Source organism: Eleutherodactylus coqui, chromosome 8, assembly GCF_035609145.1.
Source record: "Eleutherodactylus coqui strain aEleCoq1 chromosome 8, aEleCoq1.hap1, whole genome shotgun sequence".
NCBI lineage: Eukaryota > Metazoa > Chordata > Amphibia > Anura > Eleutherodactylidae > Eleutherodactylus > Eleutherodactylus coqui.
The window spans coordinates 150,209,408-150,281,496 of record NC_089844.1 but is presented as its reverse complement, the minus strand read 5'-3'; the positions used below and the strand labels follow the sequence as shown (position 1 = coordinate 150,281,496).

General features: G+C 44.9%; 2 protein-coding genes across 2 annotated transcripts; one reads left to right on the top strand and one right to left on the bottom strand.

Moving 5' to 3' along the window:
* Positions 1–21,518: 21,518 nt before the first annotated feature.
* On the top strand, positions 21,519–50,683 carry LOC136577956 (NXPE family member 4-like). The gene is made up of 6 exons (XM_066577868.1): positions 21,519–21,596; positions 24,525–24,636; positions 41,055–41,794; positions 42,767–42,828; positions 43,720–43,938; positions 49,973–50,683. Exons 2-6 carry the CDS (start codon positions 24,547–24,549, stop codon positions 50,515–50,517), a joined length of 1,656 nt encoding a protein of 551 aa, XP_066433965.1. The 5' UTR covers positions 21,519–21,596; positions 24,525–24,546; the 3' UTR covers positions 50,518–50,683.
* Positions 50,684–66,220: 15,537 nt separating this feature from the next.
* On the bottom strand, positions 66,221–68,096 carry LOC136577619 (protein kinase C delta type-like). Its single transcript, XM_066577538.1, has 3 exons — positions 67,658–68,096; positions 67,437–67,480; positions 66,221–66,354 (listed from the first exon to the last, which is right to left on the bottom strand). The coding sequence occupies exons 1-2, from the start codon at positions 68,083–68,085 to the stop codon at positions 67,456–67,458; spliced, it is 453 nt and encodes a 150-aa protein (XP_066433635.1). The 5' UTR covers positions 68,086–68,096; the 3' UTR covers positions 66,221–66,354; positions 67,437–67,455.
* Between the last annotated feature and the right edge of the window lie 3,993 nt (positions 68,097–72,089).

The window sequence follows — 72,089 nt, the reverse complement described above, 5'->3', positions numbered from 1 at the left end:
TACTGATCCCTATGTACAAGAATGTAACTACTATAATACTGCTTATATGTATAAGAATATAACTACTATAATCCTGCCTTCTATGTACAAGAATATAAGTACTATAACACTGCTCCTATGTAGAAGAATTAAGCTACTATAATACTGCCCCCTATGTACAAGAATATAACTACTATAATATTGACCCCTATGTACAAGAATATAACTACTACTACATTGCGCCCTATGTACAAGAAAATAACTTCTGTAATACTGCCCCTATAAACAAAAATATAACTACTATAATACTGCCCCTATGTAGAAGTAAATAACTACTATAATACTGCCGATATGTATTAAAATATAACTACTATAATACTGTCTCCTATGTGCAAGAATATGACTGCTATAATACTGCCCCCTATGTACAAGAATATAGCTCCTATAATACTGCCCCCATGTACAAGAATATAACTACTATCATACTGCTCCTATGTACAAGAATATAACTACTATAATACTGCCCCTATGTACAATAATATAACTACTATAATACTGCCCCCTATGTACAAGAATATAACTACTATAATACTGCCCCCTATGTACAAGAATATAACTATTATAATACTACCCCCTATGTACAAGAATATAACTACTATAATACTGCCTCCTATGTACAAGAATATAACTACTATAATACTGCCCCCTATGTACAAGAATATAACAACTATAATACTGCCCCCTATGTACAAGAATATAACTACTATAATACTGCCTCCTATGTACAAGAATATAACTACTATAATACTGCCTCCTATGTAGAAGAATATAATTAGTATAATACTGCCTCCTATGTACAAGAATATAACTACTTTAATACTGCTCCCTATGTACAAGAATGTAACTACTATAATACTGCTTCTATGTATAAGAATATAACTACTATAATCCTGCCTTCTATGTACAAGAATATAAGTACTATAATACTGCTCCTATGTAGAAGAATTAAGCTACTATAATATTGACCGCTATATACAAGAATATAACTATCAAAATACTGCCCCCTATGTACAAGAATATAACTACTATTACATTGTGCCCTATGTACAAGAAAATAACTTCTGTAATACTGCCCCTATAAACAAAAATATAACTACTAGAATACTGCCCCTATGTAGAAGTAAATAACTACTATAATACTGCCGATATGTATTAAAATATAACTACTATAATACGGTCTCCTATGTGCAAGAATATAACTACTATAATACTGCCCCCTATGTACAAGAATATAACTACTATAATACTGCCCCCTATGTACAAGAATATAACTACTATAATACTGCCCCTATGTACAAGAGTATAACTTCTATAATACTGCCTCCTATGTGCAAGAATATAAGTACTATAATACTGCTCCTATGTAGAAGAATTAAGCTACTATAATATTGACCGCTATGTACAAGAATATAAGTATTATAATACTGCCCCCTATGTACAAGAATATAACTACTATAATATTTACCCCTATGTACAAGAATATAACTACTATTACATTGTGCCCTATGTACAAGAAAATAACTTCTGTAATACTGCCCCTATAAACAAAAATATAACTACTATAATACTGCCCCTATGTAGAAGTAAATAACTACTATAATACTGCAGATATGTATTAAAATATAACTACTATAATACTGTCTCCTATGTGCAAGATTCTAACTACTGTAATACTGCCCCCCTATGTACAAGAATATAACTACTATAAAACTGCTCCCTATGTACAAGAATATAACTACTATCATACTGCTCCTATGTACAAGAATATACTTACTATATTATTTCCCCCTATGTACAAGAATATAACTACTGTAATACTGCCCCTATCAACAAAAATATATCTACTATAATACTGCCCCCTATGTACAAGAATATAACTACTATCATACTGCTCACTATGTACAAGAATATAACTACTATCATACTGCTCCTATGTACAAGAATATACTTACTATATTATTGCCCCCTATGTACAAGAATATAACAACTGTCATACTGCCCCTATCAACAAAAATATAACTACTATAATACTGCCCCTATGTACAAGAATATAACTACTATAATACTGCCCCCTATGTTCAAGAATATAACTACTATAATACTGCCTCCTATGTACAAGAATGTAACTACTATAATACTGCTTCTATGTATAAGAATATAACTACTATAATCCTGCCTTCTATGTACAAGAATATAAGTACTATAATACTGCTCCTATGAAGAAGAATTAGCTACTATAATATTGACCGCTATATACAAGAATATAACTATTATAATACTGCCCCCTATGTACAAGAATATAACTACTATAATATTGACCGCTATGTACAAGAATATAACTACTATTACATTGTGCCCTATGTACAAGAAAATAACTTCTGTAATACTGCCCCTATAAACAAAAATATAACTACTATAATACTGCCCCTATGTAGAAGTAAATAACTACTATAATACTGCAGATATGTATTAAAATATAACTACTATAATACTGTCTCCTATGTGCAAGAATATAACTATTATAATACTGCCCCCTATGTACAAGAATATAACTACTATAATACTGCTCCCTATGTACAAGAATATAACTACTATCATACTGCTCCTATGTACAAGAATATACTTACTATATTATTGCCCCCTATGTACAAGAATATAACTACTGTAATACTGCCCCTATCAGCAAAAATATAACTACTATAATACTGCCCCTATGTAGAAGTAAATAAATACTATAATACTGCCGATATGTATTAAAATATAACTACTATAATACTGTCTCCTATGTGCAAGAATATAACTACTATAATACTGCCCCCTATGTACAAGAATATAACTACTATAATACTGCCCCCTATGTTCAAGAATATAACTACTATAATACTGCCTCCTATGTACAAGAATATAACTACTATAATACTGCCTCCTATGTAGAAGAATATAATTAGTATAATACTGCCTCCTATGTACAAGAATGTAACTACTATAATACTGCTTCTATGTATAAGAATATAACTACTATAATCCTGCCTTCTATGTACAAGAATATAAGTACTATAATACTGCTCCTATGTAGAAGAATTAAGCTACTATAATATTGACCGCTATATACAAGAATATAACTATTATAATACTGCCCCCTATGTACAAGAATATAACTACTATAATATTGACCCCTATGAACAAGAATATAACTACTATTACATTGTGCCCTATGTACAAGAAAATAACTTCTGTAATACTGCCCCTATAAACAAAAATATAACTACTATAATACTGACCCTATGTAGAAGTAAATAACTACTATTATACTGCCGATATGTATTAAAATATAACTACTATAATACGGTCTCCTATGTGCAAGAATATAACTACTATAATACTGCCCCCTATGTACAAGAATATAACTACTATAATACTGCTTCCTATGTACAAGAATATAACTACTATCATACTGCTCCTATGTACAAGAATATACTTACTATAATATTGCCCCCTATGTACAAGAATATAACTACTGTAATACTGCCACCTATGTACAAGAATATAACTACTATAATACTGCCTCCTATGTACAAGAATATAACTATTATACTACTGCCCCCTATGTACAAGAGTATAACTACTATAATACTGCCTTCTATGTGCAAGAATATTACTATTATAATACTACCCCCTATGTACTAGAATATAACTACTATAATACTGCCCCCTATGTACAAGAATATAACTACTATAATACTGCCCCTATGTACAAGAGTATAACTACTATAATACTGCCTCCTATGTACAAGAATATAACTATTATAATACTACCCCCCTATGTACAAGAATATAACTACTATAACACTGCCCCCTATGTACAAGAATATAACTACTATAATACTGCCCCTATGTACAAGAATATAACTATTATAATACTACCCCCCTATGTACAAGAATATAACTACTTTAATACTGCTCCCTATGTACAAGAATGTAACTACTATAATACTGCTTATATGTATAAGAATTAGAGATGAGCGAACACGTTCGGCCCCGCCCCTTTTTCGCCCGAACACCGAACTTTGCGAACACCTCGGTGTTCGGGCGAAAAAGTTCGGGGGCCGCCGTGGCAGCGCGGGGGGGTGCGGCGGGGAGCGGGGGGGAGAGGGAGAGAGAGAGGGCTCCCCCCTGTTCCCCGCTACTGCCGCCCGCGCCGCCGCGCATCTCCCCGCCCCCCGGCGGCACCCGGACACTTACGCGCGAACACTCCAGTGTTCGCTAAAGCCGGTGTCCGGGTGCGGATGTGTCCGTTACGGACACGTTCGCTCATCTCTAATAAGAATATAACTACTATAATCCTGCCTTCTATGTACAAGAATATAAGTACTATAACACTGCTCCTATGTAGAAGAATTAAGCTACTATAATATTGACCGCTATATACAAGAATATAACTATTATAATACTGCCCCCTATGTACAAGAATATAACTACTATAATATTGACCCCTATGTACAAGAATATAACTACTATTACATTGTGCCCTATGTACAAGAAAATAACTTCTGTAATACTGCCCCTATAAACAAAAATATAACTACTATAATACTGCCCCTATGTAGAAGTAAATAACTACTATAATACTGCAGATATGTATTAAAATATAACTACTATAATACTGTCTCCTATGTGCAAGAATATAACTACTATAATACTGCCCCCTATGTACAAGAACATAACTACTATAATACAGCTCCCTATGTACAAGAATATAACTACTATCATACTGCTCCTATGTACAAGAATATACTTACTATATTATTGCCCCCTATGTACAAGAATATAACTACTGTAATACTGCCACCTATGTACAAGAATATAACTACTATAATACTGCCTCCTATGTACAAGAATATAACTACTATAATACTGCCCCTATGTACAAGAATATAACTACTATAATACTGCCCCCTATGTACAAGAATATAACTACTATAATACTGCCCCCTATGTAGAAGAATTAAACTACTATAATACTGCCCCCTATGTAGAAGAATTAAACTACTATAATACTGCCCTCTATGTACAAGAATATAACTATCATAATACTGCCCTCTATGTACAAGAATATAACTTTAATAATACTGCCCCCTATGTACAAGAGTATAACTACTATAATACTGCCCCCTATGTACAAGAATATAACTACTATAATATTGACCCATATGTACAAGAATATAACTACTATACTACTGCCCCCTATGTACAAGAATATAACTACCATAATACTACCCCCCTATGTACAAGAATATAACTACTATAATACTGCCCCCTATGTACAAGAATATAATTACTATAATACTGCCCCTATGTACAAGAATATAACTACTATAATACTGCCCCCTATGTAGAAGAATTAAACTACTATAATACTGCCCTCTATGTACAAGAATATAACTATTATAATACTGCCCTCTTTGTACAAGAATATAACTATAATAATACTGCTCTCTATGTACAAGAGTATAACTACTATAATACTGCCCCCTATGTACAAGAATATAACTACTATAATACTGCCCTCTATGTACAAGAATATAACTACTATAATACTGCGCCATATGTACCAGAATATAACTACTATAATACTGCCTCCTATGTACAAGAATATAACTAGTATAATACTTCTACACATCTCCACAACGCAGCAATACTCTGTGTGGGAAGTATGTTAGGTGGCCCTGGGTCAGCCTCCTTCCCAGCAAACACCTTGTGTGGCCCAAGTTGCTGCGAGTGACATAGCTATGGGGAATCCATGTGTCCACACACTACTCATTCTGTTTGGGTGTCGGATAGCTCATCGACAACGTAAGGGGTAAACCATCTGCACTCTGCACCCTCCCAAGTCTTTCAGTGTTTTGGGGACAGACAGGTAAAACACCTCACTGGGAAGTCTGTGTGCACGCACAGCATGGGTGGCTCCCAAGAACCCACTAACGGTACATAAAGAAATCCCATTGCAGTGCCCCGGATAGCTGAGGTAACGTGAGAGAAAATACATGTTGGCTTTGGCCCACACTCCATGCCCTAGTCAGTCTGTTTTTTTTAAAAAGTGCCAGACAGGTACAACTCCGCTATGGGAAGTCTATGTGCACCCACAGCATGGGTGGCTCCCAGGAACCCACAGACGGTACATAAAGAAATCCCATTGCAGTGCCCCGGATAGCTGAGGTAACGTGAGAGAAAATACATGTTGACTTCGGCCCACACTCCATGCCCTAGTCAGTCTGGGTTTTTTTAAAAGTGCCAGGCAGGAACAACTCTGCTATGGGAAGTCTGTGTGCACCCACAGCATGGGTGGCTAGCAGGAACCCACAGACGGTACATAAAGAAATCCCATTGCAGTGCCCCGGATAGCTGTGGTAACGTGAGAGACAATACATATTGGCCTTGGCCCACACTCCATTCCCTAGTCAGTCAGTGTTTTTTTGGGGGCCAGATACGTAGAACCCTGCGATGGGAAAAGTTAGTGCACCCATAGTATGCACAGACCCCTGTAATATTCCTGAAGCAAAGGTATAAGCTGACCCCAGTAACAGTTATGTTGCAGAAGTTTAGGGAGACCCCAGTAACATTTCTGTAGTAACAGTATAGACAGATCCCAGTAACATTTCAGTAGCAGAAGTATAGGCAGACCCCTGTAACATTTACGTGGCAGAAGTATATGCAGACCCCAGTAATATTTCTGTAGCTGAAGTTTAGGAAGACCCCAGTAACATTTATGTAGCAGAAGTATAGGCAGACCCCAGTAACATTTCTGTAGTAATAGTATAGGCAAAGCCCAGTATTAGTAACATTTCAGTAGTAACAGTATATACAGACCCCAGTAACATTTCTGTAGTAACAGTATAGGCAGACCCCAGTAACATTTGTGTAGGAGCAGTATAGGTAGACCCCTGTAACATGTGTGTAGCAGCAGTATAGGTAGACCCCTGTAACATTTCAGTAGCAGCAGTATAGGCAGAGCCCAGTATTACTAACATTTCTGTAGTAACAGTATAGGCAGACCCCAGTAACATTTATGTAGCAGCAGTATAGGCAGACCCCTGTAACATTTGTGTAGCAGCAGTATGGGCAGACCCCTGTAACATTTCAGTAGCAGCCGTATAGGCAGAGCCCAGTATTAATAACATTTCTGTAGTAACAGTATAGGCAGACCCCAGTAACATTTCTGTAGTAACAGTATAGGCAGACCCCAGTAACATTTATGTAGCAGCAGTTTAGGCAGACCCCTGTAACATTTCTGCAGCTGAAGTATAGGCAGACCCCTGTCACATTAATGCAGTTATGCTCCTCTCCTTTGGCCCAAACAAGTTTCTCAGATAACTGTGGTAACACGAGAGAAAATACATGATGCGCATTGCTGATCCCCTGACCCCAAGCAGGAGGAGGAGGTGGCCTTACAAGGCCAAGAAACCATGACCAGGGCGCGCTGTAGCCTGTGTGGGAAGGATGTGAGCGGACCCTTGGCAGGGCTCGGTCCCAGCAAACACCTTGTGAGACCAAAGGTGCCGCGACTGACATAGCAATGGGAAGTCCATGTGCCCACACAGTATTCATTCTGTCTAGGTGTAGCTCTATCGACACTGCAAGGGGAAAGCCATCTGCACTATGCACCCTACCCAAGTCAGTCAGTGACTTTGTTCCGGACAGGTAAATCACCGCTATGGGAAGTCTTTGTGCACCCACAGCGTAGGCGAGTCGAAGGAACCGAAATGTCAGAACCAGCAACTCTCGGGGCCGCCGTGCCCACACCACCGGTCCTGCCACCCGGGTTACAGGAGAGCGGCATAGGGGAGCCTCGGTTTTAGTGATCTCCCCGGGCCGCTGTAAAACTGGTCGCCGCCGGGTTGCTAGGGAGGCAGCAGGTGCTTCTCTATTTCCTTGACTACCTAGCATGCCTCCCTGGCAACTGTCTGGTCAGCAAGGCTGGGGGCGTGTCCCCAGCACCTCCTTGATGGGCCCTGCTGCTGTCAGGCTCCCCGCCCCAATCAGCTGCTGGGGCGGGAGCTCTGACAGCAGTTAAAAGTGTGTGTTTTCCTTCCAGCCCTTGCCAATGTTTGGTTCTACAGCTGCACCCGCGTTTATTTTGACTGCTCTTCTGACCCCGGCTTTTCTGACTCTGCTCTTGGACTTTGACTATGTTTTTGCCTTCCCCTCTGTACTGCGTACCCTCCTGTTGCCGACCCAGATTGTCTGACCATTCTACCGTTTGTTTGTCTTCTGTGTCTGTTTGTCATCCCGTGTCCCGCTTCCCTAGTGAGGGTAGGGACCGCCGCCCAGTTGTCGCCCTGGGGTTAGCCCAGGGGGGCAAGTAGGCAGGGACAGGGGTTGCGGGATTTCTCAGGGACCCCCATATCCCGGACACTGTCCTGACAGTAGCACTGGCCAAAGAAAGGTCAGACCCTTGTATCTGCCCGGCAACTTTGAACCCCTCGATGGAGGCCAATTCACAGACGTGACTTATATTAAAACTCAAATTTTTAATAAGATACGATTAAAAAACGAAGAAAGGGCACAACACTGACAAACATACAAAAACAAGGAACCAGGTGAGGTAGACCACGAAACAAATAGTGGTACCCGTAGCGACCTGGATTATGACACTCGATGAGTGTTTACGAACACTCCACTAGGACAGGAATCTAAAAGACCCCAACAGAGCAAGAGTGGAAGTTAAACGGGCTCATTTAATTGTGGTAGTACCAGAGCCCGGATAGAGTTTTTTAGAATCTCTAAGCTCCACTCTGTCTCTGTGAAGAAGCGTATTAGACAGGTATCTATTCGTATCGAACGTGTATCGTTCGGTGCAAATTAAGATTTATAGGTCCTATCTGGACAAAATATGGTGGGGTGTAATAGTGTAATCACCCAACCCCAATATTTATAGAGCATCTGTATGTAATAGAAAAATGCTTAGGGTCAGTTAGAACTCAATATATTGTACTGGTAGTGTTTCTTTTCTCCAGATATTTGAGTACAAGACTCTAGATAACCAAGAGGAAATGTATATACGATTGTACTTTATTCCTCTATATGCTAAAAGGAGCTGAGAATTGATGATGCAATGATGGTATCTGCTTTCAGCAGTTAATGCGTGGAAATAGTACTTTAGACTCTACGCGTTTCACCACATAGTCTTTGTGGATCATCAGGAGATGTAGTACTCAAGCTATAGATAACGAATTTGTGTATATTCACAAGAAGATGAGATTGTATCACGTCACAGAGTATCATAAAGGATTAACAACTGAAATAGGTGATAAACTCTCAGTTTCACTAATAAGAAAAATAGGTCACTTAAGGTAAGTGAACTATTTAAAGAGTCTTAGGAGATGGATCCTGACTCAGAAGTGCCAATAGCTCCTGCTCCTAACTGAGGAAAAATGAGCTATTTCTAGGTCAGAGGGACTATGACGCGATAGTCATGCTACAGAGGTAGTCAAGCGGCCTGATATTAACAAAAGTGAAGCACTAGAAGGGGAGACAGCAATATGTGTCTGTTAGCCCCAATCTTAGTTGAATGTCAAAGAAGACAAAAGGAGAGAAACTAGTGCTTCAAAATAAGCCTAGAGGCTGCCGCAATGTCTAAGTCTCAAATCCCAATGATGGATTTTGAGATAAGCAAGAGGGGAACTAGTGCTTCTTATTAGAAAAAATAAGCCTAGAGGCTGCCGCAAGGTCTAAGTCTCAAATCCCGATGGTGGATTTTGAGATAAGCAAGTTGGTTAAGAGCCCCTCAAGTAGTAGCTAATGCCCTCATGTAAAAGAAAAAAAGAGCCCCAGCAGGAGCATAGCAGAGAGAGTAACCCGTCGCCTTGATGGTAGGCTAGGGAATGAGGATGGTCATTAACTGAGCTCCTTATATATAAGTGGCTCCTCCCACAATGGGTTTGGTTAAGACAGATCCCTCCAATAGGATCAGGAAACAACATCAACAATAGCCATGTGCAAAAAAAAAAAAAAAAAATTGCCGATCTTGGGGAAGTTATAGCACATCTCTATCCAACAGTTAATACATGCGTAATCGCTCACCATAAGGACCGATCGCAGTGCAGATCTATCCTGACCGCTTGATGTAAATATTAGATCGTAGCCTGTAAACAAGCGGACGGGGCTGGTGGGCGTGACGGAGGCGCCTGACGTCGCCGAAGAGGCTGGGCAGAGCGTATGACGTCACCACGCAAGGGGGAGTGCCTGCGGACTGAATCGAGTGTCATAATCCAGGTCGCTACGGGTACCACTATTTGTTTCGTGGTCTACCTCACCTGGTTCCTTGTTTTTGTATGTTTGTCAGTGTTGTGCCCTTTCTTCGTTTTTTAATCGTATCTTATTAAAAATTTGAGTTTTAATATAAGTCACGTCTGTGAATTGGGCTTTAAATCTACCTAGTCTGACTTCAACTGCCTACCCTCTGTGAATCCTTTACTTGACTATTCATGGCAGGTTTCCTTTCCCGAAATATTTGCACATCCGATTGGGTATCCGAAGCCAATTCTGTCTTCTCCGAAGAAGGCTACACCCCCAGTACTGATAATATCTCCATTAGACCTACTTTCAAAGAGCTAACAAAAGTGTATAAAGAATACGTCCGATGTTGGTGGGAGATACAGGGCCTGTCTAAGTATCAGGAACATAAAATTGTACCAAGAGGTTTGAGAGTCTCAGTGCTGCCTCCTGTTCGTTGCCGTAACCCCGAATTCCTCAAAAAATGGGAGACCGAAGCAACTAATTCATCACTCAGACTCATCAACCTCTTACTTGAAGAGGAAAAAATTACCCTCGTTAAAAATCAGAAACAACTTGAGGATCTGATAGAAAAATCAAAAATCTTTCTGACAGACCCTGAGTATTCTACCCTAGAAAAAACTTTACAAGATAACATCTCAAAGTATACCCAACATATCAAGGATAGAAAGCATTCTTTGTTCATGAGAGATCTGGCAGACTTTAGAGAAAATCGGGCTTATTTTGGTACAAATAAATACTCGGGGACTGAGCCAAGTTCCTCAGAAACGGAACAGTCTGATACTGAGGTTGCTCGATCTCGTACATTAAATTACTCACGTCCCAATCGAGTACGTAACAAAGGTCGAGGCAGGGGACGACCACACCAACAACCACCTCAAGACTTCCCTATCTCACAGTATTTTTTACGGGGGCGCAGAGATCAGCCACCGAGCTACTAACACTATCTCAGGAGCCTGAGATAAATCAGGCAATTTCTAGTAACTCGCCAGCTGACGAAGAAATGAAAATTGTCAATCTATCCTCACACGTATTAACTAGTCAAGAAACTACAGTGCTGAAGAGGGGGCTGTCGTTTGTCCCGACGACCCGTTATCAACCGTTCGTCTGGGCAAAGGACATCTCCCTCTTCGTTAGAAAACTGCGCTGGAGGAAATTTTTCTCCATTCAGGATGAGAAACTAGCCAAGGATCTTGGCATTGACAAATCTGATATTCCAGCAGTCAGAATCCTCCAGAGTCTTGAAGATGAGATGACTATACCCCTAGCGAGTACCGATTGTAAACTCCGTAATAAAACCAACCCACCAGCCATTAATTGTCCAGAACTGGACTTATTTGAAAAATTGGTGTTAAGAGACCTGAAAAAAATCAGGCCAGAACACAGTAAAGCTCTAAATATGACAAGACTCGAAAAGTCAGCCCTAAGGGATCTTGAAAGTAACGAAAGTTTGGTGATTAAACAATCCGACAAAGGGGGTAATGTAGTCGTATTAGACAGGAGCAAGTATATCCAAATGTGTATGGATCTCCTGAGTGATGGATCTACATATGCCACACTTAAAGAAGATCCAACTAATGCCTTCCAAACAGCCCTTAATAAAATTCTACTTGGGGGTAAAGAATTGAAGTGCATCAGTGATACAGAATTCAAATTTATGACCCCAGTACCTCCGAGAATAGCAGTTTTCTACGCTTTACCTAAAATTCACAAGGGCACTAGCCCACTGAAAGGACGTCCGATCGTATCCGGCATTGACAATATCACCCAGAATTCCAGTGTTTATCTGGACCGTATGCTGAGACCATTTGTCTCAGCACTTCCATCATTCGCACAGGATACGATGGACGTCCTTCGTCAAATTGAAGGAATCACAGTCAGTTCGGATACATGGGTGGCAAGTCTCGATGTCGAGGCACTTTACAGCTCAATCCCCCATCAAGTGGGATTACGAGCTGTTACTCACTTCCTATCTCAGAGAGGGATGATGTATCAGGCTCAAAACGAATTTATTCTACAACTATTAGAATTCGTGTTGACACATAACTATTTCCTGTTTAACAGGAAGTTCTTCCACCAGCTCAGGGGCACCGCGATGGGGACGCCATGTGCCCCCACGTATGCCAACTTGCTCCTGGGCTGGTGGGAGGAGAAATGTGTCTTCTCCACCGAGAACTGTGCCTGGTCCACGTATATCTTGTCTTGGATAAGATATATCGATGACATACTCATCCTTTGGACAGGTTCTGAATCACAGTTTTTTGAGTTCGTGACTTGGCTCAATAGCAACGAGCTTAATCTGAGATTTACGGCCGATATCAGTAAAACATCCATGACTTTCCTTGACATAACTATTGTAATCCAACCAGATGGCAAAATCTCGACCAACCTTTATCGTAAAAGTACAGCTACCAATAGCTTACTTTCCTGGAACAGTTTCCACCCACAACCCCTTAAAAAAGGTATTCCTAAGGGGCAATTCTTGAGAATCAGACGGAATTGTTCCGAAGAAAGTACCTTTAACATTGAATGTAAAAAATTGAGGGATAGATTCCTACAAAGAGGCTATCCCATTCACATTTTGGATCAAGCAGAACATTTTGCACGCAGTTGCAACAGGAATGAGCTGCTTATCCCAAAAACAAGGAACGAGACATCAGAAATGCGTATTGTGGGAACTTACGATACCGGACGGGAAAAAATACTTGAGATTTTGCATACATATTGGGATGTCCTTCAAAATGACAAAGACATTAGTACCTGTATTCCAGCATATCCGAAAGTGACGTACCGTCGGGGCCGTAATATCAAAGACCATGTAGTTAAAAGCTTCCTAAAACCATCTACACCTCAAAGTGATTGGCTTTCACGCTCCATCCCCAATGGGACCTTCTCATGCGCTAAATGCTTAGCTTGTGGATTTATCAAAAAAGGAGACACCTTCAGATCAAGTACAACGGGGACAGAATACACTATACGAGATTTTGTTAACTGTCTCTCTACAAATGTTGTCTACATTATCACCTGTGTCTGTCAGAAACAATATATTGGGAAAACGAGGCAGCAATTTCGCCGTAGGATCCTGGCACACGTAGGCAACATTGGCAGAAATGAAGCAACTTCAGTCTCCACCCATGTGTTGGAGCAACATGGGGGGGATGCTAGCTGTTTAAAGTTCCAGGGGATGGAAATTGTTAAGTCCGATGGGAGAAGAGGTAACATAGATTCACTGCTTCTGCAAAAAGAAGCAGCTTGGATATATAGATGCGATACAGTTCAACCTGCTGGTCTTAATGAACAACTTCTGTTTAACTGCTTTCTCTAATGTTGACTGCTGTTGGCATAATCTGTAATCTTGATCCACGTAGTCCGTTCGTGTGCAAAATATTTCTTTATTTCAGCATCATTATATTTATATGCTCTAATTGAGCCTCTATCTCTTATCAGGTATCAAATCATATCTTTATTCATGAATCGATGCATACTATCAGTCTATAAGAAAAGGGGTAAGACACTAGAATATACTCATAATTAACGACCAGTGATCTCAGTGCATTCAGCATCTCACGTTTAAATAAAACTGAGCTTCTGTATATTCTATATTTTTTATATAAGTGTGTACTTGTTGCATCAGTATACACTTTTTTATCAACTCCTCCTCCTTTGGTGACAATAAAGATACACTAGCAATAATACTTACCTACAAGATTGCTAGTCATATACCTCATGTGCAATCAAAAGCTAAATACCTTAATTAAACAGTTATGTACATTGAATAGTGCAGTTACCATTACGCTGCACTACTATTGATACGCCAGTTACGTATCAATCTCCGATAGCAGCGCAGCAAATACGAGACGCCCCCTGACGCTTAGGCGTCATGGCGCTCTGACACGATGTCGGCGGTGAGATGCAGCGCACACACGCCCCGTATGGGCGAGACTCTATCGGTAGGTGCGCTCCTGACGTGCTGACATCACACACGCCGCACCGGCAGAGAGCTGCGTCCTACGTCACGCCGCCTACGGACTGAGATTCAGTCCGCAGGCACTCCCCCTTGCGTGGTGACGTCATACGCTCTGCCCAGCCTCTTCGGCGACGTCAGGCGCCTCCATCACGCCCACCAGCCCCGTCCGCTTGTTTACAGGCTACGATCTAATATTTACATCAAGCGGTCAGGATAGATCTGCACTGCGATCGGTCCTTATGGTGAGCGATTACGCATGTATTAACTGTTGGATAGAGATGTGCTATAACTTCCCCAAGATCGGCAATTTTTTTTTTTAATTTTTTTTTTGCACATGGCTATTGTTGATGTTGTTTCCTGATCCTATTGGAGGGATCTGTCTTAACCAAACCCATTGTGGGAGGAGCCACTTATATATAAGGAGCTCAGTTAATGACCATCCTCATTCCCTAGCCTACCATCAAGGCGACGGGTTACTCTCTCTGCTATGCTCCTGCTGGGGCTCTTTTTTTCTTTTACATGAGGGCATTAGCTACTACTTGAGGGGCTCTTAACCAACTTGCTTATCTCAAAATCCACCATCGGGATTTGAGACTTAGACCTTGCGGCAGCCTCTAGGCTTATTTTTTCTAATAAGAAGCACTAGTTCCCCTCTTGCTTATCTCAAAATCCATCATTGGGATTTGAGACTTAGACATTGCGGCAGCCTCTAGGCTTATTTTGAAGCACTAGTTTCTCTCCTTTTGTCTTCTTTGACATTCAACTAAGATTGGGGCTAACAGACACATATTGCTGTCTCCCCTTCTAGTGCTTCACTTTTGTTAATATCAGGCCGCTTGACTACCTCTATAGCATGACTATTGCGTCATAGTCCCTCTGACCTAGAAATAGCTCATTTTTCCTCAGTTAGGAGCAGGAGCTATTGGCACTTCTGAGTCAGGATCCATCTCCTAAGACTCTTTAAATAGTTCACTTACCTTAAGTGACCTATTTTTCTTATTAGTGAAACTGAGAGTTTATCACCTATTTCAGTTGTTAATCCTTTATGATACTCTGTGACGTGATACAATCTCATCTTCTTGTGAATATACACAAATTCGTTATCTATAGCTTGAGTACTACATCTCCTGATGATCCACAAAGACTATGTGGTGAAACGCGTAGAGTCTAAAGTACTATTTCCACGCATTAACTGCTGAAAGCAGATACCATCATTGCATCATCAATTCTCAGCTCCTTTTAGCATATAGAGGAATAAAGTACAATCGTATATACATTTCCTCTTGGTTATCTAGAGTCTTGTACTCAAATATCTGGAGAAAAGAAACACTACCAGTACAATATATTGAGTTCTAACTGACCCTAAGCATTTTTCTATTACATACAGATGCTCTATAAATATTGGGGTTGGGTGATTACACTATTACACCCCACCATATTTTGTCCAGATAGGACCTATAAATCTTAATTTGCACCGAACGATACACGTTCGATGCGAATAGATACCTGTCTAATACGCTTCTTCACAGAGACAGAGTGGAGCTTAGAGATTCTAAAAAACTCTATCCGGGCTCTGGTACTACCACAATTAAATGAGCCCGTTTAACTTCCACTCTTGCTCTGTTGGGGTCTTTTAGATTCCTGTCCTAGTGGAGTGTTCGTAAACACTCATCGAGTGTCATAATCCAGGTCGCTACGGGTACCACTATTTGTTTCGTGGTCTACCTCACCTGGTTCCTTGTTTTTGTATGTTTGTCAGTGTTGTGCCCTTTCTTCGTTTTTTAATCGTATCTTATTAAAAATTTGAGTTTTAATATAAGTCACGTCTGTGAATTGGGCTTTAAATCTACCTAGTCTGACTTCAACTGCCTACCCTCTGTGAATCCTCGATGGAGGCCGTGGCGGCTTTAGCAAACCAGGTCTAGGTCCTTACGAACCTTGTCCAGGACCTAACCGCCCGCTTGCAGCTACAGGAACAAGTGGCGGCTGCAGGTCCCATGCAGCCCCCTTCCGCTCCAGGAGCGATGTCAGAACCTCGAGCCACGCTTCCGGATTGCTTCTCCGGAGAAAGAGGTCAGTTTTTTGCATTTAGAGAGAGCTGCAAGCTCTACTTTGATCTCCGACCCCACTCCTCTGGTACAGAGTACCAGAAAGTGGGAATTGTAATTACCCGCCCGAGGGGAGAGCCCCAAAATTGGGTCTTCTCGTTACCAGCTGGCTCTCCCGCCCGACTATCCCTTGACGCTTTTTTTTCCGCCTTGGGTCAAATTTATGATGAACCCGACCGGGCCGGCTACGCAGTCTCCAAGCTTCTGGCCCTGCGCCAGGGTTGCAAGATGGCGGAGGACTACTGTTCCCAATTTCGCCAACATTGTACTGAATCCGGGTGGAATGATGCCGCCCTAAAAGACTTATTTTTGGCCGGTCTGTCTGAGGGTCTTAAGGACCTACTCGTGGCCCACCCGGAGCCAAGAACCCTGGAGCAAACCATGTCGCTGGCTATTCGGGCCGACCAACGTTTGAGGGCCAGACACGCCGCTCGGACCACTCCACTCCCCATGCCCACTTCTTCTACGGACCCGACTGTTTCACCTCCCACCACCGAGCCCATGGAGCTGGCGGCCATGAATCCCAAGCAACGACGGGAATATCGCCTGAAGAAGAATCTCTGCTTCTACTGCGGGGAGCCGGGTCAACGCATTGCCACCTGCGCCAAGAAGCCACGGCAGGAAAACTTCAGCTCCTAGGCAGTTGTCGGGAGGACTGTCTAGGAGCCAAGGTACTCCCGGTGTTGTCCAAAATGTTATTGCCCTGCACCCTGGAATTCCATTCTTTCCACCGTACTGGGCAAGCCTTCGTTGATTCTGGGGCTGCTGCAAATTTCGTTCATTTTAATTTCGTTGCTCAACTGTCCGGGGGTTTGTTACGCTTAGAGACTCCGATTTTTGTGTCAGGAGTGGACTCCACTCCATTGCAGGCAGGGGTAGTTAATCTGGTTACCCCTGAGGTAAGGTTTACTATAGGAGCCCTACATGTTGAAACCTGCACATTTCTGGTGATGAGAGATTTGTCTGTGGACGTCGTCCTAGGTCTTCCCTGGCTCCGGGAGCACAATCCGGTAGTAAATTGGGACACGTTGGAACTAGTAGAGTGGGGTCCCCGCTGTGCCAACCACCTATGTCCGGTGGAGGTGGGTATCTCCACCTGCGAGGGGGTTCCCCTACCAGATTACCTCTCCGAGTTCTCGGACGTGTTTTCCAAGCAATTATCTGAAGCCCTGCCCCCTCATAGAGAATGGGACAGTAAAATCGATTTGATTCCTGGGGCCAAACTTCCCAAGGGCCGCATTTATAATGTTACGGTTCCAGAGAGAGAATCCATGAGGGACTATATGCAAGACAGCTTGGCCAAGGGGCACATATGACCCTCAGAATCCCCGGTGGGTGCCGGGTTTTTCTTCGTCGAGAAAAAAGATGGGGGTCTCCGGCCCTGCATAGATCTGTTCAGCAAGGCTGGGGGTGTGTCCCCAGCACCTCCTTGATGGGCCCTGCTGCTGTCAAGCTCCCCGCCCCAATCAGCTGCTGGGGTGGGAGCTCTGACAGCAGTTAAAAGTGTGTGTTTTCCTTCCAGCCCTTGCCAGTGTTTGGTTCTCCAGCTGCACCCGCGTATATTTTGACTGCTCTTCTGACCCCGGCTTTTCTGACTCTGCTATTGGACTTTGACTATATTTTTGCCTTCCCCTCTGTACTGCGTACCCTCCTGTTGCCGACCCGGATTGTCTGACCATTCTACCGTTTGTTTGTCTTCTGTGTCTGTTTGTCTTCCAGTGTTCCGCTTCCCTAGTGAGGGTAGGGACCGCCACCCAGTTGTCGCCCTGGGGGTTAGCCCAGGGGGGCAAGTAAGCAGGGACAGGGGTTGCGGGATTTCTCAGGGACCCCCATATCCCGGACACTGTCCTGACACGAAAGACAGTAATAAACATGAAGAAATGATGTTGCCCAAACATGCCAGATTTTCACTGTTCCGAGGACATAGGCCTCTGCACACACCCTCAGCAATCATGGGCATAGAGCGGATTCCGATGCTAGTACAGGTGTGAAGGTCTCATTAATGCAGTAATGCTCCTCTTCTTTGGCCCAAACCAGTGTCTCAGATAACTGTGGTAACACGGGAAAAAATACATGATGCCCAGTGCTGATCCCCTGACCCCAAGCAGGAGGGTGAGGTGGCATTACAAGCCCAAGACACCATGACCAGGACCCACTATCGTCTGTGTGGGAAGCACGTTAGTGGGCCCAGGGTCAGGCTCGGTTCCAAGCCTCCACCTTTGTGACCCAAGGTGCCCTGAGTTACATAGCAATGGGAAATCCATGTGTCGCAACATAGATAGCTCAACACTGGAAGGGGCAGTCTTTGAGTTCCTTGGCCTAGCCTATGCTGTAAGTGCACAAAGATGGTATTACACAGGAAGAAATCAGAGTGCCCAACCATGGGAGAGTTTCGACCTGCCAAGCAACATGGCATCGGCAAGCAATTCTGGCCTAGTCTGTCACTGTATTATTTGTGCCACATAAGTAAAACACCGCGATGGGAAGACTTAGTGCACCCATAGTATAGACAGACCCCTGTAACAATCCTGTAGCAAAGGTATAAACAGACCCCAGGAACATTTCTGTAGCAGCAGTATAGGCAGACCCCTGTAACATTTTTGTAGCTGCAGTATTGGCAGACCCCAGTAACATTTCTCTAGCAGCAGTAGACGCAGACCCCTGTAAAATTTCTGTAGCAGCAGTATAGGCAGACCCCTGTAACATTTATATAGCAGAAGTATAGACCGACCTCAGTACCATTTTTGTAGCAGCAGTATAGGTAGACCCCAGTACCATTTCTGTAGTGGAAGTATAGGCAGACCCCCAGTAACATTTCTGTAGCAGCAGTATAGGCAGACCCCTGTAACATTTCTGTAGTGGAAGTATAGGCAGACCCCTGTAACGTTTTTGTAGCTGCAGTATAGGCAGACCCCAGTACCATTTCTGTAGTAGACGTATTGGCAGACCCCAGTAACATTTCTCTAGCAGCAGTATACGCAGACCCCTGTAAAATTTCTGTAGCAGCAGTATAGGCAGACCCCTGTAACATTTATGTAGCAGAATTATAGACTGACCCCAGTACCATTTTTGTAGCAGCAGTATAGGCAGACCCCAGTACCATTTCTGTAGTGGAAGTATAGGCAGACCTCCAGTAACATTTCTGTAGCAGCAGTATTGGCAGACCCCTGTAACATTTCTGTAGCAGCAGTATAGGCTGTAAGGAAGAAGGAGCAGCAGCCAGAGAATTCAGAGTTTCAGCAGTAGACTGCGTAGAAGACTGGATGCCCGATACATTGCTGGATGCATTTTCTGCCATCCACAACAGGACCTGCTCACACTGCTCTGTTTGCAATAAAGGAAAAAGTACCCCGGAGTCTCGCGCTGATACCTTGGGGTAATTTACTGCTCGCACAGACTTGTAGATTATAGAGGCTGTGTGGAGTGGGAGAAGACTGTAAAGCCAGTGGATAGTGCTGGTAACTGCGGCGATCTCAACCCCACCAACGGAAATGGTATTGTGGGATGCTCTGCACAGCGGCTGAGCTGAAATACTGTGCAGTGGCCCCGGTAATATTACAGTACTGTTTAGCGGTGAGACCGCGGACTGTATAAATAATTATGGAATTATTTGCATACACTTTCACGCTGACAGCGGTATTGTAACGCAAACTCCAGACAAAAAAAAATTATACGGAAGGCTGCAAACAGGCCTACCTGTGAAATAGTGAAGCACTACAACTCCCAGCAGGCACCCAGTAAAAAGCAGACGGTGAGATGCAGCCCAACGAAGGAGCTTATTATTTTTTGTTTGAAAAAGCATACAGGCTGTATACTGTGTATATCATTTTCCCTCTAAAAGTCGCTGTGTTGGCCCTACGCTGTGCGTAAAATTCACTGCAGACACAGACACAGACCGGTGTAAATAATTATGGAATTACTTGCGTACACTTTCACGCTGAGAGCGGTATTGTAACGCAAACTGCAGCCAGAAACAAATTATACGGAAGGCGGCAAACAGGCCTAGCTGCGTAATAGTGAAGCACTACATTTCCCAGCAGGCACCCAGTAAAATGCAGACGGTCAGATGTAGCCCTAAGAAGGACCGTTGGGGTTCTTGTAGACAGGATCCTACACTACCACTGTCCCTATCTCAGCAGCACTTTCCCTATACACTGTATTACAGATTGCAGACTGAGAACGCTATAGCTGTAATGGCCTGCACAGCCCGAGATGAAAAAAAACTTTTTGTGCAAAACTACTCCTAGCAGCCACAACAATTTATGCACACGGCCAGATGTAGCCCTAAGAAGGACCGTTGGGGTTCTTGAAGACAGGAACCTACACTACCACTTTCCCTATAGCAGCAGCACTTCAGCAGCACTTTCCCTGATCACTCCCAGTGTGTGTCTGAGGCGAGTCGCGGGCGGGACCGTTTTAAATACTCGGCGGTCACGTGATCTCGCCAGCCACTCACTGCTGGGGGGTGGGATAGGGCTGGAACGTCACAGGAGGAAGTTGTAATGCCTTCCCTGCATGTCTATTGGCCAGAAAATGGCGCTAAACATGCAGGGAAGGAAATGGAATTGACTCGAGTACTCGGCTCAAGTAACGAGCATCTCGAGTATCCTAATGTTCGAACGAGCATCAAGCTCAGACAAGTGTGCTCACTCATCTCTACTGGAGAAGACATTTCATATTAATTAGAAGTTTCTTGATGTTCCAAGTGTAGAAGTTAATGTCAGTAACCTTAGTGTACTGCAGTCCTTACTTTATTGGTTTCTGTGGTGAAAAGGGAGTTAATATTTTTTTTTACTCTTGACTCCTGTGTGTTTTAGGACCATCACCACACCCCAATGCCTTGTAACAATGCCTCTTGCTATAAATGCTGCATGGCATAAATCATATAAAACAGGGCGGGTGCCAGAATTCTGGTACTTTTGTTTGACAAGTGGCATGCAGTAATTAATGTGAGGCACGCTTGTCTCCACAGCACGGCATCATTTGGGTGCCATATGCCAACCAGCCCAATTATGGAGCTGTATGCTTTATTTACTCAATAAAGAATGAAATTTTTTTAACGATAGCAGCTCCTCTCCACTTCTATTTTTCTTTATATGGAATTTAGCCGTTTGCCGTCGGCTGCTTGAGGACGGAGCTCCTGTTGAATCTCAGATCTCCCTGCAACACTGGAAGATACTGCTGGTGAGGTGAGCCCATATTTCTTTTTTGGCCAATTATGGAGGTGCTTTGTTTATGGAGAACGCAGGATCACAAGTGTATATACAGGCCTCAGAAAGTGTGATCATGTTGGGAGATAGCATTACAGATGTACGGACCAGATATTTGACTGGCAGGATATTAAAGGATGCTATGAGATAGGCTATGGGTCTTTCAGTTTGAAGGCACTTATCTAGTTTTATCCTCATGTGGTGCGGCAGCTTCATTTGTAGAATACCGCTGTGGGGGGTGGCTGCTATATAGGTACTGAAGCCTCAACATCTACTAGAGTTAATCGCATGTAAGCCCATTAATCTCTTAACCTCATAAGTAAATTTTTGGAATTTGGGAGAAAACCCCAGGGTACCAGGTATGGTGGTATTATTTGGCCAGTGATGGCCCTATTTTATGGTCAAAACATGTTTTTATTAACGACTTTGTGCTTGACATACAGACAAAGTGGCCAACATGAGCCTCAAATTTATATAGCTGTTACAAGTAGCACGAAAAAGAAAATCCAATGTCAATACCATATAACCATTTGCAATAATAAACAGAACTCTGAGTGAAGGTCTTTACTATGGTCTCCATCATATTTAGCTAATATTTAACTGACTCAAGAAGTACTCTGCGAACGACAGAGATAGCCTCAATAGACGGATGGCGATATATTATTAACCCATATGAGTCTTTGTGCAAATTTTGATCTTTTTGGGGTGGGATCTCCATGGTGGGATTATTTCATGGGAAAGGGGACCAGGAAACAGAAAAGTGAAAAGGAGGATGGAGGTGGTTACGCACAAACCCTCTGATGAAGGGCGAGGGAGTAGGGGGGGGGGAGAGCTACACATAACGAGTGGGAAGTTAGTGGGAAAGAGGGGGAGGAATGAAGAAGGGGAGAAGAAAGTTGAGGAAAGTAAGGAAAAGAAGAGAAAAGACACAAAACAAAAACAAAGCAAAACATCTGCACCGAGCCGACCCAAGCACCATACCCCTTGTGACTCGTTTAAGTTGGCAGGAGTTTGTCCACAAGCCACCGCTCAAAGCCTGAAGACATACCTCCCATGTTGCATAAAATGCCAACCATTTATCATCATCCTTAGCCTTCAGTTCCTCCATGCATCTAATTTCATCTAGGGCTGTTACCCAACCCAGTTGAGTTGGCGAAGCCCGGAATTTCCAGAGATGAGGTATCACTGTTCTTATAGCCAAAAGGAAGAACCTAAGGACGTCCCTGTTACTAGCCCCTATAAATCCTGGTAAAATCAATAGGACAGCAATTTCTGGGGTAAGCACCAGACAAATCCGCTTTAGAGAGTTGTACAAGGCCAATATCTCTGACCATGTGTCAGCAATACCTGGGCAGGACCACCATATGTGTGTGAACATATTCAACCCCTTCAAACAGCTCCAGTACTTGTCCGAAGATCCCGGATATATTCTAGCCAAGCGGGCTGGTGTTCGGTACCATCTTGCCAAGAGATTGTAATTTAACTCGTGATGTTTACCCGAGACCGACATTTTGTGAGTTAGGGTTAGGACTTTAATCCACTCTCTGTCTGAAAGGAAACATTCAAGCTCCCTTTCTCCTCCTAAACATCACCTTGGAGTCCCAGGCCTTCCCCGCTACCAAGATACCATAGACTGCAGAGATCTCACCCCTCGGATCCTGAGGAGTAGAACATAGCTCCTCGAAAGGCGTAGGTAGAGTGGACCATTCTGAGAATGATCCATGATTATGTATAAAGTAACGAATCTGTAAATATTGGAACCACGCACCCGCTATGTTTCACCCATCTCTCATTATCTTGATTAATGATTTAATTCCCTCCCTCTGCACGATGTCTCAGATTCTTGGGGTTTGCGTCTCCAGTCTGTCTAGGAGTGGCAGTCCCGCAACTCCCAGTGGAAAGTCCAAGTTCCCCACCAGTGAGGTCCACGGGTCCGGGCAACAATTAGGCCGCTCTGCTGTGCAAAGCCATCCCAGATCCTTATTAGGGAGCTCAGTAGGGCGAGACCTTCACGCCATGTCTTCCCAGACCCCCCATAAGCGAGAAGAGACCGCCAGTGGCGGAATTCTGCTCTAATTCAACCCAAAATTTGGAGGTCTTCCTATGTAAAAGAGCCAATACAGCCTTACCAATCACAGCTCTATAATATAGAAGCATATCTAGTAGACCTGTTCTCCTTCCGTTGGGTGAGTAGTTTGTAGCTCAGAGGGGCCTAGACCCACCCCATACAAAGCGTGTATCAACCGAAGGAGACATAAGGGGTGCTTCGCCGCCCAAGCTCTACCTATCAGGGATAGTGTCCTTATTGTGTTATCCCTGGCTTTCTGACCTAGGACAAATCCCACCTGGTCCCTGTGTATAAGTCTAGGGATAAGAGGCTATAGGCGCATGGCAATGGTTTTTGCGAAAATATGGGTGCATATTATGTGAGAGCAGATCGTGACGTGCCCATCACATGGTACCCTATTACTGATCACAAGATGCCATGTGCCAGCTGTTCCTAATGCAGTGACTGTTCAATGTTTGATAGTTTTGGGGGGGCACTGTGTAGTATTATTTGGACACTTTATGGTGGTTTTGCTTCAATGTTATATGGTGGCATTGTTTGGGCACTGTTAGGTGGCATTATTTGGGTACTGTATGGTAGTACAGTTTAGGCAGTATATGATGGTTGTATTTGGACAGTGTTAAGTATCATTATTTGGAAGCTGTATGACAGTACTCTGGTGCTCTACATGATGGCATTATTTAGACACTTTTATGGTGGCTTTATTTTGTCATGGTATGATGGGATACTTTTGTCCATGTATGATGCTAATATTTGGTCACTGCATGGCTTTGCTGTTTGTGCTCTGTATGATGTGTATATACTATACAGTTTTCATATTTTACTCAATTTTCCGTCAGGGACACTGCTCCTTTTTTCCTGATGGCTCAAGTGAATATCAAAGTCTTTGTACCAGTCTTACTGGCTGCCATCTTCCTTCTGAGTGTGTTCTGGCATAAAAGCTTATACCAGGTAAGGAACATTTACCTTCAACCATCTGTTCACCCGTGTGTCCACAGTTTCTGATCTGACAACTTCGAAAGTTGTTATTTTCATGTCTGCTATTGTGAATGGAGCCTGAAGAAGGATATGGTGTGACCTCTGCCAAGTCGCTTTACCCCGCCCAAGAATCGGTCCAGTGAAACTAGTTGCTATGTATATACTGCTTAACAACTACACACTATTCAGGCCTTCGGTTTCACCCTGGTTAAAGATAGGACATGGAGGTTTGGCAAAACTCAACCCATACGTTATAAAGTGTCTGCATATGTTCCAAAAACAGCATCACTCTTGTCCATGGGCTGTATCTGGTATTAGAGCTAAGACCCATTGCAATGCCAGGTATAACCCATAGTCAAGAGTGGCACTAATTAATGGAAAGATACCGACCCTTTTTTGTAATTCCACTTAATCCCTTTAAGACAGGGGAAGCCCTGTAGAAGGGGTCCAATACTGCCAGCCTTTTAGATCACATATAAGGGGCTAGCACTTATCCATGTCTCATAAGTATTGTTGGAAGACATGGAAAAACAAACATGATCCAGTGATCACTGGAGGTAACTGCACTGGAATTGTAGTGGCCTGAAACACCTATTCCTGGCCTCCATAATTGTCATACATGTCATGTTTTCTGTGTAGATGCACTGTGCAAACTGTCTAGTCTCTTGTTATGTGTATTGCACAGCTGCAGCAAATGAGTGATTATTGTCAGCATGTGGCTGCGATATGTCTGGAAAAGTATCAATTTATGTCCTGTCACGTGGTATGCTAGAGACTATGAGTGTTTGAGAGCAAGGTGGGTCTTTCATCATCTTCTACGGTAGAGAGTGGAGTGGAGTGCCAGCCACATGGTGGTTCCTTCAATCCTCATGTGGTGAAGTGAATGGAAGAGAAAGAGAGGTATCCTGAGGTCCCCAATGCCATGAGCCATTAAAAGAGAGAGAGAGAGAGTAGAGCGAAGAAGAGTGACGAGTCCACCGTGCAGAGATCCAAGTCTTCGATAAGTAAATGTCTGTGAAGTAACCCTTCCTCCATTCTCTCAGTGAGTGTTCTCTGTCCAGGAGCAGTACCATACAGATAATGAGGACTGTAGGGCCGGTGTCATCCTGTGTCTCCTCCCTGAGAGTGTTCCCCTTCCAGGAGCGGTACCATACAGATAACGAGGACTGTAGGGCCGGTGTCATCCTGTGTTTCCTGCCTGACCTCAAATCTACTGTCCTGCCTGCATTGGTGTGTATTAATTTGTATGCTGAAGAATTTCCAGTAAAGTTTTGCCAGGCCCTGACCGTTCCCAGGGAATGAGGTACTTAAAAAGTTAATTGAGTGTCAACTTTATTTTCCGCCGAGGTGCGGTAAATAAGGAACGGTGGCATCGCGCATGACAACCTGAAGTTCCACTACATGTATATAGGCAATCCCTATTCTAGCGGGGTCTGGAAGAGGCCCAGTGATACTCAGGCCGAGGTCGCGTGTGTCCCTCCGGGGAAGAGTCTGGTAAACGCCACCATGACAAGTGACAACACTACCCTCCCAGCTCCTCAATGTGGGCCTCGTGTCCCGAGTGTCCATCTCAGTCGCTGCATAATCACTATCACTGTATAAAACAGGTCTGAATATTATATGTCAACTTTATCTTGAGATTATTTTGTATTTATTTATTGTGCATGTGGGTTAGGAAGGGTGCGAGAGGGAGTTGGTGCATGTATTTTGAGACTTTCTCCTCTGATCTCTTAAGACTCTAACGACATCCTTGGCTGCTAGTACTGCATTGATGGGCAGCAGAACTTTCACACCAGGATCTATGAGCCTTTAGCTATGTCCCTGGTCCTATGTTGTCTTATGTGTTGATGCACACTAAGTACTATGGTTTTATCCAACCTCTGAAATGAATAGAGCCATTATAGTGCATCGATAGGAGTCTGCAGTCTGATACTATTGGACAACATATTGCTAAATTATGGGCAGATTGAACAGCTGAGCAAGCTGGGAATTCCTAAATAGCTGAGTTAGATTATTGTGCACCCTTAGGCCGCCTGCAGACGAGCGGGTCGTATCCGGCGGCGAGGATTCTCGCCGCGGAATCCGACCCGAGCGCCTGCAGGGACGAGCGCGTACTCACCCGCGCCCAGCGGCCCCGGCTCTTTCATGTGCCGGCTGTCGGGCAGCCGGCACGTGCGCAGACCGGAGCTGGCGGCCGGGTGAGCCCCGCACAGAAATAGAGCATGCCGCGATTTGTTTGCCACGCGAGATTTTGCGCGACCAAATCGCGGCCGTCTACCTAGAATTGCGTTTGTTAACGCAATCCTATGGCAGCTTTCACGGGTGGAAATTCCGCGGAATTTCCGCCCATCTGCAGGAGGCCTAAGGCGGTCTTCAATCAAGAGATATCAACACTTTGCATGGTTACGTTACTGAGGGCTTACCATTCTTAAAAACTGTAAATTTTGAAACATGTAGGCTCGGTACGTGACATTGGTGTCTGTCGACCATCCTCAATGCTTCTAATATGTTTGCAATAAAGCAAATTAATTTAATTCCTCAGCCTGGAACTCCACTTACTTTACTCTAGGGGCCTACAGTCTCACCTTCCACCCCACACATAAAGTGCTGGCAAGAGATGCAGTAGACATCTGCCTAAAACTGTTTATGATGTCGATCACTTTGCTGACAGCTTTTGCTATTAAGCCAGTTTTTGATTATCAGGGTTGTCTGAGTTAAGAAAAGTGCATCTTAAGGGGGTCTTCCATGGTGTAAAATACTCGCTGCTTCCTGCTCATCCTCCACCGGACGCTCTAGGTCTCTGCTGTGTTGTTTGTTTACAGGCTGCACTCGGCCTGTGACATCCTGTAAACCTGCTGCTGCAGCCAATGACAGTACTCAGCATTAATCGCTGAGTGCTGTTACTGGCTGCAGCAGCTTGTTTGGAGACAGTGTAGTGGCCCCTCCATAATGTTATATGTCTGTCTCGTGTCGTTGTCTTGTCAGTTGTCTTATGTGTAGTATGCATTTGGAGTATGTGTATTGCAACTCTGCAGCATTGAATGGGTTATGTCTGGCAAATGCATCACTTTGTATGTCACGTGACTGTCTTATATATGTGTTTGCAAGGATGCTATGCTTGGCCAGAGTTGAATGAAGCTGTCATGTCTCATCTACCTGACTCTATTCATTGACATGAATAAGCTGTACTGTATCTCCAAGTGTTTGCCTTTTTAGTTTGTCTCTCTGTACCCCCTATGTTGTATAACTCCTCCCTTTCCTCCTGTTGGGGAGTTTCCTGTCTATAGCCACGTGTTAAGTCTCTACTCTGTGCTTGGCTCATCATCATTCTTTTTACCTACTGCTGAATGTGCATTCTACAAGATTTCTACCTGAATAAACCCTGGAATCTTCTCACATGCCTCTGCAGTTGAGTTGGATGCTGTCTTACAACATATACCTGCTGTGAGAACTGGTCCATAACTACAAGACCTATACGATTGCAGCCATATTATTGAGTCAGAATAGAAGCAGAGTTGAGTGAAGCAGAGTAGAGGAGAATGGTCTGGGTAAGTCAATCTGCACACACACTGATCGGTCTGTGAGTGGAGAAAGCTGAGCGATTCCCTTCTGCTTGGCCTGGGACCAGTCTGCCCAGGATATGCCAGTGCTACCACTAAGTACCGAGTGAGAGAGAAGGACCGCTGCTTCACGAGAGAAGTACTAGAGATGTGAGTGTTGACTGGTGGAGAGTAGGAGAGAGTTCCCTGAAGCGGGATCACACAGATAACTAGGACTGTGGATCGTCTGGAATACTCTGTGTATCCTCCCTGTCACACCACCTTCTCTTTTTGTATCTGTGCCAAACTGTTGTTGTAAAGTGGACTTTGCTGTTGTTACTGTAAACGGACACTACTGACCATTCCCGATTTTATCCAGAATGTTTCTCTGTGTGTGGACTACTTTATTCAGTTGTCAGGATTCACCGCAGAGGACAGAACGTTGGTGTCATGTGTGACAAAGAAGACTGCAGGTAACCTCCAGTTGCTTTTCCCTGCGACCTCCCCCAGCAGTAATTGGTTGGGTCCCGAGCTGGTGATGGTAGAGCCCCGTGGCAAGGCCTTTATCTACTCCGCTATCTCCTCGGCTGTGGGCCCGCTCCTCGAAAGCTGCAACAGCTCAGGCTGACTGCAGCCTGTAAAGATGACGTTAGCAGGGGAAGAGCGGGAACAGGAAGAGGGGAGTATCAGCTACTTTGTTATTTTGTACCATGGGGACCTGTTAAGATGCACTTTAAGTTATATCAGCTCTAGGCATAGCACCATTTTCCATTTTGTCCCATTAAAGGATAAAAAGACAAGCAGTACATGGCGCTGCCGGCGGGAGAAGAAGCCAAATGTGAGGAAAAGCCTTTATTGGATGACACATGTCGGCATCAAATTGGTGCCTTCATCAGATCAACGACAAAGGGATAAAGCAGCTGTATTTAAAAAGGTAAAAGTGCAGAAGAAACAAAAAAGTGGGTGATGTTTCTGGGGTTGGTGAACAATGCTACACATGGACTACTCAACCAAGATTTAAAAAAAAAAAAAATAGTCCACAGCCTTAAAATAGAGTTGATAATTGTGAACTGGAAAGGGGATATTAAGGAATCCATTGTCATAAAATGGACAGACCACAGACATTATTATTACCTAAATCAATCATGCACCGAGAGAACATATAGTAAAGTATGTTACAGAACAATGCTGAATTAGGTTAACATTCATAATAAATATTTAAAAACATTTCAAAAATTTCTGTTAAGCTGCAGTAATTATACTGCGACAAAAAATAACTGAAGGGGAAAAAAGGAAGGAATATAAATAATACATTTGAGGAAATAATATATGCTTGGGCTAAAAAAGATCATAAAATGATGTAATTAGAGATGAGCGAGCGTACTCGTCCGAGCTTGATGCTCATTCGAGTATTAGGGTGTTCGAGATGCTCGTTACTCGAGACGAGCACCACGCAGTGCTCGACTCCATTACATTTCCTTCCCTGAGAAATTTGCGCGCTTTTCTGGCCAATAGAAACACAGGGAAGGCATTACATCTTCCTCCTGTGACATTCCAGCCCTATCCCACCCCCCTGCAGTGAGTGGCTGGGGAGATCAGATGACACCCGAGTATTTAAATCTGCCCCGCCCAAGGCTCACCACAGATGCATGCTAAGAGAGATCAGGGAAAGTGCTGTCTTGCTGTAGCTGCTATAGGGAGAGTGTTAGGTGTTATTGTAGTCTTCAAGAACCCCAACGGTCCTTCTTAGGGCCTCATCTGACCGTGTGCAGTACTGTTGAGGCTGCTGGAAGCAGTGTTGCACAATTTTTTTTTTTTTTGTATATCGGGCGTGCAGACCATTGCATCCTCAGTCTGCAGTCATTTTACAGAGTATAGGGGCAGTACTGCTGAGGCAGGGACAGTGGTACAGGGAAATCCATATACAGGCTATATCACAGGCAGTGGGCTTTTTCCCAAAAAGTGGAAAAAAATACTATATTTGGCCTGCCTGTGACCGTCTTCAGTTTACGGTGTGTCTGCTGGGGGTAGTAGTCCCTGATTAATACCCAGCCTTGCGCATAATTGTTTCCTGGCTGCACTGTGCTTTCAGTAACTATAGTCATCCTCCAACAGGGAAATCCATATACAGGCTAGATCACAGGCAGTGGGCTTTTTCCCAAAAAGTGGAAAAAAATACTATATTTGGCCTGCCTGTGACCGTCTTCAGTTAACAGCGTGTCTGCTGGGGGTAGTAGTCGCTGATTAATACCCAGCCTTGCGCATAATTGTTTCCTGGCTGCATTGTGCTTTCAGTAACCACAGTCATCCTCCAACAGGGAACTCCATATACAGGCTATATCACAGGCAGTGGGCTTTTTCCCAAAAAGTGGAAAAAAATACTATATTTGGCCTGCCTGTGACCGTAATCAGTTTATGGCGTGTCTGCTGGGGGTAGTAGTCGCTGATTAATACCCAGCCTTGCGCATAATTGTTTCCTGGCTCTGCTGTGTTCGTTACATGATCGCCGTCATCCCGCCAGAGGGAAAGAGTATACATATATACGCTGCATACGGTGTCTGTCTGGTTTTTCACCTCACCATTTTAAAAAATTGAAGCAAAATACTTAAGGCCTACCACTGGCCTTTGGCCACTTGACTGGTTCTGCCCTGTGAATTCCAGTAGCTCAGTCATACGCACCTAGGTCTCACTACAGGCTTGAGCATAATTGTTTCCTGGCTCTGCTGTGCGTTCTGTAAGCGAAGTAAGCCTCCAACCACAGGCCAATAAGCGGCACATTTGATTACAGCGTTCTGTTTCTGCTCTACTCGTAATACACCATGCTGAGGGGTAGGGGTAGACCTAGAGGACGTGGACGGGGGCGAGGACGCGGAGGCCCAAGTCAGGGTGTGGGCACAGGCCGAGCTCCTGGTCCAGGTGTATTGCAGCGACTGCTGCGGGATTAAGAGAGAGGCAAGTTTCTGGGGTCCCCAAATTCATCTCACAATTAATGGGTCCACGCGATAGACCTTTATTAGAAACTGAGCAGTGGGAGCAGGTCCTGTCGTGGATGGCAGAAAGTGCATCCAGCAATCTATCAACCACCCAGTCTTCTATGCCGTCCACAGCTGCAACTCTGAATCCTCTGACTGCTGCTCCTCCTTCCTCCCAGCCTCCTCACTCCATTACAATGACACATTCTGAGGAGCAAGCAGACTCCCAGGAACTGTTCTCGGGCCCCTGCCCAGATTGGGCAGCAATGGTTCCTCTCCCACCGGAGGAGTTTGTCGTGACCGATGCCCAACCTTTGGAAAGTTCCCGGGGACCGGGGGATGAGGCTGGGGACTTCCGGCAACTGTCTCAAGAGCTTTCAGTGGGTGAGGAGGACGATGACGATGAGACACAGTTGTCTATCAGTGAGGTAGTAGTAAGGGCAGTAAGTCCGAGGAAGGAGCGCACAGAGGATTCGGAGGAAGAGCAGCTGGACGATGAGGTGACTGACCCCACCTGGTTTGCTAAGCCTACTGAGGACAGGTCTTCAGAGGGGGAGGCAAGTGCAGCAGCAGGGCAGGTTAGAAGAGGCAGTGCGGTGGCCAGGGGTAGAGGCAGGGCCAGACCGAATAATCCACCAACTGTTTCCCAAAGCGCCCCCTCACGCCATGCCACCCTGCAGAGGCCGAGGTGCTCAAAGGTCTGGCAGTTCACTGAGAGTGCAGACGACCGACGAACTGTGGTGTGCAAGGTTTGTCGCGCCAAGATCAGCCGGGGAGCCACCACCACCAGCCTCACCACCACCAGCATGCGGAGGCATATGATGGCCAAGCACCCCACAAGGTGGGACGAAGGCCGTTCACCGCCTCCGGTTTGCACCATTGCCTCTCCCCCTGTGCCCCAACCTACCACTGAGATCCAACCCCCCTCTCAGGACACAGGCACGGCCGTCTCCCGGCCTGCACCCACACGCTCCCCTCCGCTGTCCTCGGCCCCATCCAGCAATGTCTCTCAGCGCAGCGTCCAGCCGTCGCTAGCGCAACTGTTTGAGCGCAAGCACAAGTACGCCGCCACGCACCCGCACGCTCAAGCGTTAAACGTGCACATAGCCAAATTGATCCGCCTGGAGATGCTGCCGTATAGGCTTGTGGAAACGGAGGCTTTCAAAAACCTGATGGCGGCGGCGGCCCCGCGCTACTCGGTTCCCAGTCACCACTACTTTTCCCGATGTGCCGTCCCAGCCCTGCACGACCACGTCTCCCGCAACATTGTACGCGCCCTCACCAACGCGGTTACTGCCAAGGTCCACTTAACAACGGACACGTGGAGAAGCACAGGCGGGCAGGGCCACTCTATCTCCCTGACGGCACATTGGGTGAATTTAGTGGAGGCTGGGACCGAGTCAGAGCCTGGGACCGCTCACGTCCTACCCACCCCCAGAATTGCGGGCCCCAGCTCGGTGCTGGTATCTGCAGCGGTGTATGCTTCCTCCACTAAACTACCCTCCTCCTCCTCCTACACAACCTCTGTCTCGCAATCAAGATGTGTCAGCAGCAGCACGTCGCCAGCAGTCAGTGTGGCGCGGCGTGGCAGCACAGCGGTGGGCAAGCGTCAGCAGGCTGTGCTGAAACTACTCAGCTTAGGAGAGAAGAGGCACACGGCCCACGAACTGCTGCAGGGTCTGACAGAGCAACCGACCGCTGGCTTTCGCCGCTGAGCCTCCAACCAGGCATTGTCGTGTGTGACAACGGCCGTAACCTGGTGGCGGCTCTGCAGCTCGGCAGCCTCACACACGTGCCATGCCTGGCCCACGTCTTTAATTTGGTGGTTCAGCGGTTTCTGAAAAGCTACCCACGCTTGTCAGACCTGCTCGGAAAGGTGCGCCGGCTCAGCGCACATTTCCGCAAGTCCAAGACGGACGCTGCCACCTTGTGGACCCTGCAACATCGGTTTAATCTGCCAGTGCACCGACTGCTGTGCGACGTGCCCACATGGTGGAACTCTAGGCTCCACATGTTGGCCAGGCTCTATGAGCAGCGGAGAGCTATAGTGGAATACCAACTCCAACATGGGCGGCGCAGTGGGAGTCAGCCGCCTCAATTCTTTACAGAAGAGTGGGCCTGATTGGCAAACATCTGCCAGGTCCTTGGAAACTTTGAGGAGTCTACCCAGATGGTGAGCAGCTTGCCTATCATCCTTTCAGCGTGTATGGCCTGAGGAGGAGGAGGAGGATCCTGAAAGTGATCTTCCTAGTGAGGACAGCCATGTGTTGCGTACAGGTACCCTGGCACACATGGCGGACTTCATGTTAGGATGCCTTTCTCGTGACCCTCGCGTTACATGCATTCTGGCCACTACGGATTACTGGGTGTACGCACTGCTCGACCCAAGGTATAAGGAGAACCTTTCCACTCTCATACCCGAAGAGGAAAGGGGTTCGAGAGTGATGCTATACCACAGGACCCTGGTGGACAAACTGATCGTAAAATTCCCATCCGACAGCACTAGTGGCAGAAGGCGCAGTTCCGAGCGCCAGGAAGCAGGGGAGGCGCGGAGATCAGGCAGCGTGTACAGCACAGGCAGGGGAACACTCTCCAAGGCCTTTGACAGCTTTATGGCTCCCCAGCAAGACTGTGTCTCCACTCCCCAGTCAAGGCTGAGTCGGCGGGAGCACTGTAAAAGGATGGTGAGAGAGTACGTAGCCGATCGCACGACCATCCTCCGTGACGCCTCTGCTCCCTACAACTACTGGATGTCGAAGCTGGACACGTGGCCTGAACTCGCGCTGTATGCCCTGGAGGTGCTTGCTTGCCCTGCGGCTAGCGTCTTGTCAGAGAGGGTGTTTAGTGCGGCTGGGGGAATCATCACGGATAAGCGTACCCGCCTGACAACTGACAGTGCCGACAGGCTTACACTCATAAAGATGAACAAAGCCTGGATTTCCCCAGACTTCTCTTCTCCACCAGCGGACAGCAGCGGTACCTAAACAATACGTAGGCTGCACCCGCGGATGGAAGCATCGTTCTCCATCACCATAAAAAACGGGGACCTTTTAGCTTCATCAATCTGTGTATTATATTCATCCTCCTCCTCCTCCTCCTGAAACCTCACGTAATCACGCCGAACGGGCAATTTTTCTTAGGCCCACAAGGCTCAGTCATATTACTTTTGTAAACAATGTTTTTACGTTTCAATTCTCATTAAAGCGTTGAAACTTGCACCTGAACCAATTTTTGTTTTAACTGGGCTGCCTCCAGGCCTAGTTACAAATTAAGCCACAGTAACCAAAGCGATTAATGGGTTTCACCTGCCCTCTTGGTTGGGCATGGGCAATTTTTCTGAGGTACATTAGTACTGTTGGTACACCAAATTTTTTGGGCCCTCGCCTACAGTGTAATCCTAGTAATTTTTATGGGCTTCGCCTGCACTCATGGTACAGCAAGGTGTGTGGGGTTCGCCTACACTTTTGCTACATAAATGTAACTGGGGTCTTGTCTATACTGCAACTACTGAAATGTGAAAGAGACTGTTATCTCCCTAAACTGCTGCAACGGGAATGTTACTGTGGCCTGTCTTGACTGCTACTACTATTGAAATTGAACTAAGACTGTGCTCCCCCTATACTGCTGCTTTGGAATTGTTACTGGGGCCTGTCTTGACTGCTACTACTACTGAAATGGAACTAATACTGTGCTCCCCCTATACTGCTGCTAGTGATATGTTACTGGGGCCTGTGCCTAATGCTATCGCTGAAATGTTACTAATTCTGGGCTCTGCCTATACCGCTGCTAATGCTATGTCACTGGGGTGTGGAAACGGAGGCTTCCCAAAGACATGATGGCGGCGAGGCCATTTCCCACCAACGCGGTTACTGTTAAGGTGCATATAACCACGGACACGTGGAGAGGACACGTAGTGCCTCAAAAACATCCCCCTCCTCCTCCAACAATGAAAACATTCTTGGCAAATACCTTAGTATTGGTCCGTCTGGTGGCAGTCCAAGAATTTCACCTTTAACGACACAACAAGAGAGCCCCCGCACCATCCCCCCGCCACGGCCCACTTTATCCTGGCCACATTCCGAAAACCAACTAAATAAAACCGCGCTACTAGGTCCGCAGTCGCGACCACATTCCCACCAATGCGGTTACTGTTAAGGTACATATTACCAGTCTGACTGGGGCATGCACTGTGGGCTGAAGCCCACCTGTATTGTATCTGACGTTAGCTCTGCTGAGCAGGGCACTGCAATGGGATACATTTATGTACCGCCGATGGGTTCCAGGGAGCCACCCATGCTGTGGGTCCACAGGGACTTCACATTACAGCTTGTACCTGCCAGTGTCTATGTATTAAAAACCCCGGTCAGACCGAAGCCCACCTGTGTTTAATCTGACGTTACCTCAGCCGTGCTGGGCAATGCAATGGGATTTATTTGTGTAATGCCAGTGGCTTCCTAGGACCCACCTATGCTGTCGGTCCACACGGAGTTGTACCTGCCTGTGTCTACTTAAAGGAGATGTCCCGCGCCGAAACGGGTTTTTTTTTTTTTAAACCCCCCCCCCCGTTCGGCGCGAGACAACCCCGATGCAGGGGTTAAAAAAACCACCCGCACAGCGCTTACCTGAATCCCGGCGGTCCGGTGACTTCAATACTTACCGCTGAAGATGGCCGCCGGGATCCTCTATCTTCGTGGACCGCAGCTCTTCTGTGCGGTCCACTGCCGATTCCAGCCTCCTGATTGGCTGGAATCGGCACGTGACGGGGCGGAGCTACACGGAGCTACACGGAGCCCCATAGAGAACAGCAGAAGACCCGGACTGCGCAAGCGCGGCTAATTTGGCCATCGGAGGCCAAAAATTAGTCGGCACCATGGAGACGAGGACGCTAGCAACGGAGCAGGTAAGTAAAAAACTTTTTATAACTTCTGTATGGCTCATAATTAATGCACAATGTATATTACAAAGTGCATTATTATGGCCATACAGAAGTGTATAACCCCACTTGCTTTCTCGGGACATCTCCTTTAAAAGGAACCCCAGTCTGACTGGGGCATGCAGTGTGGGCCGAAGCCCACCTGTATTTAATCTGACGTTAGCTCTACTATCCGGGGCACTGCATTGGGACAAACTACAGGAGCAATACAGCGCTGATGAGACGTGCACAGCTACGCTAGCATTGGAGTCCGCTGTAGGCATGTGATTGCTGAGGGTTTGTGCAGAGGCCTATGTCCTGGGTGCAGTGAAAGTCTGCTTCCAGCCTAGAATTGCTGAATCTGTGGGCCGAGGCCTATGCCGTGGGCACGGTGCAAGTCTGCCATGTTTGGCCGCTCAGATCAATTTTTTGTTCATGTCTTGGGTTTCCTAGGACCCACCTATGCTGTTGGTGCAAACTTAGTTCCCATTGCGGTGTTTGACCTGTCTGGCACAAAGGCACTGACTGACTTGGGTAGGGGGCAGAGCGCTGACGGCTTTCCCCTTGCAGTGTGGATTGAGCTATGCGACACCTTGACAGAATGAATACTGTGTGGCACATGGATTCCCCATTGCTATGCCCACGTTTGCAGCTCCTGATGGAGGTGGCACAGGATTGGAGTTCTCATTGCTTCTGTACAGCATTATGGGCTATCGCCCCACCCCTTTTAAAGAGGATCGCTGCCTGGCCCTGCCAACCCTCTGCAGTGTGTGCCTCCGGTTCCTCCTCATGGCAGACGCACTTATAAATAGACATGAGGGTGGTGTGGCATGAGGGCAGCTGAAGGCTGCGCAGGGACACTTTGGTGTGCGCTGTGGACACTGGGTCGTGTGGGGGGGTTGGGCAGCATGTTACCCAGGAGAAGTGGCAGCGGAGTGTCATGCAGGCAGTGATTGTGCTTTGTTGGAGGTAGTGTGGTGCTTAGCTAAGGTGTGCCTTGCTAATGAGGGTTTTTCAGAAGTAAAAATTGTTGGGAGGGGGGGCCCACTCTTGCTGCTATTGTGGCTTAATAGTGGGACCTGGGAACTTGAGATGCAGCTCAACATGTAGCCCCTCGCCTGCCCTATCCGTTTCTGTGTCGTTCCCATCACTTTCTTGAATTTCCCAGATTTTCACAAATGAAAACCTTAGCGAGCATCGGCGATATATAAAAATGCTTGAGTCGCCCATTGACTTCAATGGGGTTCGTTACTCGAAACGAACCCTCGAGCATCGCGGGAAGTTCGACTCGAGTAACGAGCACCCGAGCATTTTGGTGTTCGCTCATCTCTAGATGTAATCAGTTGCATGAATGCAATCAGAGACACCAGATAGATGCTGGATGATGTATATAGTTTACTGGGCAATGATGGTGCCTCGGGTGATGCAGTATTCAGGGTACGATGCAGCAGATGGAACAACCAAAATGTACAAGGAATGAAAGTGCACATGATTATAATGAGGATTAGGCAATCAAACCTTTACCTGTAAATACCTTTACCTACTAGTTCCCAGGAATCACAGTACTTTGTGCACAATACAAACTAATAGCAATGCCTGAAGAACAATATCAACAATGCTTTATGAATATTGGTACCAGAAATACAGATAGATTAATGAAACACACATTTCGTCTTTAGGATTAAGACTTTCTACTACTGCTATCAATATCATGTATCGAAAATAGAGCATATGAAGTCTGGTTACAGTGTCTCTATTTCAGATTTGAACATTCCCTTTTGATAAAACTGCCACAGCCCATAAATAAAGAATTTGTGCAGTATCTCTCTCTATCCCATCTCTGTGTGATAATCTGCCTCTGAAGTAGCAAGTATGCTGAGTACTCAGTCCTTATTGGTTTGCACACCTATTGTTCTACTGAAGCTGGCCTCACTTACGGTTCCACTGTCCTTGAATTGCCGCTACTATCAATCCAGGCTTGCCTGAGGTCAGAAGCGTGACTCTACTACTGCTCTGCTTGGTTTCTGCTGCAGTCCAGCTGTAGCCAACAGGCTGGGGCTGTAGCATGGCTACTCTCTCTAGGAATCCCGGTAGTGGGCAGTCAGTGTCTTGCTCCTCAGTACAGTGCTCATTGTCTTCTCCAAACAGCTCCTTTACTCTCAGTCTCCATGCTTCTGCTGCTTCTCTCTGGTGCTGCTCTTTACCTCCTTGTGATGCACCAATTGTCAGAGGCTCCACTAAGGAGTTTCCCATAGAACTAGAAGTCGCAGGAGCACAACGTGACAGAAACAAGAAGTCTTTGATCTGCTTGTCATCCCTTTGAGAAATCAATTTCTAGACAGATCAGAATTATAGGAGTGTTACAGTTCTTCTATACACTATTTCTAGGGGTCAGGAAATTTCTCATCGAAAAGAAGCTAGAGATGATCTATATACGTTTACCAGCTGAACTGATGAAGGTTTTTTTAACATCTATATCCCCTATGACATCATATAAGAGCTCTGGGTGTCATTCACACTTTTCTGCTGTAGCTACGGCATCCATAGAGCCCCACTTGCAGGGGAAAACATCGCCCCCACAGTGACAGTTGTCACTAAGAGCTTATCTGGGTCTGCTAAGACCCTACAGCTTTGCTGTGGCAGGGGGCATCTGGTGGGTGATCACCTTATCGAATAGTGATGGTAACACTCTTTCATTATTCACTACGTAGTGCTCACTGAGCCCTATGTAGCCTGTAAAGGAGATGACCACTTCTGTCTTCTTCTCTTGGTTTATCTCTACCATCGGGATTCACCGCAGAGAGGAAGGAACGGTGGCGTCACGAGTGACAGGACTTTCGAGGTAAAACCACCACCAGGTTTTCCCCTTTCATGAGAAACTCCTCCAGCAATAACCTGGACTGGTCATGTGCTACCCCCAGGGGAGAAGATGGTAGAGCCCCATAACAAGGTCGCAATCTACCCCGCTGTCCCCTCGGCTGTGGGCCCACTCCTCGGACACTGCACCTTACACATGCCTCCATTGGTTAATAGAACACAACAGGTACTGTATGTTGCAAGTGTCAATATCATTCAGTTAAACAGGATTTCTTAAACACAACTTTTTGGTACAGTGCCAATAACCTGGAGATAAAACGTGGAAGCAGGCAATTTAATAATTATAATGTGTTATGCCTAACTTGACTTACCCTCTTATTCCTATGGAAGCAGTGATGATACACTTACTTTTCACACACTGCTTCTGCTTCTTGGCTTAGTTTTTGTTACATAAATAATGATACGGTGTAATTGGCATGGGGTGTTGTTCATCTGAGGTTGTATTTACCTCATTTTAAGGCCTAGGAACCAGACTCTTTTATTATGTCCTGTTATGTAAAACCATTTCTTAATTTGCAAAATCTATTCGGAGCGCATGCAGAGATTAGTGCAGTAGGGGTTAATTTGACATATTTAAAACAGCAATTATCTAAAGTACTATAGCATAATAACTGGATAAACCCATTTTAATAATGGGGTGATGTTTAGTAATGAGGTTTCACAATGCCTGAGTGGACTGTCTTACATACTTAGGATTGCAACTGCATTGTAACAAATATACAACATCGTCCAATTCACAGTTTCAACATCACTTTGTGGCCACTTTTGGACGAGCGTATTTCTACTGTTTTTGGTCCATAATACAGAGCTGATGTAAATCTATGTATCTGTTTCCATGGATGTAATTTCCATGACTGTCCTTTTAATCCCGAGTGGTGGACTCAAGTCAATCAACTATTTTTGACCCATCTTGAGGATACATCATTGCCTGTAAAACCTGTTTGATCTTCAGAATTGGCCAAACAGAACGTAGGCCAGCCGGCGGTGACAGCGCTCACTAAGTCAACATATTAAGTAACGTCACCTTACTAGAATTAGATATATGTTTGTGAATTTCCAATTTTCTTCGAGTTTATAAGTAAATCAAGAAACTGTACCCCATCTTTAGAATAATGTTAAATAAAAGGCAATCCAGAAGTATTATGGTTCAACCAGCCGATCAGCTCATCTTCAGTTTCACTGCCTTCCTTCCTTTTCTCCGCTCACCCCCGTTTTTGCGGTAGTATAATTACTTCAGCTTAACAGCAATTTTAAAATGTTTTTGATATTTATTATCAGTGTTTTTAATATACATCATTTCTCCATGACTGATGCTCTGCAATATGTTCCCTCGCTGCATGATCGCTGGATTTGTAGTATGCCCATTTTATGACGGTGGATTCAGTAATATCCCCTTTTCAGTTCACAATTATGAACTATTGTTTTAAAGCTATATATTTTTTTACTCGTAGATCTCAATAATTGTATTTCATTGTTTTCCATGTGCAGCATTGTTGACCTCACCCACTTTGTTTCTCCTTCCTGCACTTTTGCCTTTTTAAAGACAACCATGTTGTATCCTTTTATCTGAGCTCTGATGAAGGCATCAGTGTGCTGCAGAAACGTGTCATCCAATAAAGCTTTTTCCCCTCATGTGTCTTATTCTAACATCAGTAGTTTTGTATATTCCTGGTTGTTTTATTTTTTATTGGGACAAGTTTTCCACAGAGCACTGTTATCTGTCCGATTGACAAGAAGACAGCAGCTGTTTTATGACAGCGTTGGGCCTGTCCAGTACAACCATTCCAGGAAAATGGCACTCTGCTCAAATTGTGTGTGTATTTTGTGTGATGTGATGATAATTTTAGCACTATGGATTGCCTACTTTTTCTTTCACAGTGAATGACCTTCCATTTTGCACAGATGATGGTACCAAAAGGTGGATGCTTGCCTAAAATTGACTATGCAAATAGAAGACATTCCACTTTGATGGTAGCTTTTGTCACTAAGTTGGTCCTCCAGTAGATGATATCAACACTAGTCTTAACATCAGACTGTCAACATCAGTCCCATAGTGTTTAAGCCTTCTTCTGTAATCTTTTTCATTTGCAGAATTCCCTTAGACACCTGATTGGAAACTCTTTTGGATCAGTGATGAAAATTAATGTCAACATCCAACAGACAGAAACAACCCCTCAACAGCGGAGGGAATATAATCTTCAGTCTAAAATAAATGCAGTCTTTCACAAAGTTCAAAAACTTATCCCAAATGTTACGTTTACATACTTTAATAGAAGCACAAGTGGGCAGAACAGTAAGGTGTACATAGTCAACCCAAGGGAACAGTATTGTCTGGGAGAAGACCTAGTGGTACAGCTTGATATGTATGATCACTTACACAACAAGAAGACGTATGGAGGAGACTTCATAAGATCACTACTTTTTTCTCCAGAGCTTGGAGCTGCTGTGTCTGGTAGGGTGGAGGACTTTCATAATGGATCCTATTATATCCACTTTCCATTACAGTGGGTTGATACTGGTAAAGCCAAGGTGTCTATTAGACTATGGCACCCCAGTGAAGGAATTGCAGCCCTCTGGAGAGCACGACATGCCAGTCTAGGGGTTATTGGTTTTCAAGGAAGATATGAATACCTAGGCAAGCAAGCTATTACTACTTGTGGCTTCCAGCTGAACACAGCCGAAGAGGTTTGTGAGTACAAAGATGAGTTTTATGAAGAGTCCTTCTACTGTATTAAACCTCAGAACCTTCCTTGCGAATGCTTAAATAATATGCAGGCTGTGGATCTAAACGTTTCCTATCTTACGCCAGGAGAAAGGACACTATTTCAAAGGTATGAGCTAAAATTTCCATGGGATTCTATGTGATGATTAATGGATGCAACTGTGCCCATTAAATACCCACCCAAGGTGCCAAACAACTGGCCAAAAAAGTCAAGCCCAGTGCCCAAAATCCTAGAAATGAGTTTCTCCTTGCAATAATTTCATTAAGTACTTTGGGATGCAGTTTACAGGGCTCAATCATATTAAGTTCATGTCATGTGTATGAACTGATTATCTCACAAGCTTTCCATGGGTGAATTCATCTTTTGGGGTTGAGTATACATAGAGGAGAGGGGTTACAATACAAAAATGCTGGTTCAATCTTGACACTCTTCCAGGCCGCAACCTTCTGTAAAAGAATGGCCTGTTTTTTCCTATTACTTGTAGGACCAAGGAGCAGCATAATGATTTAGAGCCATAGTCTCCAACCTGTAGCAAATAAGTGCTATAATAATGGCTCCTTAATGCCACCTATTGGAATGTTGCTAGCATAGGAGTCAAAATCTGAACTTTTAACAGGCCTTGCAGCATGTCTAGGGATGCAATCCAAGCCAGCATTTCTTTATATGGAGATCTGTTTTCTATTTGGGGTTCTTACCCTCATCACTGTACAGTACAGTTTGGTGAGGCTAGGTGAGAGATCATCAATGTGAGTCCTGGGGTAATGTTTCTCCTTGGAGAGAACACCAAGGAGAGAGCACCACGTCTTATAGGCCATGCAATTTTTATGCCATCATTCATTTGCATAGGCTTTTTCCCAGGTTGCACTGCATGGCCTATGAGACTCACTTCATCCATGTGGTGCTCTCCACAAAGAGAATCATTACCCCTCCCCTCCTCCAGACTCGCAAAGCTAAATCTGGAAATCCACAGATTAGAGACCAATAGTATTGGAGTGATTTTATTAGTATTTTTCTATAGTATTTAGACTTTTTGTTTTACAATTCTAGTCGTATATCTGGCATCTTAATCATTTCTTAAAGGTCTAATGTTGGTGTGGAAATGGCCCGAAGTTTGAAGACCATAGTTATTACTGATTGTAAAAGTACGTTACCAATTATATATATTTTTCTTGCTCTATTCCACTTTATTTGTTACATATTACCCATCAATATGTCAAATGAAACCAGCCTATAAGATGTCCAACAAGCTGCGATCAAGCTCGGGGGTTTCTACATGTCAGATACTTTTTTTTTCTTATTAAAGACATTTATCTCTTGTGCATGGCATAGAGGATAAATATCAGATATCTGGGGGTCTCCTGAGCTCCTAAGCAATTCCAAAATCGCTGCACCCCAAACCCCCATATGAATGGAGAGGCGGTGTGCATGCTGGACCGCTGCTCCATTCACTTCTATGGGAAAGGCAAAGATCGATGTGCTCAGCAATCTTCCATTAGTAGTGAATGGAGCGGTGGTCATACTTGCGCACTGCCGTTCCATTCACGCTGTGCATTTAGGTACCGTGGTTTATGGATCGGGTGCTTTTCAGTTGGTTAATTGGCAGCTCTTATGCAAGGTGCTTACAGAAGGACAAACTGTTTTTTTGCCCTTACCTTGGCAAAGTGGAATAGTTCCAATGCCCTTCTACTCAATAACACAGCTTTCCTGATGAGTAAAGACAAATAGTGTGTGACGCTGATAATAAAAATAACATCCTCATCCATGGAAACATCCACAAGGGTGCATGGCATAGATATGTTTAAGGGTTTGGATATATACAGAGAGGTGATAGATAGATGGATGGATGGATATGAGATGGATAGATGTGAGTTAGATAGATTGATATGAGAAAGATAGATAGATAGATAGATAGATAGATAGATAGATTGATTGATTAGTGGATAGATAGATAGTGGATAGATAGATAGGTAGATATGAGGTAGATAGATTTCTGTATTATTGCAGCATGATATATATATGTTTTATTCATTCAGATCATCCACCAGCTTCAAAACCAAAATGTCAGACGGGATTGGCCTCTCCCTTCCCCAGTGGATACTTCTACAATTACATCTGGTATCCCGTTTATTGTACCATGACAGTCTATAAAACAGGGGATGACTTCATTAAATGTCTGCAGGGGAAAAAACTCTTCCTCATTGGTGATTCCACATTACGTCAGTACATCATGCACTTCACCGAGGGAATCAGAAGTAAGTGTCGCCTATGATCCCTCTATTGGAAGGACTAATAACGTAAGCTATAGACCTGCGGTAGACCAGATATGTTATCATTATTCCTTCTCTGCCCTAGACCACCAGGGTTGTTGTTATTAACCACCCTATCTCACCAGATTTTTCACAGGGGCAGTAGTGTATTTCTAATTGGATCAGCCCTTTACAGTCTAGACTATTCTATAAAAATAATATTTTATTGATAATTTATTAAAAACATATAGCACAATAGGGCACACCTGACAAACCAAACCCCAAAGCAAAAGAACTCATGGATAACGAACTGAGATTGATGGCTGTCACTATATCTGTCTTATTAATGGGACACCAACCATATATCTATATCCTACAGCTTGATGATACAGCTCGGATATTACATCTAATATAATGCCCTGGTGCGGGAGGCTCGATGACAGAACAGGCGCCTCTCCTCATACATCAAGGTCAGAGATAAGGGGGCAGCATTGATCGTCGATGTTCATAAGATCATTGCTCCCTATATATGACATACATTTATGTGCAGATTTCAACTTATTTAAACTTAGAGCTTCAAGGCGTTTCCCCGTGAATTACACGGATCATCAGGAAGTGATTGTCTGTGACAGATCCAGGACTCAGCTGCCAGAGACAATAGAGGCTGTTAGTCCATCTGCCGGCAATGTGATTCGCACAAAGCTGCTGCCGGGTGCAAACGTACAGTTTTGCACATATGAATATACACTAGTAGTGAGGAGAGGGAGTAACGATACTCTGTAGGAGCGTCAGTGTTTATGACTGCTATATGATTAGCACTCAATTCAGGGCACATAAGTCTATCACTAAGCTGTAATATGGTGGAATAGATGTAGTCCACCCTAAGTTATTGGATAGTGCTTGCACCCCTCTGGTTTCTGGCAAACCCCCATTTCCTACTGGCTGGAGCGGCTGGTATTGCCTCCCCATAGAAACTAACTCCTCTACAAAGTTCCATTCAATCAGGATAAAATAAAAAAACACTCATAGCCCTGATGGTGGACTGGAGTATCCTCTGCCTCATGATGTAGCATGGTATATATAGCGTTTTGTGATCCACCCATGGGTAGGGACTCCTTGCTGCTCCTCCCCCCTATGTGATAGTGTAAACACCAAGCATTGACCTCATTGCTACCTGCTGCTGCATCGGCTATCACTGTTAATACTGGAAAACCCAGAAATGATCCCAGACTGAATAATCACTACTAATATCCTGATCCCATGGAAGTATTGAGCTCAATCTACTACTCGATAGTGATGTATAACAGGTGACTGGGACTCTCAAAAATACACTGCCCTCATTAAAGTCATTCAATGAAGAAGTCCCTCAGTCAAGTTCTGGGTACTTCCCACTGTATTGCTCAGGCTGTGATATCAATCCACAGGGATCAAACGGAGGGGATTTTTATTACAATTAGTTCTTTTCCCTTAATTTCCAGCTTGCCCTAAATTTATTTTCAAATTTTGTTGTTTTGAGGTTTCTGCAACCTTCAGTTATTTATTACTCTCCAATAAATGGAATCATTGTGCCAAACCCCCAGTATAATAATGTTTGGCTGAAATAGGCACATCCAGTCCTATTACTCCGGTAATGGCACCAGATACAGATATCCAGATAGCACCAATACAGCCAAGAGTCCTCTTATGTATGTGTTTATATTCACCCTCCTAATGGCCTGGTTAGGCTTTATTCACATCTGCATTAGAGTCTCCGTTCAGAGGCTCCGAGGCAGATACAGCATTCAATGCCGGACAAAAAACTTGTGCATGCGGGACTTTTTCATCTGGCAAAAATGCCGGACAGCTGCAGGAACCAAGCTGACCCCATTATAGTCATTTAGTCAATAGGGTTAGTTCCACACAGTTTAGTCCCATTAGGAGATGGATTCGCTTATCCAGGGGATTCTGTTTTTCTGCTCCCATTCAGAAGTGAATTTACTCTTCATGGTAGTGAAAGCAGCCAACACCAGCCAACGTTAGTGTGTTTAGTGTGTAATTCATAGCACTACTTCACCAGTACATGGTTACACCACGGAGCCAAAGTGATGGCATCAGATGCCTTTACAGACAATGAAAATGTGTGATCGTTCTTAGTGAGAGAAACCAAGTCATCTTGTAGATATGATACCTTTTAATGGCTAACAAAAATGCATGATGTTACAGCAAGCTTTCAGGGATATCTCGCCCCCGTCGTCAGGCTATTGAATTAAACTAGTTTGGATGGCACATCATTATAACATACAGATGCAGAGGGGAGGGGGAACACATTCCTCTTGATCTAAATAAATGTTCACACACACAAATTTGAGACTGTTTTGCACTCAAAACTTAAAATAACAGACAAACAGAGCTGAGACGTAAATCCTAAATCAGTCCACTGAGCTCAGAACAGCTTTATGATGTGTCTTATCTCTCCTTCAACCTGCACATGGAAGGAGTTGCATCGCCACCTATTGGATGGCAACATTATTACAGGTCAAGTTCTGAATTTTTATGAAGTTTTAAAGCGGAAAAAAAAATTAACCAAATTGTTAAAAAATTATGATTCAGAGGAGGACATCCCTCTTGACCTCCTTCAGACCTTTCATATTTTCCACTTATGCAGGAATCCCGGGCTGAGGTTCAATCCATTCTTGAGGGTATCAAACATGACCATAAATTTGTACTGCAAAATTCTTCTGTGATGCTGTGACTTCAAATTGCCCTTCAGTATAATAACTGTCATCCGCTCTATGCTGTGTCCCTGTCGGCAAAAATGTTTTGCCATGGGTAGTTCAGTCTTTCCCTCTGTAATTGAGTGGCAATGAGATCTCATCCTGGCTCTCCGTTGTTGTCCTGTTTCCTTGATATAAAGCCCCCCAATAGGACATGTACTGCACAGGATCAGGTACACAACATTGGACGTGGAACATGTGAATGTCCCCGGGGTCCTATAGTGCTGATGTGTGTTGGGGATCCGTATCCTGTCCGCAGTCAGTACATGTGAGCAGGTCTTACAGCTCCTTACATTACAGGGATAAGTTCCTTTTTGTGTGTCAGAGGGCAATGCACTCCCGATTTGAATGTTTGAACGTTGCCTGTTACACAGAAGTGGAGGGTCCAGGAATATGGTGTTCAGACAGTCATCCTTGTGTAGGGTATAATGGAGTTTCTCTGCAGTCTTTCTTAGTACCTCTAGCTGTGAATTGTAGGTCACTATTAGAGGTACATGGCTGTCTTTTTCTTTCTCCTTTTATTGGAGTACTTCATTCCTGGGTCTCCTGGTGGCTCTGGTGATTTGGTCATCAATTGAGGTGGGATGGTAGCCCTGATTTATAAATGTCCTCTTAAGATGGTATAAATGTTCCTCTCTGTCTGTTGGGTTGGCACAGATCCGGGTGTCTCTGATGGCCTGGCTGTTGACTATGGACTTTTTGATGTGTTTAGGATGGGAACTGTCCCATCTGAGGTATGTGGGCCGATCAATTGGTTTCCGGTATAGGGATGTCTGTATTGAGTTGTTCGAAATTTTTATGGTGGTGTCCAAAAAGTTGATTTCCGTATACAAGTAGCTTAATTTCAGGTTTATGGTGGGGGGAAATACATTGAATCTCTCATGAAATTTTATTAGTTCTTGTTCGGTGTTGGTCCAGATGATTATGATGTCATCAATGTAGCTGAAGGAGGCCAATGGTTTGTTGGGGCAGGAGGCCAAAAAGTCACTCTCCAGTTTTGCCATGAAAAGGTTAGCATATTGCGGTGCCATTTTACTGCCCATGAACGGAGCTGTAATGGGAACGGAGCAGTCCATTTCCTGCAGAAATCAGTTAGAGTGAAGAGCACAAAGACCCAGTTTACAGCAGTTCAGTGGGTGTCCCAGGTGCCAGACCCTCCCCGAACTATTATTGCTAGTGGATAACCCCTTTAATTTCAGATCTCAATAAGATCAATATATCTCCTATATATAATTATTATATATGTACAGCTGGTATAAGTTATACATGTATAATTATATGCAGTAAATACCTGGTTACACCGCATGGTCCACTCCCCTCCTCCGCTATCAGCCACCACTGGCTGGACCAATCACATGGCAGGCAATGCACTGTTAAACTGTTGTAAAAAATCACAATTGCAGTGTCTCTCAGTGGTTGGGAGGACCGTGTGCTTGGGGAGTCTGCAGCATGGAATTGACTGCAGGCTCCCTCGGGTAATAGTCCTCCCCTCTCTGAGCATCACCCAGAGCGGTGGTATAGCAGGATATGGCGGAGTCCCATGGGCCCCCCCGTTCGCTAAGGACCCGGGTCGCAATTGTGATGCCTAGCAGTACACCAATGGGTTGACCTGATGCTGCTACTGTGACTAGTAGTAGCTGAGGCTGATGGCACTGCCCTTTTGTTTTTCTTGGACACTCTACTCATTGACTTGATAGGTTGCTGCCCTGCAATGTTCACCTCTTCCTCCTCCCTGTCATGTTGTGCTCCTGGGATCTGTGGTCCTGGGGGTTTCCAGGAACACACTGATTTGGCTGGCTGATGGTGTGGAATTCTCCAGCCAGCCAATCGTCATTAGTCTTGTGCCGCACTTACTAGAGGGTGCTGGTCATTTTGTGATTCATCCACTACCCTCTGAGAGCTCTGGTGCTTGGAGTCATGCCTGTTGTGTTTCGGGGTAAGTTGCATGCATGCGGTTCTGGGTGGGATTCCCTTGTGTCTGTTTATTGATTTATGACTTGTTCAGTGTCTGTTTTCAGGTGTTCTGACATTAGGTGTGAACAATGTCTTCTTCTGTGTCTGCATGCATAGTTGATTCTCTGTGTGGTGATGTCTGTAGGTGAGCAGATACCTGCTGTGTTATTTCCCTTGTCTGGTGTTCCTACCTGTATTCTGCTATTGGCATTTAGTATTACCTTTATGGACTTATTTGTAATCATGCTAATTGTCAGTCATGATGTGAGTATTATGATGGCGTCACTCCGGAGCTCCCAACCAAATGGATTGTGCATTTTGTATTTTAAGGAATGAAAAAAGATTAAACTATTTTTATAAGCCCTAGTGCCAGAGTTTTTCCTATTTTATTTCCTCTTCTCCTTCACCTTTTTTGGATTCAGTGTCTGTAGGTTGGCATTATATCATTGGACAGGGGCGTAACTATAGGGGATGCAGAGGATGCGGTTGCACTCAGACTCAGGAGCCTTAGGGGGGCCATAAGGCCTCTCTTCTCCATACAAGGATCCCAATACTATGAATAAAGTATTATATTTGGGGGCCCCATTACAAATTTTGCCTTGGGGCCCAGAAGCATCAACGTACACCTCTGTCATTGGATACTGTGGTTTATATGACTTGGATTTTCTTTTTTCCCTTTTTTGCATTCCTTATGTTAAAATTATCCCTTCAGTGCTCTAAACCCCCAGGGGTGCTTTTATCAACCACTTTACCACCCTAGCTCACCAGAGATGTTAGCGATAATCCCTTTACTGTCCTAGACTACTAGGGTTGTTGATCTGGCCTAGATAATCGGGGATGTTATCAATAATCCCTTCACTGTTGTAGATGAAAGATATTATCATTATCCCTTCACTCACCTAGCTTACCTGGACTTTGGAAGTTAAATAGAGATGAGCGAGCGTACTCGGAAAAGCACTACTCGCTCGAGTAATGTGCTTTATCCGAGTATCGCTGTGCTCGGGTCTGAAGATTCGGGTGCCGCTGCGGCTGACAGGTGAGTCGCAGCGGGCAGCAGGGGAGAGCGGGCGGGAGAGAGGGAGAGAAAGATCTTACCTCCGTTCCTCCCCGCTCTCCCCTGCAGCTCCCCGCTCCGTGCCGGCACCCGAATCTTCAGACCCGAGCACAGCGATACTCGGATAAAGCAAATTACTCGAGCGAGTAGTGCTTTTCCGAGTACGCTCGCTCATCTCTAATGTTAAAGCAAAAGAAATTAACAATGGTGACATTTAATATTAAAACTAACATAAATCCGATTTAATTTCTATCACACTTTTGTTTTTTTTCTCCATCAGTAGTGAAATATTTCCGCCACCATGAAAGTGGGTGGTATTCATGGGAGAAGACACTTGAGGCTTTAAACATGGATAAGGATATTTATGTTTCCTACAAAAGGCACGGCTTCCCACTAGACGACGTTGGGTTCTATTACTTCAAGGAGGACATGTACACAAGTCGTCAGATTGACCAACGCGGAGGGGGAAACGATACCATCTTTGTTATTACCATGGGTCTACATTTTAGGCCGTTCCCACTAAAACTCTATATTAGACGAGCTATCAACATCCGTAGAGCCGTGGAACAACTGCTTCTACGGAGTCCAGACACCAAAGTCATCATCAAGACAGAAAATACCGGGAAAGTTCATGCTCCTCAAGAAAGAATCGGGGACTTCCATGGTTATACCCAGTATTTAGTGCTTAGGGAAGTCTTCCAAGGGATCAACGTGGGCTTTGTTGATGCTTGGGACATGACGGTGGCTGCCTCTACAGAGTCTGTTCATCCTTCGGGATACACGTTTGAGAATATAATGAGCATGACGTTCACTTTTGCTTGTTAATAAATCATTTTTATACTAAGACTTGTAAAAGTTATGAGACAGCTGCAGCAGGTAAAACTTCCTTCTCAGTAAAACAATGCTTGCTATATACTTAGAAAGCACTTGGTTTATGGACTGTCACACCTTGAATCTCACATCAATACTTTATGAGTGCTGATTGAAAAGTAAAGAGGCAGTTTGTATTTTTGTTTTTCAGGTTATAGGTCTGGCAACACTGCACAGACACGGTGCATAGCAACATGTCTAAACCTGCAGATGTATACACTCTTTGTCAAGAAAAACAAGCCCTTAGAAGGGCTTGTCCTTTTTCTGCAAAACTTCACATGTGGTTACATCTTGGGCAGATATGCAGATGATTAGAGTTGTGGTGTGAGTAGATGAAGGTCTTGCCATCTGAGGCCCTAAAAGTGGTTCCACCCATGGCCCATAAAAAGGCTCTCAGAGGCTACTTGTGTAGACTGGAACAGAGTTTTGGAGGGGGTGCATTATTGAAATGCATGAAGCTAGAGGGTCGTATCGACGAATTGCCCTCCACTTGCGCTATTCTATTGGGAACAGTGGAAGTGTGATGGCACGCACACTAACTGCCCGGGCTCTGGATGTCCTTGACAGTCCACCAGTAGAGAGGATCATCTGATCGTCCAACAAGGATAAATGGGTTCAAATATTTTGTTGTCCACCATCCAGAGATAGGTGGTACCATCTTTACAGGCTCTTGTGTCTGTTGCAACCATTTACAGGGACTTGGCTATAGGACATTTGGTCTCACGGCACCCATTACGTGTGCTACCCTTGACAGCCACCCACCGTCACCTCCATTTTCAGTGGTGTCATGAATGATGAAACTAGACTGCTATGGAGCTGAACTGGGTTGTCTTTAGCAACAAATCCAGAGTTAGTTTGGTCACTGACAATGGCCGTGTTCGTGTCTGGAGACTTGGAGTGAGCGTCTCAATCCTTCCTTTGCTGTGGAGCGGCATACTACCCCCTGCTGGTGTGATGGTCTGGGGGCCATTGCATACATCCGTCAGTCCCCCCCTAGTAGTGGTATGAGGAATAATGACAGATCAGCGATATGTTCAGAAGATCCTGCAGCCACATGTGTTGCCTCTCATAGCAGGGCGCACACACAACGGTGTCACAGAAATGTCCCCACTTCCTTTGCCTGTCTGATTACCATATTTATCACTAGAGATGAGCGAGCATACTCGCTAAGGGCAATTACTCGATCGAGCATTGCCCTTAGCGAGTACCTGCCTGCTCGGAAGAAAAGATTCGGCTGCCGGTGGCGGGTGGAGAGCGGCTGGGGAGGGCGGGGAGGAACGGACGGGAGATCTCTCTCTCCCTCTCTCCCGCCCCCCCCCCCCCCCCACCCGCTCACCCCTGATCACTTCCGCAACTCACCTCTCAGCCGGCAGCCGAACCTTTGCTTCCGAGCGGGGATTTACTCGCTAAGGACAATGCTCGATCGAGTAATTGTCCTTTAGCGAGTATGCTCACTCATCTTTATTTATCACCAATAAAATATGTATGGGATTATCTGGGACACCAACTTCGTCAGCCTACAAGTTTGCACAATCTGGAGGCTCAGTTACAGCAAATGTGGAGCAATAAGCCGCAGAATACCATACGGAACATGCCAGCACATGACACATCTTGTATCCGAGCTGGAGACCACTCAAAAGGGTACTAAAGCCTCCATGCCCACCTGTATCAAAGCTAGAGGTGAACCAACTGGGTATTAGAGCCTCCCTTCAAGTGTTCAGTTTTCTGCAAAAGCTATCCTTTCCTCTGATATTGTAATCACTAATTCATTGCAACTTTACAATCGCGCACAAAGTTTCATTCGATTCCTACAACTCCTTTTAGGTCATTGTTTTTTTACCAATGAGTGTACATCCTAGGATATCACTATGAACACAGCCCAGAAGACTTAACTTTTATTATTAGAGAAGAGCGAGCACCAAAATACTCAGGTGCTCCTTGCTCGAGTCAAACTTTTCGTAATGCTCAAGAGCTCGTTTCGAGTAACGAAAGTCACTGGGTGACTCGAGCATTTTTGTATGGGACCGATGCTCCAGAAACACCAGAAAACATCAGAAAGTCATGGAAACAGCACAGAAACAGATAGTGAAGGGCAGGGGCAGCATGCATGGCTGCATCTGAGGCTCCCAGGTCCCACTATTAAGCCAAAATGGGGGCAAGAGTCTGGCGTCACCCCCCTAACAATTTTTACTTCGGACAATAGCAAGGCACATGCGCTGGCACATCTTAGCTATGCAACACTACCTGCAACCATTGACAATCACTGCCTGCGAGTGACACCGCTGCCTCTTCTCCTGAGTTACATGCTGGCATTGCTGTCCAACCCCCCCCCCCCCGGTCCCCCCCGCGCGCGCGCGACCCTGAGTCCACAGCAGACACAAAAGTTTCCCTGCGCAGCCTTCAGCTGTCCTCATGCCACATGCTCGGTTCATAGCCACGCCACCCTCATGTCTATTTATAGGTGCGTAATGGATGAGAAGGAACCGGAGGCACACACTGCAGAGGGTTGGCAGGGCCAGGCAGCGACCCTCTTTGAAAGTGTGGGCAATAGCCGACAATGCTGTTGAGAATGGATGATAAATTGATATACGATCCTCATTCCAATCCCGTGCCACCTGTGTCACAAAATTGTCAGGAGCCGCAAAAGTGGGCATAAAGGGGACTCAGGTGTCGGCACTTGTAGACATCTCTACAATGCAGCAATACTCTGTGTGGGAAGCACATGAGTGTGCCCTGGGTCAGGCTCGGTCCCAGCCTCCACCTTGTGTGACCCAAGGTGCCGCGAGTTACATAGCAATGGGAAATCCATGTGTCCCCACACAATTCATTCTGTGTAGGTGTCAGATAGCTCAACACCGCAATGGGAAGTCTTTGAATTCCTTGGGCTCACCTATGCTGTTGGTGCAAAAAGATGGTATTACACAGGAAGAAATCAGAGCGCCTGAACATGGCAGAGTTTCACCCCACCAAAGACCTTGGCCTACATTTCTAGCCTAGTCAGTCAGTGTATTTGTGCCAGACAGGTAAAACACCGCTATGGGAAGTCTTTTTGCACCTACAGCATAGGCAAGCCCAAGGAACTTAAAGATGGTATTACACATAAAGAAATCAGAGCGCCCAAACATGGCAGAGTTTCACTCCGTCAAGGACCTTGGCCAACATTTCTACAATAGTTAGTCAGTGTATTTGTGCTAGACAGGTAAAACACTGCAATGGGAAGTCTTTGTGCACCCACAGCATAGGCGAGCCCAAGGAACTTAAAGATGGTATTACACATAAAGAAATTAGAGCGGCCAAACATGGCAAAGTTTCACTCCGCCAAGGACCTCGGCCCATATTTTTACCCTAGTTAGTCAGTGAATTTGTGCCAGTCAGGTAAAACACCGCTATGGGAAGTCTTTTTGCACCCACAGCATAGGCAAGCCCAAGGAACTTAAAGATGGTATTACACATAAAGAAATCAGAGCGGCCAAACATGGCAGAGTTTCACTCCGTCAAGGACCTTGGCCAACATTTTTACAATAGTTAGTCAGTGTATTTGTGCCAGACAGGTAAAACACTGCAATGGGAAGTCTTTGTGCACCCACAGCATAGGCGAGCCCAAGGAACCTAAAGATGGTATTACACATAAAGAAATTAGAGCGCCCAAACATGGCATGGTTTCACCCCGCCAAGGACCTCGGCCCATATTTTTACCCTAGTTAGTCAGTGTATTTGTGCCAGACAGGTAAAACACCGCTATGGGAAGTCTTTGTGCACCCACAGCATAAGCCAGCCCAAGGAACTTAAAGATGGTATTACACATAAAGAAATCAGAGCTCCCAAACATGGCAGTTTCACCCTGCCAAGGACCTCAGCCTCGAATCACACCCTCATTAATGGTGGGCATAAAGCAGACTCGGATGCTAGTGCAGCTGTGAACGTCTCATTAATGCAGTAACGCTCCCTTTGTTTGGCCCAAACCAGTGTCTCAGATAACTGTGGTAACACGAGAGAAAATACATGTTGCCCAGCGCTGATCCCCAGACCCCAAGCAGGAGGAGGAGGTGCCATAATAAGGCCAAGAAACCATGACTGAGGTAGGACCCGCAATACTGTGTGGGAAGCACGTGAGCGGGCCCAGGATCAGGCTCGGTCCCAGCCTCAACCTTGTGTGACCCAAGGTGCCGTGAGTTACATAGCAATGGGAAATCCATGTGTCCCCACACAATTCATTCTGTGTAGGTGTCAGATAGCTCAACACCGCAATGGGAAGTCTTTGAGTTCCTAGGGCTCGCCTATGCTGTCGGTGCAAAAAGATAGTATTACACAGGAAGAAATCAGAGTGCCCAAACATGGCAGAATTTCACCCCGTCAAGGACCTCGGCCCACATTTCTACCCTTGTCAGTCAGTGTATTTGTGCCAGACAGGTAAAACGCCGCAATGGGAAGTCTTTGTGCACCCACAGCATAAGTGAGCCCAAGGAACTTAAAGATGGTATTACACATAAAGAAATCAGAGCTCCCAAACATGGCAGTTTCACCCTGCCAAGGACCTCCGCCTCGGCTCACACACTCATTAATCGTGGGCATAAAGCAGACTCAGATGCTAGTGCAGCTGTGAATGTCTCATTAATGCAGTAATGCTCCTTTGTTCGGCCCTAACCAGTGTCTCAGATAACTGTGGTAACACGAGAGAAAATACATGTTGCCCAGCGCTGATCCTCAGACCCCAAGCAGGAGGAGGAGGTGCCATAATAAGGCCGAGAAACCATGACCGAGGTAGGACCCGCAATACTCTGTGTGGGAAGTATGTGAGCGGGCCCTGGGTCAGGCTCAGTCCCAGCCTCCACGCTGTGTGACCCAAGGTGCCGTGAGTTAAGTAACTATGGGAAATCCATGGGTCTCCACACACTTCATTCTGTGTAGGTGTTAGATAGCTCAACACCGCAATGGGAAGTCTTTGAGTTCCTTGGGCTCGCCTGTGCTGTCGGTGCAAAAAGATGGTATTACACAGGAAGAAATCAGAGCGCCCAAACATGGCAGAGTTTCACCCTGCCCAGGACTTCGACCTCGGCCCACACTTCTGCCCAAGTCAGTCAGTGTATTTGTGTCAGATAGGTAAAATACTGCGATGGGAAGTCTTTGTGCACCCACAGCATAGGCAGACCCATTAACATTTCTATAGTAAAGCTTTAGGCAGACCCCAGTAACATTTCTGTAGCAAGAGAATAGGCGAACCCCAGTAACATTTCTGTAGCAAAAGTATAGGCAGATCCCAGTAACATTTCTATAGCAAGAGTATAGGCAGACCCCTCAAACCATTCAGTAGAAAAGGTATAGGCAGACCCCAGTAACATTTCTTTAGCAAAAGTATAGGCAGACCCCTGTAACATTTCTGTAGCAAGAGTATAGGCGGACCCCAGTAACATTTCTGTAGCAAAAGTATAGGCAGACCCCTGTAACATTTCTGTAGCAAAAGTATAGGCGAACCCCTCAAACCATTCAGTAGAAGTATAGGCAGACCCCATTAACATTTCTGTAGCAAGAGTATAGGCGGACCCCAGTAACATTTCTGTAGCAAAAGTATAGGCGAAGCCCTGTAACATTTCTTTAGCAAAAGTATAGGCAGACCCTGTGATAGACATGATGATTAGTCAGCGTAAAATGTCTATCGATTTTCCTACACCCCCTTGAAGACCCTAAATCGAACCTTCAACGTGCTCCGATTATAGGCTCACGCGCAGAGAACTGTGAAAATTAGATGGAGAGTTAGAGGATAGACATTTTAAGGGGGGATTGTGATAGACATGATGATTAGTCAGCGTAAAATGTCTATCGATTTGTACTAAACTAGATGTATTACGCAGCTGCAATGACTTTTGACTTTGTGGAGGTTAATGGCCACACAATCTCATCATGGTATTTGCTGGACAATGGCATGGTGAAAGATGTGTGGTGTAATGTTAGCCTAGTACATAAGTTGCACAAGCAGCCTCTAAGAGTTAAAGGTCATAGTATTATATGTATTGCTTGTGTTCATCTTGAGTATTTTCCTAGCCCTTTCCCACCCCCCACACAGACACTATTTAAACAATGAGTTGTCACGTACACAGAAATTCCTTAAGGTTGCCTGCATGCTAAGAAGACAAAGTCCAAGCTACACCGGACTTGAGGAAGGGTAGGCAGAGAGGCGGGAGATTCTATATGATCCGACAAATGAGAATCTTATATGTTACTGATGTAATCTGTTGCACGCCCATTAAAGGGCAGGTGTCATGTGTTATAATAAAAAGGCTAAGGCTCTACACATTGGGGACTCAGCTTAGACCGGCATTTGTGTCTGATCTGATCGATGATGTGTGCACACTATACAATTTGGAAGCTACATAATACCCCGAAGCCTGCTGGAGGAAAATATGATCCAGCACAACCCGAGTAACATTTCTGTAGCAAGAGTATAGGCGGACCCCTCAAACTATTCAGTAGAAAAGATATAAGCAGACCCCAGTAACATTTCTGTAGCAAAAGTATAGGCAGACCCTTGTAAGATTTATGTAGCAAACGTATAGGCGAACCTCTCAAACCATTCAGTAGAAAAGGTATAGGCAGACCCCAGTAACATTTCTGTAGCAATAGTATAGGTAGACCCCAGTAACCTTTCTCTAGCAAAAGTATAGGCAGCCCCCTGTAACATTTCTGTAGCAAGAGTATAGGCAGATCCCAGTAACATTTTTGTAGCAAAAGTATAGGCAGACCCCTGTAACATTTCTGTAGCAAGAGAGCAAGAGTATAGGCAGATCCCAGTAACATTTTTGTAGAAAAAGTATAGGTAGACCCCTGTAATATTTCTGTATCAAAAGTATAGGCGGACCCCAGTAACATTTCTGTAGCAAAAGTATAGGCAGACCCCTGTAACATTCCTGTAGCAAGAGAATAGGGTAGCTCAGGACTCAACCTCGTTACTGCTGGGGGAGTTCTCAGGGGTTGTAAAGGTTACCTTAAGTACAGTTGTCACTCGTGATGCCACCATTCCACCTCCTAGAGTGCATCTTGTAGATGAATAAAATAGTCCAACACCAGAAGAATATATTTTGGAACAAAACCGGGAACGGTCGATCTTGTCTATTTACTTAAACTTCTTAATTAGGTCAATAACAGTTGTAGAAACCACAGCATACAAGAATTATATCTCGGTGGAGCTCACAGGGTAATGAACAATCCACAGTCCAAGTTATCCGCAGGTCCTTTCACTACTGGCAAACATTTTACTCAACCTGCAAAAACACTCACACTTTCTTCCTTCTCTTCTCGCTAATAAGCGGTTCCTTTCTCTCTGTACTCAGCAGTAGTACAGAGGATTCCTGGGTGAACGGGCCCAGGCTGAGCATCAGGCAATCGCTCGGCCTCCTCCATACGCCACACACAGACCGACCTCACAGCCTCTCGGTATTGTCTCCTGACTGGCACACTGGCTCAGACTCTGACACGAACGGAATTTCTAGTGTTATTTTATGCACATTGTCCGCCCCAGACCGCAGCCAATATACTCCTATGAGGATCCGCAGTTGTCCCCAGACGGACGGATTTGTATCGCGTTTTTTCACGCGCTTGAAAAAATCTGCGACCTGTTCTAATTTGGGTCGGATTCTGCGCGTGAAGTCTCCAATACAAGTGAATGGGTGCGTTTTTTCACGCAGTACATCCACAGTGCAGCTGCGGATGGAGTCACTAGTTGCTATGACTACAGGAAGTAGGCGTGGTAGGAGGCGTCCCAACAGCACAGAGCTTCACAGGCAAATTTCAGCAGCAGCACTGCCCTTCAAGTCACCTCATCCACCAGACAGCAGCCAGCAGCCACCAGCCTGCAGCCACCAGCCTGCAGCCACCAGTCATCAGCCACCAGGCGTAACGAATAATGATCGACATGGGCAAACTTGTCGCAATGATGCAGGACTTCCCTAGCATATGGGACAGTAACTCCCCTGAGTACTTAAACAAGGATCGAAAGGAACAATCCTGGCTTCAACTCTCCGCTCAGGTTTATTGGGATGCCTGGACGAACGCAATAGAAGCGGAAAAGAACTTGCGTGAGTATTATTCGCTATTGCGTCAAATGTCCTTTTTTTTCCATTTTAACCCCTTAGTGGCCAAGCAGTTTTACTTTTGTTTTTATTGTGCTTTTTTCCATCCCCACTTTTAACCCCTTAGTGACGGAGCTTTTTTGCTTTTTTCCTTTTTTTTCCCCTACTCCCTAAAAAATCGTAGTTCCTTTATTTATCCATCGACGTCGCTGTATAAGGGCTTGTTTTTTTGCGGGACGAGTTGTATTTTGCAATGGCACTATTTATTGTACCATATAATTTACTGAAAAACCTTTAAAAAATTGTAATCGGAGAGAAAAAAAAAAAGACTTTCCACCATCTTTCGGTCGTCCTGTTTCTGCAGCGCACAAACTGAAACAAAAACGACCTGATATTTTTATTCTATGGGTCAGTACGATTACGTTACCAAACTTATATAGTATTTTTTTTGCTGTAGTACTTGTATTTTTTTTTTAAGATATTTAATTTTTTAAAATTATTTTCTGTGTCCATTTTCTGCGTGCAATAACTTTTTTATTTCTTTGGCGACATAGTTGTGTGAGGGCTCATTTTGTGCGGTATGTCCTGATGTTTCTGTTGGTACCAGTTTCGCATACAGTTGACTTTTTGATCGCCTTTTATTACATTTTTTCTCGGAAATAGGGTGACCGAAAAAGTGCATTTCGGGCGTAGTTTCTTTTTTTTTTTTAACCACATTCACCGTGCAGGGTAAATCATACATTACTTTGATAGATCAGACTTTTACGGATGCAGCGATACCAAAACGGTCACACTGCAGGATGGACGACTCTCCGCAACGCTGGCAGAAAAGAGCACATGACCGGCTCCATTGCCGGACTTGTGTTCTTTCCTCCAGCTCTGTGGAAAGACGTCCATCCTGCATTGCGGCCGTCTTGTGCAGGAAGATGGGTGCATCAGCCGCCAGGATGCGTCCACGTTACTAAGCCCTCCCTGTTAGTTTTTTGGGGGAACAGTTGTATTTTCCACTGGTGCCACTGAAGCGGCATTTATTGGGTTAATAGCCTTGTTCACCAGACACCCGCAATGTGTAGAGGGAGATAGGTAGTATTTCTTGCCAATGCAGGATGTAAGAACGCAAAATCTGTAGTAATGAATTCCTCTTGTGAATTTTTTTGCAGTGACTGAAATAAAATCACGCTGGAGAAGCGCCCGAAAAAAGTTACATGGATCAACCATGCCCACAAAGACATCTGCTCACCGGGTGAAAGCATGTTGCCAGAATAATTTAACGGTGCTCGCACAAGCAAGAGGGACAAAACTGAGTCTGGGTGTTGGTTTTTAAGCTGTTTTCCAAGGAATGGGCAGTTCTCTAGGGGTTGCGTTTACAATAAGGGGCGGCTGCTGGTTTTTCTGCGTGTTTTTTTCCGCAACACATCCGCGTGTGATTTTTCACGCATCCGCACCTATCCGCAAGCACATTTAGGTACCATAGCGGAATCCGGAACGCTCGTGTGCAGGCGGCCTTAGGCCGCCTGCAGACGAGCGGGTCGGATCCGGCAGCGAGAATTCTCGCCGCGGGACCCGACCCAAGAGCCTGCAGGGACGAGCGCGTACTCACCCGCGCCTGGCGGCCCCGGCTCTTTCATGTGCCGGCTGCGGCGCAGCCGGCGCATGCGCAGACCGGAGTCGGCGGCCGGGTGAGTGCGTGCCCCGCACAAAAATAGGACATGGCGCGGTTTGTTTGCCGCGCGAGATTTCGCGCGGCCAAACCGCGGCCGTCTGCATAGGAGTGCGTACTGTAATGCACTCCTATGCAAACTTTCAGTGGCGGAAATCCCGCGGGAAATACCGCCGCGGGATTTCCGCCCGTGTGCAGGCGGCCTTACTCTTGCATTGCATTCTTGCAAACACAAATATCAAGCATCATCACCTGCTCACAAACGATACATACAAAATGATACATTCTCCAGACAGGACTAGACATACCAGACATTAACTCTTTCAGTTCTGCAAACAGTAATACACATTAATCTAATACGCTCCACAAACAAGACAGTGACACGAGACAAACATAGAACATTCTGGAGGGAACCCTATTTACTCTGGGCCACTACACCTCCAGTAGTGGCTCCAATAGTAAGTGCTCCCCTTAGTGGCCCAATGGTATTAGTGACCCCACTAGTGGTCCAAGCAGTAATTGACCCCAGTTAGCTACCTCAGTAGTGATAGTGTCCCCAGTTGTGGCCTCAAAAGTAAATGTCCCCCTTAGTGGCCCAATAGTAAGTGACCCAGCTAGTGCTACCAGTAGTAATAATGCCCCTGTTAGCAGCCCCAGCACTCTTTAGTGACTCCAGTAGTAATAGTGCCCCCCACAGAAGTCTCTAGAAGTAATAGTGCCCCCATTAGCAGCCCCAATAGTAATAGTGCCCCTGTTAGTGGCCCTAGGAGTAATAGTGATTCCCACAGTGGCTACCCAGCTGATCACATCTTTTGTGCAGCCCCAAAAAAATCATAATTTTCAGCAGCAGAAGCAGTTTGCCCGAAGCAAATGAGGAAGGTGCTACCAACATTGATAAACCTGTATGAAGAAGAAACAATCATTTGAGCGATTCCTCCTCTGCACATTCAGAATCATCTTTGTAAAGGCCAGGTAAACAAGCGCTGATTCCATTGATTGGCGCTTGTCATCAGCATGACATCACCAAATGTATAAGGATCCTTAGACAATGGTCTACTTACCCAACCCGCTGTCTTGTCCCTGCTCTTTGCTTTGGAGGACTGCAATGAATGGTAGGCAAAGTAAGCGACTGCCTATGCTCCAGTCCGATGGCGGCACAACTTACTGATTCGAATAATGATGTAATGCAGATATAGATACATAGCATGAGCCTTCCCCAATATATGGCTGCCCAGAACCACAACTGCCAGCATGCCCGCATTCAGACAATGAAGAAAAATGGTGACTCAGCAGCTGCGACCCTTACCAATAACAGATTGGAAACCCCTCACCGGAATCACATTATAGTTGGGGAATCTCTAGAGGTTAAAGAGCTTTTCTAAAATGGGCAACCCCTTTAAAAAAATGACTTTAAAATACAAAATCTGGGCGCAACTTATTATTTGGACTTGTAATCTTTATTGATCACATTTATGAGGTTTTTAACATACTACAAAGGAGGCAGCCAACAAAAATATATGCATGACACATCTTGTCCCTCCCTCAATAACTTACGTAGTACTGAATGACATTATGAAATAAGACATCAAAAACAGCCAAAAACAGGAAACAAAAGCAACAAAACTAAAAAAGAGTTCCGGTATTTGTAACAAAACTTAGATTCTGGATGGAAAAGTCCATATTGTAGTGAATGAATACCCCTACAGAACAAGGAAAGAAAATTCAAGAAAGGCTTGGGCAAGGGAAAGATAACCCCCAAAAAGAGACATGCCAGAAGATCATCAGTGGGATCTGTGATCTGATAACCATCTAGTGGTGTTGGATGTAATGATCATATAGTGATGGTGTCTTTGATCTGAGGATCCTAGGGGTGGAATGTGTGATTACAGCAGGTGGGGATTTAAAATCCCTGCCTGCTGAATGGGCTGCCTCTGATTGGCTGAGCATTGTGACCAATCGGAGACAATTCTCAGCTATTGAATGACAGCTGAGAGCTGCCTCTGATTGGTCCCTGCGTTCAGCCAATCAGAGGCAACACTCACCCATTCATGAATTCAGAATGTGGCAGAGGACAGCGGGCATCGCTCTTTTTGAGCGTCAAAACGCCGATGTGACCGAGCCCTTTTGAGGAATAAACGCTGTTAGCAGCATATTTTCCACCGTGACGCCTGCTTAGGCCACGCAAATTTTTAACGCATCAGTTATGGGTTAAAAAATTTGCATGGCAAAACGCCTGTGTGACTGAGCCCTCTTTGGGGTAAAAGTAAAGTCCCCTGTGAGCACCGAGTCATGACTAACTCCTAGGGTGACGTTACAATGTGATGTTTCCTTGTCAGACTGTTTTTCCGGGGTTGTTTGCCATTGCCTTCACCAGTCATCTTTAACCCCCAACAAGCTGGGTACTCATTCTACTGACCGTGGAAGGATGAGTCAACCTTGAGCCAGCTACCTGGGAATGAACCTGCAACCTTCAGGTCGTGAGTGAGAGCTTAGCACTGCATTTTTGTGCATCCCCCCCCCCCCCCCCCCCCCGTTCCCACTAATGTGCACTCCGACCTGATCATAAGTATTTTTATAAACTGAATCGTCTTGTACTTCATGTCCGGCGACATTTCTGTGTTGAACCACTGGTTCTTAATTTGTGGGCTCATATTCATTTGTTCATTTCTGCCACTTCTGGATTTATATTGATATTCGTTGGGATACACATTCTATAGATTCCATTTTTCTAGAATCTTTTAAAATAGTTTAGGCCGGTCTCACACAAACGGATGTGAATTGCAGATTCCGCGATTCGAGCGCATGACGCGCAGTAATACGCCGGCAATCCAGTACATATAGGCAGTTTCACTCACACTCGCGTGCAGGAATTGCAGATTCCACAAGTGGAAGAAAAATCGCACCACGTTCTACTTTACCACAGATTCCACGCGTATGAGCTCCACCGATCTCAATGGATGCGTTCAAAATGCGGATGGGCGTGGGGGGGTGCTGCTCGGAGACAGATAACAAACGGTATAAGAGAAAGCAGGAATTTGTGGGCAGCCAATGCAGGACAGAGTCTGGGGAGCAACACACCATCCAGCCTGTTGTCTGTACTGTAGGCCATTATACTAGCCATGGCTTTTGAGATGGGCAGATTAACCCCTTAGTGACCAAGCCTGTTTGCGCCTTAATAACCCGGCCAAATTTTGGAAAGCTGACGTGTCACTTTAACATAGAATAACTTCGTAAAGGTTTTGCATATCCAAGTGATTCTGACATTGTTTTTTAGCCACATATTGTACTTCATTTAGGTGGTAAAAATAGACCGATAGAATTTCTGTATACTTATTAAAAGCGCCAAAATTGAGAAATTATCATTTTTTCACATTTTCAACTGCAATATGTCAAATATGTGCAAACAAACTGTACACATTTTTGATAAGCTATATATTTTCATCTGTTTACTTTATCTCATGACTGTGGATGTGGAATCACTGTGTCAACCGGTATTCTTGTATCTTGTCACCACCAGGCTGATGGGTGGAGACGGGCTGAGGTGAAGGGAACGCTCAGAGCTTCTTATTGGCAGCCACATCCACACCCTCACTGCTCTGCCCAGAGCTCTGTGCTAGCTGCTGTTTGGCCGCTTTTATACACACGTTCAGCCACCTTTAGGGAGCTACAGAGACCAGCAGCTCGGTGAAGAGACTTCACAGAGGGAGGGAGCTCCCTCTGTGTCGCTGGGTTGTCATGGCAACAGGACACCAGATACAGGGGAACGCAGTGAACACTTTCCATAGGCTACTATGGAAAGCGCAGCCCTGCTGTCCATGGGCAGAGAATCACAGTGATTCTCCACTCGGGGGATTTAAATCGTAGCATGCTGCAATTTGCCACGATTCTCCATGGTGAGCCTATCTGCCATGGGTTATCGCTATGCCCGTGGACAGGAGCGCTAAATCCGTAGCAGAATCACGCTTGTGGGCACTGAGATATTAGGTTCAATAGAAGCCAATAGCAGCATTTTCCGCCACGGATTTATGCTCCCTCTGTGTCGCTGGGTTGTCATGGCAACAGGATGCCAGATACAGGGGAAGGCAGTGAACACTTTTCATAGACTACTATGGAAAGTGCAGCCCCGCTGTCCATCGGCGGAGAATCATAGCGATTCTCCACTTGCGGGATTTAAATCACAGCATGCTGCGATTTGCTGCAATTCTCCACGGCAAGCCTATCTGTCAGATAGGCTCAGCGCAGAGAGCCGTCGGCCCCTGCTCTGGTCCCGACGGGTTACTTATCCGCGGACCTTTCCCCAGCTTCGGTGCATGTCCCGTCGCCAAAATGGCAAACGCAAGGGCAGAAGCTGTGGAGGGCCCAGAAAATTTAAAATCTCCTTGCTCTTGGCTACTAAAGGTAACTGAGAGTCTGGAGCAGTAACTGAGGGCCACTGTGATTGGTTCCTGGTCACGTGATCGCCGTTATCCAATGGATAATGGCGATCACATAAAAGTTAAGACAGTTGACGTTTGATGCTCCTTTCAGTTTTAGCGCCAATCTTCATACAGACAGAAGATTACGGCCACAATGAGCATATCACTGAACACAGTACATACAGGGGTATCGAATGACCAGGATTGTGCTGTAATACCATCTACAGCCCATTGACAAAAGTAGCGCCAGTACAAGATGGGTGGGGGCCCAGGTACAAATAGGTGAGAGGAGACTTTTAATGCCATGCATGCTCCTCTGGGAAGTTTATGCAAATGGAAAGATAGACCAATGCCTCTCTAGCGCCATCTATTAGAAGTCAATGTCTGACTTGCTGGAATGCTGCCTTCTAATAGCTGGCGCTGTAGAGGCATTGCTCAATCATCCTATTTGCATACATTTCCCAGAGGAGCATGCATGGCCTTATAAGTCTTCACACACCTATTTGGACCTGGGCCCCCACCCATCCGTATGTCGGTTGAACACAGGTTCCAAATGGCATTACAGGAACACTATAAAGACATCCAAAGTAAATAAAGACACGGACACAAAGATATAAGGGGGCAAAGAACATTTTATTTATAGTTGTAGGAAATGGAAAATTTTATGATGGGGAATTTTGAGTCTGAGTTGATCCAGAGGAAGGCGAAAAACCCCTTGAGGTATGAGCCAATTGTCCTCAAGGGGGAAAAAATCCTTCCTGACCCCAAATATGGCGATCAGAACAAGTCCCAGGATCAAAGCCGACATCTGACCTATCTGACTGTGTAAAATGTATTATTTTCATAAATCTAAATAAATAAATCTTTATTACTATTTATTGTTTGTGTGAAATATAAAGTGCATCAAACTAAACCTATTTATAAACTGTGTTGATCCAGAGGAAGGCGAAAACCCCCTTGAAGAAAGAGCCAATTATCCTGTTTTAAGGGGGGAAAATTCCTTCCTGATCCCAAATATGGCGACCAGAATAAATCTCAGGATCAAACGCCAGCCGCTCCCCTCCCTGGTATATGTGATGTCAGCTGAGGGGTTTTGTTGCTTTTTTTATGAACCTATTTAAGACTGTGAGTTGATCCAGAGGAAGGCAAAGACCGCCTTGAGGTATGAGCTAATTGTCCTCAAGATGGAAAAATTCCTTCCTGACCCCAAATATGGCGATCAGAACAAGTCCCAGGATCAAAGCCGAAATCTCCACCTATCTGTGTGTATGCTTGTGTCTATGTATGTGTTTGTGTGTATACTTGTGTCTATGTATGTGTTTGTGTCTACACTTGTGTCTAGCCTTCATGTGTGTGGTGTGTGCTACTTACCTGGCCTGTGCTGAGGTCTTACTGGTAACCAGGAGTTCAGGGATAATAGTCACTTGGGCTATTCTTCCTGAACTCACCAGTTACCGATCAAGCACAGGCCGCTCTGGGGGTGTAGAGGGTCTTCAGGAGAGGATGGTATCTGATGCCAGCTGGAGGAGGTCAAGGTTCAGGGTAGCTGATGGTAATACGCAGCATACAGATGGTGGAGAGAGGGTGTTGGTGGTAAGCCGAGCTCCTCTACAGCAGAGTCGTGGGTTCAGGAGGCAGTTGGCGCGGGCTGAGCCTACAAGACATAAGAGAGAATTGTTTGTTTTACCTCTTGTGGATACAAACAAGTGACCGTCTGTAACATGACGACTTGTATCAGGATCAGATTTGTAGCTGATATAGAAGGAGTGAATTCCTGCAACTGTGTCTTCACTATGAGTCGTTATTAGGAGTTTTGCAATTACTGAAGCCATAATGCAGGCCATATTGTTTGTCAATCAGATTTACCAAACTCCGGAGAGGATGAATCAAAGGTATCTTACGCCAGATTGTGACATGAAAAGTTGCAAAATTTGTTGCAAGCCCCACTTGCACAAAAATTTTGCAACCCTTTGTCTGCTGTGGTGGTTTATGCCATTTCCATAAATAGAGGGCGTGACTGGTCAGGAGGGGGCGTGGCTTCCCTGGACTAAGAGCCCTTTTACACTGCATGAAAATGCAGCGATTGAATGATGAATGATAATCCGTTCATCATTCAGTTTCTGCAGGCATAAAAATCAAGCGACGATCGTCCTGTGTGAGGGACCCGAACACATTTCTTCTCATGTATGCCAGAAACTGACATAAATCGTACCAAAAATTCATGCCAGATTGGACCTGACATCTGTTTCTGTGAAGGAGCACAGAACAGCCGAGATGCATATAATATATGGAGAGATATGCTTCTCCTCATATAATAAGTGTATTTTGTGCCGGTGGAGATAATATAAAGACCGGCATCTGAAATGTGGTCTGAATATATTTTCTCCAAAGTCTTTTATTGTTTTACAGGAAATGTCTTTTATATGAAACTCTATACGGTATGTGAAGTTATGCTACAATATTTGGATATAATGGTGTCCTGTGTGTATAGGTGTGTATAGGTGACCAGATATGTATGTGTAGGCGTGCATAGGTGCACAGATATGTATGTGTAGGTGTGTATAGGTGCGATGACGTGTACGTGTAGGTATGTATAGGTGCGCAGATATGTATGCGTAGGTGTGTGTAGGTGCACAGACATGTATGTGTAGGTGTGTATAGGTGTGCAGATATGTGTGTGTAGGTGTGTATAGGTGCACAGATATGTATGTGTAGCTGTGTATACAGGATACTTACCAGATGGTTGTGGCTTCCTTCACCATCGGATTCTTCTCGTCATCCTAAGAAGAAGCAGAGACATAGTAATTACAGGGCAACAATAATGAAGCTGAGGAGGGAGAAATCTGCAGACCGGACAGGGTGACATAAAGCAGGGTTATTATATGACCAGAGGAACAATAATGATATACACAGAGGTCAGACTGAAGAACATCATCCCTAGAGGAGGAAGATCTTACCGGGTCCAGCTTGGGGAAGTGAACGAGAATCCATCCATGGGGTGAAAGGGTGGTCCATCCTCCGGCCACTGCAGGTCTCGATTCTCCAGAACTCTCCGGAACGGCTTGAATGGCGGCCGTGATCTCCTCAGTTCCAGGTCCGCCCAATCTATGGTGGTAAAGAAAGGGTGACCTCGGATGTTCTTATACACACCCAGCCTCTTCTCAGGGGTCTTACGCAGCAGTCTCTCCAGGAGATGCTTTAAGTCAGCATCAAGCCAAGATGGAAATTTAGGCTCCTTCCTGATGATGGCTTTGATGACCTTTCTCCTGATGGGGCCGTGGTAGAATGGGGATTGTCCTGCCGCCATCCAGGATACGACAATCCCCAGGCTCCACCAGTCCACTGCTGCGTCGTACTCCTTTCCAACAAGCACCTCTGGGGCCATAAATTGGAATGTGCCGGTCACTCCACTTATCTTATTAGACGAGGTGACACTGTCTTGGGCCAGCCCCAGGTCGATCAGGCGGATGTGTCCAGATCTGTCCAGCATGATGTTGTCCGGCTTTATATCTCTGCAACGACAAAAAGAGAAGTGCAAATCAGTTCAGTGATCCAAGAGACTTAGGGATGTACCACAGCAAATCCAGGCCTAATGCAGGACTCTAGGAAAGCTGGGTACATTACCTCCACCATTGTCAGGAAACAGAGCAGTGTGGGGAAGTTGTGCTTACCGGTGGACGATGCTGCGTCGGTGCAGGAACTGGAGGCCGCATGCAATCTCCGCTGTGTAGAATCTGAGAGAAGAGTGTAGTATCAATGACATGAAATCAGTCCCCTAACATCATGTCATCAGCGTGTCTGTCCCCACCAGAAGAGGCGCTGTTCATGGCAGCCTGCACGCCCTCCATTCCTCTATATACCTGTCATGTCACCCTCAGTATTTCCCACCCGTCTCCTGATCAGTCATTTACTCACCTCACATGGTTGATGTCCAGGCAGCCGCACATCTTGATCGTTGCTGCCAGGCTTCCTCCGGACAGATACTCCGTGATGAAGTAGGCCCGGTCGTCAGACTGCTGTGCGGCGTACAGATGGCAGATGAAGGGGCAGTCTTGGGCCGTCAGGAGTATCCGTCGCTCTCTCTGTATGATATGCGCGTTGCTCCTTTTTAAGTTGATAACCTTGATGGCCACGAAGGTGTTTCTTCCGGGGAAAGATGCCAGGACCACCTGAAGAAACCAAGGAGGAAATGATCACCGACAGCGGCCAGAGGGGAAACCATATACATTTATTACAGGGGGGATTTATTAGTAGGCGTATCTATCTATCTATCCATCTCATATCTATCTATCTATCTATCTATCTATCTATCTATCTATCTATCTATCTATCTATCCATCCATCTCATATCTATCTATCTATCTATCTATCTATCTATCTATCTATCTATCTATCTATCTATCTATCTATCTATCTTCTGTTTATAAAAGCTCATATAAGCAAAGACAGATCCATCATTCTTGGTATTTTATCAAAAAAAATCACTAAATATACCGTATTGTGTAAAGGTTTCAGGTAGGTGTAAAAAAAATACTGCAAAGTATTTTTCTTTTCCTCTCAAAAATAGTCTTATTGCCTCTAAATGTATTCTGCCGACGACCCCAAACATCCAGCCGACGTCATTAAGACCTATCCTCAGTGTAAAGGACTACAGCCGGTCCTGGAAGTGATGATTTGGCCCCCCAGAGTCCTGATCCCATCATCATCCAGTCTGTCTGGGATTAGATGAAGAGACAGAAGGATTTGAGCGAGCCGACATCCACAGAAGATCTGTGCTTAGTCATCCAAGATGTCTGAAACAACCTCTCTACTGTTACTTCAAAAACTGTGTGCAAGTGTACCCAGAAGAACTGAGGCTGTTGTGAAGGCAAAGGGCGGTCACACCAAATATCGATTGAGATTTCTTTTTTTTCATTCACTTTACATTTTGTTAATTGACAAAAAAAACTATTAACACTTTTATTTTTGGCAGCATTCTTACTTTGTAGCATTTTTTTCCACATCTGCTTAAAACTTTTAAAAAAGTAGGAACAGCTCATACTTAACACTAGAAAAATGATTCCCCCCCCAACAGTCTGCATTCAGTTGTCCAGTAAATGGACAGAAGGATTCGGGTCACCAGGAGATAAGCAGTTCTAACACTTACCTTGCTGAAGCTTCCTCTGCCCAAGATCTGAAGGCCAGTGAAGCGACTGATGTCAAAGCTGTGGTCTGATGGTACGAGGTCCTGGCTGCTGCCCGGTCTTGGCTCCTCATCCTCATCCTCTCCGCTCCTCTTCCTCTTTATCTCCGTGAGTCCGCTCACGCTTTGCTCCTCCCTCTTTCGCTTCTCGCCGTCTCCTCTGTGTCCATTGGACGCCATTTTTCGCAATCCTGTAGCTATCGATCCAAGCGCTGCCGTCGACAGTTGAAAGGAAATGGCAGTTGGCCGAGTGAAGGTCAAAGGTCAGTGAAGCCAATGCTGGCATTGCTTGCCAGTACTCTGCTCTGCCATATACACAGTGATGTGGGCACCATGAGTGATGGTCTATAGCCCAGAGAAATTCATGGCTGATTCTTCTAGTGCCACATTATCAGTAGATGGGGCAGTGATGGCACTGGGTTGGCAGCGGTGCCCATAGTTCATCAGAAACTTCTGGAGTTTTAGAAAACTTGCAGTTGTGTGGAAATTGAAATGAGCCCGGTGGAGGAATAAACCATAAATTGTACTGATGGCAGCAATAATAAAGCCTTGTGAGGGTCATTCTCTGCTCCATTCAATAAGGGTTCATCATCCAGATACATGATGTGTATTTCCATAGGTTACAATGGGCAGCGCCCTCGCCAGTGCAGGTCTGGGTGTACCAGGGGGGAGATGCTTCTATGGAGGTTACAGAGGGGTTCATCCACAATGATGGATTATTCTGGGGTGTGAAATGTTACATAGGGGTCATTTAGAAATGTTAGGAGGGTCTTATAAAGAAGCAGTTATTGGGGGCTGTAAATTGGCGCAGTAATGTATATACGGCATTATGAGGCCTGAGAAGCACTAAGACTTTATTTATTACACTGAGCCCATAAATACATTATGATATATATGTAATCCAATCTGAATATACAGTTAGGGCCAGAAATATTTGGACAGTGACACAAGTTTTGTTATTTTAGCTGTTTACAAAAACATGTTCAGAAATACAATTATATATATAATATGGGCTGAAAGTGCACACTCCCAGCTGCAATATGAGAGTTTCCACATCCAAATCGGAGAAAGGGTTTAGGAATCATAGCTCTGTAATGCATAGCCTCCTCTTTTTCAAGGGACCAAAAGTAATTGGACAATGGACTCTAAGGGCTGCAATTAACTCAGAAGGCGTCTCCCTCGTTAACCTGTAATCAATTAAGTAGTTAAAAGGTCTGGGGTTGATTCCAGGTGTGTGGTTTTGGATTTGGAAGCTGTTGCTGTGACCAGACAACATGCGGTCAAAGGAACTCTCAATTGAGGTGAAGCAGAACATCCTGAGGCTGAAAAAAAAGAAAAAATCCATCAGAGAGATAGCAGACATGCTTGGAGTAGCAAAATGAACAGTCGGGTACATTCTGAGAAAAAAGGAATTCACTGGTGAGCTTGGGAACTCAAAAAGGCCTGGGCGTCCACGGAAGACAACAGTGGTGGATGATCGCCGCATACTTTCTTTGGTGAAGAAGAACCCGTTCACAACATCAACTGAAGTCCAGAACACTCTCAGGGAAGTAGGTGTATCTGTCTCTAAGTCAACAGTAAAGAGAAGACTCCATGAAAGTAAATACAAAGGGTTCACCTCTAGATGCAAACCATTCATCAATTCCAAAAATAGACAGGCCAGAGTTAAATTTGCCGAACAACACCTCAAGAAGCCAGCCCAGTTCTGGAAAAGTATTCTATGGACAGATGAGACAAAGATCAACATGTACCAGAATGATGGGAAGAAAAAAGTTTGGAGAAGAAAGGGAACGGCACATGATCCAAGGCACACCACATCCTCTGTAAAACATGGTGGAGGCAACATGATGGCATGGGCATGCATGGCTTTCAATGGCACTGGGTCACTTGTGTTTATTGATGACATAACAGCAGACAAGAGTAGCCGGATGAATTCTGAAGTGTACCGGGATATACTTTCAGCCCAGATTCAGCCAAATGCTGCAAAGTTGATCGGACGGCGCTTCACAGTACAGATGGACAATGACCCCAAGCATACAGCCAAAGCTACCCAGGAGTTCATGAGTGCAAAAAAGTGGAACATTCTACAATGGCCAAGTCAATCACCAGATCTTAACCCAATTGAGCATGCATTTCACTTGCTCAAATCCAGACTTCAGACGGAAAGACCCACAAACAAGCAAGACCTGAAGGCTGCGGCTGTAAAG

Bases quoted from the DNA above. Each gene is read 5' to 3' on its own strand.
- LOC136577956 (XM_066577868.1), top strand. From the start codon at position 24,547: ATGGCTCAAGTGAATATCAAAGTCTTTGTACCAGTCTTACTGGCTGCC. The intron at 24,637-41,054 runs GTAAGGAACATT...TTTCATTTGCAG, and splicing joins GGCATAAAAGCTTATACCAG to AATTCCCTTAGACACCTGAT. The intron at 42,829-43,719 runs GTACGTTACCAA...TTATTCATTCAG, and splicing joins AGTTATTACTGATTGTAAAA to ATCATCCACCAGCTTCAAAA.
- LOC136577619 (XM_066577538.1), bottom strand. From the start codon at position 68,085: ATGGCCCCAGAGGTGCTTGTTGGAAAGGAGTACGACGCAGCAGTGGAC. The intron at 67,481-67,657 runs GTAAGATCTTCC...GCTTCTTCTTAG, and splicing joins ACTTCCCCAAGCTGGACCCG to GATGACGAGAAGAATCCGAT.